This window comes from Ylistrum balloti, unplaced genomic scaffold, assembly GCF_031769215.1.
Source record: "Ylistrum balloti isolate Yb309-2 unplaced genomic scaffold, AGI_CSIRO_Ybal_v1 Utg371276, whole genome shotgun sequence".
Taxonomy (NCBI): Eukaryota; Metazoa; Mollusca; class Bivalvia; order Pectinida; family Pectinidae; genus Ylistrum; species Ylistrum balloti.
Genome location: NW_026782686.1, coordinates 374554 through 445567, shown reverse-complemented (window position 1 = coordinate 445567; position 71014 = coordinate 374554). Strand labels below are relative to the sequence as shown.

Below are 71014 nucleotides of genomic sequence, written 5' to 3'. Positions count from 1 at the left end.
TTGTCTCTGAGGAGATCATAGTTCTGTATTATTCAGTTTCAGTTGTTCACTATAGGATAGTGTAACCTTTTAACATTCCTTCAAGATATTGTTACATTTTAACATTATTGCAGGAGAGTGTAACCTTTCAACATTACTTCAGGACAGTGTAACCTTTTAACATTGCGTATTGCGACCCGCGTCGCGTGCCCTTTGTTAACGCTTTTTAAATGGACAATCTAATTGTCTACATGCTAATCATCCATCTGTAGGAAATTATACTCTATATCCTAAATACATTTCTTGCATATTGAAATATTTATATTGTGAGGCTTATCCCTCTTCATCGTACCGTTGTAGAATCCGTAACCAACGTTAATCTCTGTTTGGAGATGATGTAACATTAAGCTTAATGATAATGCAATCTCTAAAGTAAAGTTGCTTTATATGCACACTTTTATTAAGTTTTTTGTACAACTGTGCCAGTGGTTTGTTTCTATATTTGTGCCAGGAAAGTGTTCCTACATTTGTGCCTGTAAATTGTTCCTGCAATTATGTCAGTAAATTGTTTTTACATTTATGTCAGTAAAATAGTTATGCATTTAAGTCAGCAAATTGTTTCTGTATTCATGTCAGTAAATTGTTTTTATATTGATGTCAGTAAATTGTTTCTATATCTATGCCAGTTAATTGTTTCTGCAAGTATATCAGGAAATTGTTTCTATACTAATGTCAGTAAATTGTTTCTATTTTTTGTCAGTAAATTGTTTCTAACTTTACGTCAGTAAACCTTTCCTATTTTTTGTCAGTAAATTGTTTCTACATTTACAATAAATTGTTTCTGTATTCATGTCAGTAAATTGTTTCTGTATTTATGTCAGTACATTATTTCTATATTTATTTCAGTAAATTGTTTCTATTTTTTGTCAGTAAATTATTTCTATATTTATGTCAGGAAATTGTTTCTGTATTCATGTCAGTAAATTGTTTCTATATTCATGTCAAGAAATTGTTTCGGTATTTATGTCAGTAAATTGTTTCTGTATTTATGTCAGTAAATTGTTTCTTTATCTATGTCAGTAAATTGTTTCTACCTTCATGTAAGTAAATTGTTTCTATACTAATGTCAGTAAATTATTTCTACATTTATGTCAGTACATTATTTCTATATTTATGTCAGTAAATTGTTTCTACCTTTACGTCAGGAAATTGTTTCTGTATTTTGTCAATAAATTATTTCTATATTTATGTCAGTAAATTCTTTCTGTATTTATGTCAGTAAATTGTTTCTACCTTCATGTCAGGAACTTGTTTCTGTATTCATTTCAGGAAATTGTTTCTATATTCATGTCAGGAAATTGTTTCTGTATTCATGTCAGTAAATTGTTTCTACCTTTACGTCAGGAAATTGTTTCTGTATTCATGTCTGTAAATTGTTTCTGTATTCATGTCAGTAAATTGTTTCTACCTTTACGTCAGGAAATTGTTTCTGTATTCATGTCAGTAAATTGTTTCTGTATTCATGTCAGTAAATTGTTTCTATATTCATGTCAGTAAATTGTTTCTACCTTTACGTCAGGAAATTGTTTCTGTATTCATGACAGTAAATTGTTTCTGTATTCATGTCTGTAAATTGTTTCTACCTTCATGTCAGTAAATTGTTTCTGTATTCATGTCAGTAAATTGTTTCTGTATTCATGTCAGTAAATTGTTTCTGTATTCATGTCAGTAAATTGTTTCTGTATTCATGTCAGTAAATTGTTTCTACCTTTACGTCAGGAAATTGTTTCTGTATTCATGTCAGTAAATTGTTTCTGTATTCATGTCAGTAAATTGTTTCTGTATTCATGTCAGTAAATTGTTTCTGTATTCATGTCAGTAAATTGTTTCTGTATTCATGTCAGTAAATTGTTTCTGTATTCATGTCAGTAAATTGTTTCTACCTTCATGTCAGTAAATTGTTTCTGTATTCATGTCAGTAAATTGTTTCTACCTTCATGTCAGTAAATTGTTTCTGTATTCATGTCAGTAAATTGTTTCTACCTTCATGTCAGTAAATTGTTTCTGTATTCATGTCAGTAAATCGTTTCTGTATTCATGCCAGTAAATTGTTTCTGTATTCATGTCAGTAAATTGTTTCTACTTTCATGTCAGTAAATTGTTTCTGTATTCATGTCAGTAAATTGTTTCTGTATTCATGTCAGTAAATTGTTTCTGTATTCATGTCAGTAAATTGTTTCTACCTTCATGTCAGTAAATTGTTTCTGTATTCATGTCAGTAAATTGTTTCTACCTTCATGTCTGTAAATTGTTTCTGTATTCATGTCAGTAAATTGTTTCTACCTTTACGTCAGGAAATTGTTTCTGTATTCATGTCAGTAAATTGTTTCTGTATTCATGTCAGTAAATTGCTTCTGTATTCAATAAATTGTTTCTGTATTCATAAATTGTCATGTCTGTAAATTGTTTCTGTAATTAAATTGTTTCTGTATTCATGTCAGTAAATTGTTTCTGTATTCATGTCAGTAAATTGTTTCTGTATTCATGTCAGTATATTGTTTCTGTATTCATGTCAGTAAATTGTTTCTATTCATGTCAGTAAATTGTTTCTGTATTCATGTCAGTAAATTGTTTCTGTATTTATGACAGTAAATTGTTTCTGTATTCATGTCAGTAAATTGTTTCTGTATTCATGTCAGTAAATTGTTTCTGTATTCATGTCAGTAAATTGTTTCTGTATTCATGTCAGTAAATTGTTTCTGTATTCATGTCAGTAAATTGTTTCTGTATTCATGTCAGTAAATTGTTTCTGTATTCATGTCAGTAAATTGTTTCTGTATTCATGTCTGTAAATTGTTTCTGTATTCATGTCTGTAAATTGTTTCTACCTTCATGTCAGTAAATTGTTTCATGTCAGTAAATTGTTTCTGTATTCATGTCAGTAAATTGTTTCTGTATTCATGTCAGTAAATTGTTTCTGTATTCATGTCAGTAAATTGTTTCTGTATTCATGTCAGTAAATTGTTTCTGTATTCATGTCTGTAAATTGTTTCTGTATTCATGTCAGTAAATTGTTTCTGTATTCATGTCAGTAAATTGTTTCTGTATTCATGTCTGTAAATTGTTTCTACATTCATGTCTGTAAATTGTTTCTGTATTCATGTCAGTAAATTGTTTCTACCTTTACGTCAGGAAATTGTTTCTGTATTCATGTCAGTAAATTGTTTCTGTATTCATGTCTGTAAATTGTTTCTGTATTCATGTCAGTAAATTGTTTCTGTATTCATGTCAGTAAATTGTTTCTGTATTCATGTCAGTAAATTGTTTCTGTATTCATGTCTAAATTGTTTCTATTCATGTCAGTAAATTGTTTCTGTATTCATGTCAGTAAATTGTTTCTGTATTCATGTCCTTCTGTATTCATGTCAGTAAATTGTTTCTGTATTCATGTCAGTAAATTGTTTCTGTAAATTGTTTCCTTCATGTCAGTAAATTGTTTCTGTATTCATGTCAGTAAATTGTTTCTGTATTCATGTCAGTAAATTGTTTCTGTATTCATGTCAGTAAATTGTTTCTGTATTCATGTCAGTAAATTGTTTCTACTATTCATGTCAGCAAATTGTTTCTGTATTCATGTCAGTAAATTGTTTCTACTTTCATGTCAGTAAATTGTTTCTGTATTCATGTCAGTAAATTGTTTCTCTATTCATGTCAGTAAATCGTTTCTGTATTCATGTCAGTAAATTGTTTCTGTATTCATGTCAGTAAATCGTTTCTCTATTCATGTCAGTAAATTGTTTCTGTATTCATGTCAGTAAATTGCTTCTGTATACATGTCAGTAAATTGTTTCTACCTTCATGTCAGGAACTTGTTTCTACCTTCATGTCAGTAAATCGTTTCTGTATTCATGTCAGTAAATTGTTTCTGTATTCATGTCAGTAAATCGTTTCTCTATTCATGTCAGTAAATTGTTTCTGTATTCATGCCAGTAAATTGTTTCTGTATTCATGTCTGTAAATTGTTTCTGTATTCATGTCAGTAAATTGTTTCTGTATTCATGTCAGTAAATTGTTTCTGTATTCATGCCAGTAAATTGTTTCATGTTGTTTCTGTATTCATGTCAGGAAATTGTTTCTGTATTCATGTCAGTAAATTTTTTCTACCTTCATGTCAGGAACTTGTTTCTATATTCATGTCAGGGAAATTGTTTCTGTATTCATGTCAGTAAATTGTTTCTAACTTAATGTCAGGAAATTGTTTCTGTATTCATGTCAATAAATTGTTTCTTTATCTATGTCAGTAAATTGTTTCTATTTTTGTCAGTAAATTGTTTCTATATTCATGTCAGGAAATTGTTTCTGTATTTATGTCAGTAAATAGATTCTGTAATCATGTCAGTAAGTTGATTCTGTAGTCATGTCAGTAAATTGTTTCTGTATTCATGTCAGTAAATTGTTTCTGTATTCATGTCAGTAAATTGTTTCTGTATTCATGTCAAAATTGTTTCTGTATTCATGTCAGTAAATTGTTTCTGTATTCATGTCAGTAAATTGTTTCTGTATTCATGTCAGTAAATTGTTTCTGTATTCATTGTCAGTAAATTGTTTCTGTATTCATGTCAGTAAATTGTTTCTACCTTCAGTCAAATTGTTTCTGTATTCATGTCAGTAAATTGTTTCTGTATTCATGTCAGTAAATTGTTTCTGTATTCATGTCAGGAAATTGTTTCTGTATTCATGTCAGTAAATTGTTTCTGTATTCATGTCAGTAAATTGTTTCTACCTTCATGTCAGTAAATTGTTTCTGTATTCATGTCAGTAAATTGTTTCTGTATTCATGTCAGTAAATTGTTTCTGTATTCATGTCAGTAAATTGTTTCTGTATTCATGTCTGTAAATTGTTTCTGTATTCATGTCAGTAAATTGTTTCTGTATTCATGTCAGTAAATTGTTTCTGTCATGTCAGTAAATTGTTTCTGTATTCATGTCAGTAAATTGTTTCTGTATTCATGTCAATAAATTGTTTCTACCTTCATGTTTGTAAATTGTTTCTACCTTCATGTCAGTAAATTGTTTCTGTATAAATTGTTTCTATTCATGTCAGTAAATTGTTTCTGTATTCATGTCAGTAAATTGTTTCTGTATTCATGTCTGTAAATTGTTTCTGTTTCTGTATTCATGTCAGTAAATTGTTTCTACCTTCATGTCTGTAAATTGTTTCTGTATTCATGTCAGTAAATTGTTTCTGTATTCATGTCAGTAAATTGTTTCTGTATTCATGTCAGTAAATTGTTTCTGTATTCATGTCAGTAAATTGTTTCTGTATTCATGTCAGTAAATTGTTTCTGTATTCATGTCAGTAAATTGTTTCTGTATGTCAGTGTTTCTGTATTCATGTCAGTAAATTGTTTCTGTATTCATGTCAGTAAATTGTTTCTGTATTTATGACAGTAAATTGTTTCTGTATTCATGTCAGTAAATTGTTTCTGTATTTATGACAGTAAATTGTTTCTGTATTTCAGTAAATTGTTTCTATGTCAGTAAATTGTTTCTGTATTCATGTCAGTAAATTGTTTCTGTATTCATGTCAGTAAATTGTTTGTATTCATTGTTTCTACCTTCATGTCAGTAAATTGTTTCTGTATTCATATCAGTAAATTGTTTCTGTATTCATGTCAGTAAATTGTTTCTGTATTCATGTCAGTAAATTGTTTCTGTATTCATGTCAGTAAATTGTTTCTACCTTCATGTCAGTAAATTGTTTCTGTATTCATGTCAGTAAATTGTTTCTGTATTCATGTCAGTAAATTGTTTCTACCTTCATGTCAGTAAATTGTTTCTGTATTCATGTCAGTAAATTGTTTCTGTATTCATGTCAGTAAATTGTTTCTGTATTCATGTCAGTAAATTGTTTCTGTATTCATGTCAGTAAATTGTTTCTGTATTCATGTCAGTAAATTGTTTCTGTATTCATGTCAGTAAATTGTTTCTGTAGTCATGTCAGTAAATTGTTTCTGTATTCATGTCAGTAAATTGTTTCTGTATTCATGTCAGTAAATTGTTTCTGTATTCATGTCAGTAAATTGTTTCTGTAATGTCAGTAAATTGTTTCTGTATTCATGTCAGTAAATTGTTTCTGTATTCATTGTTTCTGTATTCATGTCAGTAAATTGTTTCTACTTTCATGTCAGCAAATTGTTTCTGTATTCATGTCAGTAAATTGTTTCTGTATTTATGACAGTAAATTGTTTCTGTATTCATGTCAGTAAATTGTTTCTGTATTTATGTCAGTAAATTGTTTCTGTATTGTTTTGTATTCATGTCAGTAAATTGTTTTGTATTCATGTCAGTAAATTGTTTCTGTATTCATGTCAGTAAATTGTTTCTACCTTCATGTCAGTAAATTGTTTCTGTATTCATGTCAGTAAATTGTTTCTGTATTCATGTCAGTAAATTGTTTCTGTATTCATGTCAGTAAATTGTTTCTGTATTCATGTCAGTAAATTGTTTCTACCTTCATGTCAGTAAATTGTTTCTGTATTCATGTCAGTAAATTGTTTCTGTATTCATGTCAGTAAATTGTTTCTGTATTCATGTCAGTAAATTGTTTCTGTATTCATGTCAGTAAATTGTTTCTGTATTCATGTCAGTAAATTGTTTCTGTATTCATGTCAGTAAATTGTTTCATTCATGTCAGTAAATTGTTTCTGTATTCATGTCAGTAAATTGTTTCTGTATTCATGTCATTGTCTTCTGTATTCATGTCAGTAAATTGTTTCTGTATTCATGTCAGTAAATTGTTTCTGTATTCATGTCAGTAAATTGTTTCTACCTTTATGTCAGGAAATTGTTTCTAACTTAATGTCAGGAAATTGTTTCTGTATTCATGTCAGTAAATTGTTTCTGTATTCATGTCAGTAAATTGTTTCTGTATTCATGTCTGTAAATTGTTTCTGTATTCATGTCAGTAAATTGTTTCTGTATTCATGTCAGTAAATTGTTTCTGTATTCATGTCAGTAAATTGTTTCTGTATTCATGTCAGTAAATTGTTTCTGTATTCATGTCAGTAAATTGTTTCTGTATTCATGTCAGTAAATTGTTTCTACCTTCATGTCAGTAAATTGTTTCTGTATTCATGTCAGTAAATTGTTTCTACCTTCATGTCAGTAAATTGTTTCTGTATTCATGTCTGTAAATTGTTTCTGTATTCATGTCTGTAAATTGTTTCTGTATTCATGTCAGTAAATTGTTTCTGTATTCATGTCAGTAAATTGTTTCTGTATTCATGTCAGTAAATTGTTTCTGTATTCATGTCAGTAAATTGTTTCTGTATTCATGTCAGTAAATTGTTTCTGTACTTCATGTCAGTAAATTGTTTCTGTATTCATGTCAGTAAATTGTTTCTGTATTCATGTCAGTAAATTGTTTCTGTATTCATGTCAGTAAATTGTTTCTGTATTCATGTCAGTAAATTGTTTCTGTATTCATGTCAGTAAATTGTTTCTACCTTCATGTCAGTAAATTGTTTCTGTATTCATGTCAGTAAATTGTTTCTGTATTCATGTCAGTAAATTGTTTCTGTATTCATGTCAGTAAATTGTTTCTGTATTCATGCCAGTAAATTGTTTCTGTATTCATGTCAGTAAATTGTTTCTGTATTCATGTCAGTAAATTGTTTCTGTATTCATGTCAGTAAATTGTTTCTGTTTCTGTATTTATGACAGTAAATTGTTTCTGTATTCATGTCAGTAAATTGTTTCTGTATTTATGACAGTAAATTGTTTCTGTATTCATGTCAGTAAATTGTTTCTACTTTCATGTCAGCAAATTGTTTCTGTATTCATGTCAGTAAATTGTTTCTGTATTCATGTCAGTAAATTGTTTCTGTATTTATGACAGTGTTTCTGTATTCATGTCACTAAATTGTTTCTGTATTCATGTCAGTAAATTGTTTCTAACTTAATGTCAGTAAATTGTTTCTGTATTTATGTCAGTAAATTGTTTCTGTATTCATGTCAGTAAATTGTTTCTGTATTCATGTCAGTAAATTGTTTCTAACTTCATGTCAGTAAATTGTTTCTGTATTCATGTCAGTAAATTGTTTCTGTATTCATGTCAGTAAATTGTTTCTGTATTCATGTCAGTAAATTGTTTCTGTTTCTGTATTCATGTCAGTAAATTGTTTCTGTATTCATGTCAGTAAATTGTTTCTGTATTCATGTCAGTAAATTGTTTCTGTATTCATGTCAGTAAATTGTTTCTGTATTCATGTCTGTAAATTGTTTCTGTATTCATGTCAGTAAATTGTTTCTGTATTCATGTCAGTAAATTGTTTCTGTATTCATGTCTGTAAATTGTTTCTGTATTCATGTCAGTAAATTGTTTCTGTATTCATGTCAGTAAATTGTTTCTGTATTCATGTCAGTAAATTGTTTCTGTATTCATGTCAGTAAATTGTTTCTGTATTCATGTCAGTAAATTGCTTCTGTATTCATGTCAGTAAATTGTTTCTACCTTCATGTCAGGAACTTGTTTCTATATTCATGTCAGTAAATTGTTTCTGTATTCATGTCAGTAAATTGTTTCTGTATTCATGTCAGTAAATTGTTTCTACCTTCATGTCAGTAAATTGTTTCTACCTTCATGTCTGTAAATTGTTTCTGTATTCATGTCAGTAAATTGCTTCTGTATTCATGTCAGTAAATTGTTTCTGTATTCATGTCTGTAAATTGTTTCTACCTTCATGTCAGTAAATTGTTTCTGTATTCATGTCAGTAAATTGTTTCTTCATGTAAATTGTTTCTTCATGTCAGTAAATTGTTTCTGTATTCATGTCAGTAAATTGTTTCTGTATTCATGTCAGTAAATTGTTTCTGTATTCATGTCAGTAAATTGTTTCTGTATTCATGTCAGTAAATTGCTTCTGTATTCATGTCAGTAAATTGTTTCTACCTTCATGTCTGTAAATTGTTTCTGTATTCATGTCAGTAAATTGTTTCTGTATTCATGTCAGTAAATTGTTTCTACCTTCATGTCAGTAAATTGTTTCTGTATTCATGTCAGTAAATTGTTTCTGTATTCATGTCAGTAAATTGTTTCTGTATTCATGTCAGTAAATTGTTTCTACCTTCATGTCAGTAAATTGTTTCTGTATTCATGTCAGTAAATTGTTTCTGTATTCATGTCAGTAAATTGTTTCTGTATTCATGTCAGTAAATTGTTTCTGTATTCATGTCAGTAAATTGTTTCTGTATTCATGTCAGTAAATTGTTTCTTCATGTCAGTAAATTGTTTCTATTCATGTCAGTAAATTGTTTATGTCAGTAAATTGTTTCTGTATTCATGTCAGTAAATTGTTTCTGTATTCATGTCTGTAAATTGTTTCTACCTTCATGTCTGTAAATTGTTTCTACCTTCATGTCAGTAAATTGTTTCTGTATTCATGTCAGTAAATTGTTTCTGTATTCATGTCTGTAAATTGTTTCTACCTTCATGTCAGTAAATTGTTTCTGTATTCATGACAGTAAATTGTTTCTGTATTCATGTCAGTAAATTGTTTCTGTATTCATGTCTGTAAATTGTTTCTACCTTCATGCCAGTAAATTGTTTCTGTATTCATGTCTGTAAATTGTTTCTACCTTCATGCCAGTAAATTGTTTCTGTATTCATGTCTGTAAATTGTTTCTGTATTCATGTCAGTAAATTGTTTCTGTATTCATGTCTGTAAATTGTTTCTACCTTCATGTTTGTAAATTGTTTCTACCTTCATGTCAGTAAATTGTTTCTGTATTCATGTCAGTAAATTGTAAATTGTTTTTACATTTATGTCAATAAATTATTTCTATGTTAATGTCAGTAAATTGTTTTTACATTGATGTCAGTAAATTGTTTTTACATTGATGTCAGTAAATTGTTTTTACATTGATGTCAGTAAATTGTTTATACATTGATGTCAGTAAATTGTTTTTACATTTATGTCAATAAATTATTTCTACGTTAATGTCAGTAAATTGTTTTTACATTGATGTCAGTAAATTGTTTTTACATTGATGTCAGTAAATTGTTTTTACATTGATGTCAGTAAATTGTTCCTACCTTCATGTCAGTAAATTGTTCCTACCTTCATCTTAGTAAATGATTTTTACATTTTTGTCAATAAATTGTTTCTACATTAATGTCAGTGTATTGTTTCTACATCAGTGCTGAAATCAAAGTTTATTGGAATCAGTATGTTCAATATAGATTCCATATCGAAGACTGTCGGTTCTTTAGCGCTACAATCAAAGAAAAACACCATAATGCGAAGAAACAAAATATTCTTTTATTCAGAATCATAATCTTTACATGAGATTTGGACCAGTCTGCCGGAATCACAATTAATCCTGATACCATTAAATTATGTGTATACTATCTTTATGTTTTGTTTTATCTTTATATCAAAATATAATTTGCATACATTATGCAAAACTTTGTAGATGATCTTATCAAGAAGATTATATATCCAACAAATGTACACACCATATTCTCACATGGTTCATTGATAGCATTTTTCATTTCTGTGACTTACTTCTTTATTTGATTATGTTTAGCTAAAGATTTGATAAAAAATTGCTCAGCTTTGTTTTTCCCGAAACCAGAACGTGATTAGTATCCAAATTACCACATTAAGCTTAGATTCTTTTACAATAGTATATGTATGCCATAGTATAGCCTGGGGTGACCACACTAACACTGCCCACAGGACCACCAGTAAATACTTCTCCTGATAGGACACTGGACTCAACGGACAACATTGGACTTAACAACACTATCCTTCCATTCCAGCAGTCACCAAAACTCATAATAAACAACTGACAATAACGGGTTGTTGAATTATAATTGAAATTGTTGACCATATATTTCCTAGTATTGTTTTTATTGATCAATATTCTGTTAGGCCATGTAGCTTGTTGTACCCCCACCCATCAGAGAACACTTCATAATAATTGGTAGACCATGGGTAAAAATGAGTTTTGTAATAAACACTGGCGTAATATGGGCAGCAGTACTAGTATATCCATGCTAATATCCACCCAGAACAACCTGTCAAATGCCCACCCAGCTTGATCTCTGGGGACGAGCCGTACTGTCGTTTAACCAATAAGAATAAATCTAGATAGAATAAATATATATCAATAATAAATATCTAAGTATTAACGAGTATAACACAGAGATGCCACCAGAAAGCAACCGAGGCGTTAACAACTACCATAAATGACGTCACACATCTCTCGTTCAATCAAGCTGCCGCACAAGGGAGACACGCCACCACGTGACACAGATAATAAGTCAGGCTCTAAATATTCTACGTTTGTTTTTCTGTCTTAAAGCAATATTTATGTAGATTGCTCATTATAAAAGTGAAAATAAAAGACAAGAATGTTTTAAGACATGACTACATCATTGGTGTGCCATGAAATAAAGTATTCCGATATGTTGTGAAAACAAGCGTATACCATTGATTCCGGTCTAGACAGTGTAATGTCCATTTTTGCATCAACCGATTGCTCAAAGATGATTAGACAAATAAGCGGAACTGTTCCTGTCTAAACAAAGCCGTTCCATGGTAGTCTGCTTGTGAACTCTGTGTCTAATCACTTACTACGCGTTAGCGTCTTTCCGCCAGTATTAGTTATTAGATTTACAATGTTGCCGATGGAGACGCAGTCCTATCGAGATCCTCCTAAGAATGTAATCACACTGGGGATATCTTAGACTATATCACTCAAATGTAGTGTATTCCTAGCTTTCAGAATACATTGATTTTCCGTCCAAATTTGTCAACGACATTAGCGCGATCGGTGTGGGATGATGAGCATTTTCTTGACCCTAAGGAATAGATAATGATACGGAATAGTATTTTTTCATTACGTAATGCTAACTTCAGTTGTCCAAACATTCAGCAGACCACCAATTCCCGATCCGGTACGCATTCATACCCCTCTGTAATGCATTGGGGAATTATTGTATGAATATCAATACAAATAATATTTAGTGCATGTCTACTTCGACATTGGATGGTTACCAAATGTCACCTAATATTTTCATATATTTAATTTGAAGTATTATCAGTCTTGTATGCATTTAGGAAATATTTATTAATGAAGTTTTGGCGCACTTTTGTTATTAAGAATGCTGTTCCGATACATTATCAGATTGGCTGTTTCTGCTTATCCAACTCGGCTTTGTTACAACGATACATCAAATACATTGATATACCACGTTATCTACATTTTATTTCTTTTCATTCAGACAATTCATCTGATTCTGTTCATTGGTTAGTCTGACAGCCAAATATGAGCCAATTGGCGAGAGATTAAGTACCGTGGTATACTATACGGCTTGAAAAGGATCATGGACAGGGAATGTCTCAGTGTCACTTTGTGTTATAAACACTGGGTAACACTGTCCAGACAGTTTATAGCCGGATGGCTTCCTGCCTCACATATTTACCGACTTGTCACACCACCTAATCTTTATGAAGCTCATTCGGATCCTCTCATAATTTCTATTTCTCGGATCTACTCAAGATTATCATTGGCGGAGTGAAATCCATATGGATATATCAATTGGTCTGACTTATCTCAGCGATGACATCGACATCTAAGTGGGAAAATATATTTATTTACAAAAAGGCTTTGCTGAGAGTTTATTACATATCGGATAAGGAACGAAATACGCGGATGTGACAATGCTAGGCGAATAAGTTAAAAAAACCCCAGTCTTTCCCTAGTATAAAGCGAATGCAGAAGAGCAATATGCCACAAGCATACTGACAGAGAACAAAATTAAGCATTGCGTATGAAATCATGTAAAAAGGCATATGTATATCCTATGTAATTGTAATAATCACAAGTCAACATTTAATTCAAATATACCATGCAATACATCCTATATACTTATCAGTATATACACACCTATATGTAGCAGCTAAACAAGTTATAGTGTTTCTATAGGGTAAATCTTTTGTATTTGTCAACCATATATCATGATTCCTGCATCAAAGTTAATTTTCTAATTGTTATAGGCCTATTAGATAAAGATAATGAAAAATCTTGCACTGCCAACGATTCTTATGGCCTTACCTATAGTACAAATATCATAGTTACTGTTGGGAGGATTAAATATGTTATACAAGTAATATATGTTACCTTACTCACTCATTAGTTTTTAATCGTTTATTTTCTACTGGATTTATAATTTTAATGAATCTAATTTTTTGCTAAGCAGCTTATATAAAAACTCTAGCGATGTGATGTTAAAATCGGCTGATAACAGAGGTCTATAGCGTTTCTGTATATATTGATTTTGTAATCAGTGAATCTTTCATAAATCTTGTACTTCAAAAAAGATATAAATCTTGGAATGTATCGCGTAAGTAACTGGCGTTTAAAACATTAGGATTTCGAAAAAATGGAATTTGGAAACAAAATTATCGTGTTGTGATATACTTATTAACACTGGAATGTGAGACAGTTAAGTGTTATACTAAACAATGGCTGGTGTACATGGTGTGGCCGAGGACAGACTGGGATATGTTTAGTCGACAAGATAACGGTATATATACCTCCTGCCCTCTCACACACTCTCTCAGTCCCAATCTAAAAATCATAAATGTCCATTGTCATAAGAAATGTTCGTTTCCCTATTATTACCATATCATAACTTAGTTTTATATACCAAATAAGATATCAATATCAGCATCTGATACTATAAAGAAAAACAAATTTTAAAAAAAATTAATATCCAGGTCCATTCCTTGTGTAAATTTGTAAATGAGGAACGCAGGTTGGACTACCTATACCAGACGTGCCGTAAACATTGAACATCGTCGTCCTTAACTGATCTCAGACAAAAATAAATTCTCAAAATTATGTAATTGGAAAATAACTTCTGTTTGCGTCGTCCGTAGATTTTTCTTTCTTTTTTTTTACAAAATAATTATCTATGTCATGTTTCTTTTTTTTAGTTCATTTTTTTTAATCAAAGACGGCTGGCTTCCGTATTTGGAATGGTCATTGCCAATGACGTCAGACTTTGAGTCCTCCTGTCCGGAATTTGTCAAGCATGTAGCTGACGTCATACCATTCTTCCTCTGGCATTCCTAATTTTCTCAAAGGTCGTTCGTCACCCTGCAGCACTGCTTCAAACGCCTCATGAAGATTATCTGCAGCATTCTCGCTCATCCCAACCATCAACTTCAAATCATCCAAGTCTGATGCAGCTGTTAGAAAAAAAGAACTGTTCAGTTCTACGTTTTTATATAACTCATAGCATCACAGAATAACAATCAGCGGATGTTAATGTGTACTGGAACATTGAGTATATGTATGACTGACTTGGATACAAATTATTGCACTCAGACGCAGAATGTTAGATTTCATACAGAGTATAAAGTGACTACTGTATAGCATGAAGATATTCTAGAATTACAAATTAGCATAATTGTTTTTGTTATAAGTTACCATAGATAATATAACACTATACCGAAATTGGATTTACTTTTACTTTCAGTTCATACCGTCCAGTAAACGTAAGAGGGTGGTGTAGATATCCACATAGTTCTTATAAATAGCTAATTTACAGAATCGAACAGTATAGGTATCCCCACAGCTCTAACTGACCCTGTTACCCAATAGTTTTATATTTATCCAGTGTATGTAGTTAGACAGAATAGGTATCCCCACAGCTCTAACTGAACCTGTTACCCAATAGTTTTATATATAATAAGTGTATGTATTTAGACAGAATAGGTATCCCCACAGCTCTAACTGAACCTGTTACCCAATAGTTTGACAGAATAGGTATCCCCACAGCTCTAACTGACCCTGTTACCCAATAGTTTTATATATATCCAGTGTATGTAGTTAGACAGAATAGGTATCCCCACAGCTCTAACTGACCCTGTTACCCAATAGTTTTATATATATCCAGTGTATGTAGTTAGACAGAATAGGTATCCCCACAGCTCTAACTGACCCTGTTACCCAATAGTTTTATATATATCCAGTGTATGTAGTTTGACAGAATAGGTATCCCCACAGCTCTAACTGAACCTGTTACCCAATAGTTTTATATATATCCAGTGTATGTAGTTTGACAGAATAGGTATCCCCACAGCTCTAACTGACCCTGTTACCCAATAGTTTTATATATATCCAGTGTATGTAGTTAGACAGAATAGGTATCCCCACAGCTCTAACTGACCCTGTTACCCAATAGTTTTATATATATCCAGTGTATGTAGTTAGACAGAATAGGTATCCCCACAGCTCGAACTGAACCTGTTACCCAATAGTTTTATATATATCCAGTGTATGTAGTTTGACAGAATAGGTATCCCCACAGCTCTAACTGAACCTGTTACCCAATAGTTATATATATATCCATGTTACCCAATAGTTTTATATATATCCAGTATGTAGTTAGAAAGTATATTTTTATATATATCCAGTGTATGTAGTTAGAAAGTATATTTATCCCTATTGTTCTGTCTGTTTTAATATACCAGTATACGTTTATATCTCTTTTATCTGCTGCTATTATAATGTGTATTTATTTATGTTACACTCATTTTGCAGTTTCTGAAGTCTAAAAAATGATAACCAAAATTTTGGATAAAAAAGTAACAAGTTGAAGGCCAGGGATAGTTAAAAGTAGTGTTTCTACTTACTTGCAAGACTGTGGGCTACCAGTTCTGGGTCTGCTCCGTCAAAAAATTTAGGGATTATCCAGTTTTCGTTCTTTAGCAGAAAATCCTCTATTTCCTCTACGGAGGGTCTGTTTTCTGAAAAATGTAGGCAAAACAGCACTTAAACGAAATTATACAAAATATAAATTACGGAAGACAAACTTACAATATATAATTAATACTCGCAATCGATGTACAAAATCACTAAAGAAAATGTATATGCAAAGGGATTAGATGTCAGAATATGTAGGCCGGCAGAGCAAACCTGCTGCAGATGATAACATCGTCAAGGAAACGAGGTGAAAAATTAACGAGCATAAAGAATGTCAATGTGAATATAGTGATGTTGAATATCACCTAATGAGGTTATAATGGTGACTAGGACTTGAATAAACCTAATAATGTCACTCGGCTTTCGCCACCTATCGTGGATATAATGATATTAAAAATAAAATCTTCTGTGACCTTTTAGTACCGGAGACAAGGACAGTAAGAGATTTGGGTTTTGAGAAAGAGGGAGACAATCTATCCTCTTCGGTATTATTATCGTTCAAAGTGAAATCAGGCCATCATGCGAGAACAATGGGAAACCACGTGATTTACATCATCAATCTAGTTTATCTTGGCAAAAATATATGTTTCACTAAATGTGTTTTTGTTCTTGAAAAAAAGAAATATCTAATACTAACAGATTTGTGTTTCTAGTTTCTAGGTAGATATTTTCATCTCAAAGAGGATGTAAACGCGATAAAGAATGTATTTCATCGAGCCGGAAATCAACATGCCTTATGAAACGATATGTAAAAATTATACCAAATTGTCGACATGCCAGCAAAACTCAGTCTCGATATGAATCAGATGAGAACAAAATAGGAATGAAAATTAACATGAAACTCTCAAATCAGCGCATAAGAAATAGATAAATATTTAAATAAACATATGCCCAGGAAGGTGTCTTGAGCCTTATCGGCGACATTCGCCTTATGGGTACTGGTCAATCTAGGTAAGTTATGTCACGTTCTCTTGAGAAACTTGTTTATGAATATAACGATACAAGATATTTATTCATTTTCCAAATAATTGTTATATCTTATACGCCATTACACAACCGACAGGTACTTGTTGGAATTGTTTCGCGATTTCAACTCCGTTTTTCTGTAATCAATAAAATCCTGGAATTCAGACGAGTAATAATTTCAATATATCAACCATGCTCTGTTGGCTAGTAATGAAGTAGTCAAAGTTTTATTGATTTTCTCGTGAACATACACTCAGCTTGATCGTTCGCACTTTCCTCCAAGGGCTGTTTGTGAGAGTATCACGATCCTGTTGTGGTAATTAAAATTTTATATCGTCAAACAGCAGAACATAAGAAAGTGACGCGAATTCACCTAAATGTGTCTATAAATCAGGAGTATTACTGTAAATGATAACAAAATAAATATCAACATTCTTGTATTTATCAAATAAACAGCGCAGTTTTACAATCAGATATCGAAAGAGGGTTTATCAAGGACATACCATAGATCACGGAGACTTTACTAAAAACAATCGGAATATAAAATAAAATCTTTTTGTTGGGATATTTCATGTAGATGTAATGGCCAGAGTAATCATGTATTCGAATCACCTGTCCCTACCACTTTTCATGTATTTAGGGATTTTGGTCTATAAACATCGCCTTTTCAATGGCAATGGCAATTTGATTATATAAACATTTACAAATGTATTTTTAAACGTTGATAAGTATCTTGCTTGAGAAGTGTATGCTATTCTTCCTACAATGTAGAGAGTACCTAACATACTTAAACCGATGTATTCTTTACAAACAATAACTTTTGTGTAATATATGTATAATATCGATTTCTGACATACATAGAGTTCATATACAACATATTACTAATTTCTGATAAACAATGCCTTTCGAGTTACATATTTTTAATTTCTGATGAACAATAACTTCCTTGTTACATATTTCTAATTTTTTATATACAATGACTTCCTGGTTAAATATCACTAATTTCTGATATACACTGACTTTCTCGTTACATATTACTAACATATGACATACTTTCGCGTTAAGTATCACCTCTATTTGACATACAATGTTTTCGTATTTACTTAAATGAAGTAACTTTTGTGACTTTCTTGTGACTTAAAACGTCGTCCCTTTCTTAAATTACCTATATATCTTTCCATGATTTTATTAATGTTCTTGTCTTTTATTTGAGGAATGTTTTCTGTGATGAAACACATGTCTATTTACATTGGCGTAAATGCTTTTTATCGTTAACGGATCAACTTAAATCCCTAGTTACCCCAATTTAAATACAATTCGATGCACGTACAGAAAAAAAAAAAAAACAACAAAAAAAAAAAAAAAAAAAAAAAAAAAAAACAAACAAACAAACAAAAAGAAAAACTTTTAAAAAAAATACAAATAACCCCATACACACCGTTAGAATATCTTTCAATTAAGCAACCATGTCGCAACGAAAGGAGTAGGTAGCTCCACCTGGATATAATATCGATCCTGGAGCAAACGGTATATTTGTATATAATGTTTCGTTACATTTAGATGGCTTACATGTCTCGTCACATTTAAAACACGCGTATATATGTAAGATACAGGGATGTAAGGATTTTACTTACAGCAGAAGTAATGACCACACCATATATTCTAGCGCGAGCCTAATCCCGATTCGTTGTTATCGATAAAAACAAACATCGGGGTAAGGTATTAATTGACTTATGAACATAAGATTTATCTTGTTTATTTTACGATTTTAACTACTTTTTTAATATACTACAAACACGCATTATAATGTGCTGAAACAACCATGACATCGACTAATGCACAGTACTTACTTGCGTTGCATACACGAGGGTTCTCGTCGAAGCCTTCGGGGCAGTCCCTGACATGGTTACAGATGTATTCCAATGGTATACATGCCCCGGCTGTTTTACATAAAAACGGCCTGTCAGGAGGACAACTGTTTGCTACAAAATAAAAAGGTAACTTGTATGAACATGAATAGGTTGATAATAATGAAAAAAAGCAAAACAAATGACGTATGAACAGGTTGGTAATTATAAAAAGACAACTTGTATGCACAAGGTGAGGTTGGTGGATAACTAGGCTGCAGAAAGGGGACGTGTGTATTAGATGGCTAGGCTACAGAAGGGGACGTGTACATTGGATGCCCAGGCTATAGAAGGGGACGTGTACATTGGATGGCCAGGCTATAGAAGTGGACGTGTACATTGGATGGCTAGGCTACAGAAGGGGACGTGTACATTGGATGGCTGGGCTATAGAAGGGGACGTGTACATTGGATGGCCGAGCTATAGAAGGGGACGTGTACATTGGATGGCCAGGCTACAGAAGGGGACGTGTACATTGGATGGCCGGGCTACAGAAGGGGACGTGTACATTGGATGGCCGGGCTACAGAAGTGGACGTGTACATTGGATGGCTGGGCTACAAAAGGGGACGTGTACATTGGATGGTTAGGCTACAGAAGGGGACGTGTACATTGGATGGCTGGGCAATAGAAGGGGACGTGTACATTGGATGGCTAGGCTACAGAAGTGGACGTGTACATTGAATGCCAGGCTACAGAAGGGGACGTGTACATTGGATGGCCAGACTACAGAAGTGGTCGTGTACATTGGATGGCCAGGCTACAGAAGGGGACGTGTACATTGGATGGCCAGGCTATAGAACGGGACGTGTACTTTGGATGGCCAGGCTATAGAACGGGACGTGTACATTGGATGGCTAGGCTACAGAAGTGGACGTGTACATTGAATGCCAGGCTACAGAAGGGGACGTATACATTGGATGGCCAGACCACAGAAGTGGACGTGTACATTGGATGGCTGGGCTATAGAAGGGGACGTGTACATTGGATGGCTGGGCTACAGAAGGGGACGTGTACATTGGATGGCTGGGCTATAGAAGGGGACGTGTACATTGGATGGCTAGTCTACAGAAGGGGACGTGTACATTGGATGCCCAGGCTATAGAAGGGGACGTGTACATTGGATGCCCAGGCTGTAGAAGTGGACGTGTACATTGGATGGCCAGGCTATAGAAGGGGACGTGTACATTGGATGACTGGGCTACAGAAGTGGACGTGTACATTGGATGGCCAGGCTATAGAAGGGGACATGTATATTGGATGGCTGGGCTATAGAAGTGGACGTGTACATTGGATGGCTAGTCTACAGAAGGGGACGTGTACATTGGATGACTGGGCTACAGAAGTGGACGTGTACATCGGATGGCCAGGCTATAGAAGGGGACGTGTATATTGGATGGCTGGGCTATAGAAGTGGACGTGTACATTGGATGGCTAGCCTACAGAAGGGGATTTGTGAAATAGATCTTTAGGCCCATAGCTTGGGGAGTGTATACTGGATCAATCAGCGTAAGGGGGTGATGTAAACACCGAAACGGTGGGAAATCAGACACCATCATCTACAGGTAAACTACGAATTAATCTTTTTCACGGATAAAACCCAAAACATATTTCGACTTAAGATACAACTAAAATATTTTTGAGAACATCTGAAAACGGCACAGACAATTGTATTTGTAAAATAAATGTCTATATTTTACATTAGTAAATACTAATGCAAAACATTCCAACCTGCACTAACGTTTATCGACCTCGATATCAGTCTTTACATGTAACTTAAAGCGGAAATCCTACACGCATGTTGTACAGATTACCTCAGAGACACATTGATACAAGCCAAGACAATTTGCCTCTACTAATGAACGAAGTCGCTGTGAGATAAGCCACCAGAAATTTGGCCGCTGCTACCTCTGTGTACATATTCTCTTTTTAATGAGGTGAGGAAGTACTTCTTCGTCATCTAAATTACAAATAAGGCGGAAGTAGGCGCCATTATCAGGTCTGTGTAGACTACCACATGTGTATAAACCAAGTTTAATGCTCCGCAATTTCACAAAGAGTCCAACAACAACCTTCTCATGGGACGTTTGAACTGCGAACATAGGCCGCTCAAGGTCTTTTATCTGCCTTCGCTGTGCCATACACACATTTCAGTGAGGGTAATACAGACATTAGCTACTAGATGCCCTCAGTTTTAAAACCGCTCCGATAGATATAAACAGACAAAAATATTTCAGGAAAAGTATTTCGGTTCGTCTCCATTCAATCACTTTGGATTTTCTCATCATTACCCTAAAATATCGGTTCGAACAGGAAGAAAGGTAGACACTTTCACAGCCGGATCGTTCAATGAGCTACGCTAACAATTCTATATACAAGAAATCCAGAGGAAAGGTGCTCGAAAACATAATGAGAGAAGTTTAATCAAATTGGAAGCCCGTCATTCCGAAACGGTCAACATAACTTGGTTGTCATTTCATATCTAACATGTATGTGGGTATTCATGTTTTTAATGTTTCCCATGTACCGGGTATAACTATTTTCCCTCGTCATGTTTTAAGTATATTCTGGTTGACGTGTTTGTTATATCTTTACCGTATAATACGTGTATCTGGGGAGTTTTTAATATTTTCCCATCATCGTGGACTCGTAACATTGTATCTACATATGACATGTATGCTATGTGTAACGTATTTATATCGTAAATATCGACAACATGTAATTCTATTTCTGTTGATAATTCTATAAAATTCTATTCGTGATTTTTTCTATTACCACAGATTGATATGGTCTACAAGCAGTGTTCGTTTTGGCAGTCGGTCTGTTTGCACTATGATGTGTCAGTTACCGTCACTCATACTTAATTGTTTACAGAAACATCAGCTATCAGCATAATAGCATACAGGAATACCAAGTCCATAAAAGTAAACGATTAAGGAACTAAATCTGTGAGTCCATGCAATTTTAATGGACTGCTCAAGGCCTTAAGCATAATGAATATTGTGGACCACTGTGATCTATCCAATTGATATATCTCACGCTCTGTATAGCATTAATGGCTTGATGGTTGCTTACGGTCAAATAAATTTCGATCATATGATAATAATCGTTTCAATATATTTCAATAACACTAGCTAATTAAGGCGGAGCTCAACACATTTACGTGTTTATATCCTTTATAGCAACACTGCTACAAAAAGTCCCCATAAAATGCCTATAAATGGTGATATACGAAAGACAAAGTATATTCCCCAAGTGAAGTTTGTTGCCACGGTACATGTTAGACACGCGGTATTTGGATAAAAATCTCAATATTGACAGAAAACTTTGCGTGTATGCTTATACATCTTCAATCCAAAATTTCGATTTTCCTGTTATCAACAAGAGCATGCAGTTTCCTGTTGAACCAGTGTAGTTAAACAAAGCTTTGTTTGATATAAAACATGAGCTATATTGGTCCTTATTTTGCACACACCCCTGTTGTCAGCCAGGATCGATGTCAGGGTCCATTGTTACTACTGTTATGTTTTGTTTTACCACATAAAAATATCATTTACAGGATACCATGAAGAAACCGTTGGCGATTACCCCATTTACCATCTATCTGTTCAAACATTATTGACCTAGATTCTACACCCGGGTAGAGTTTCCCTGTCCCGCACATCAAAATATAGGCTGTATTAATCATCATTACATTATGTCAAATCTTAAATACTGTACTGTCAGTTGCCAAATAATAGTTTTGATAATATTTAGAAAACGTTGGTATTCTGAATCGCTTTTCATTGATAGTTCACATAACAAGGAAATAACAAGAGGAGTTTACAAATTTAATCTACAGTGTCGTCAAAGGCGGAGAAGGAATAGGAGAGACGCCAATTGAATGAGAAAAAAAAGACCTCCACACGTTGTTACTGAGGAAATCAATCTTCAAACCTCATGTCGGATTGCTGTAGAGAAGATACAGTGAGATGAAACAAGACCTAAAGATCAGATAATCAAACAAAGTGGTGTTATAAAGGCTAGACAACATCAGTTTAAAACAAAAATCTAATTCATAGAAAAAGTAATTTTCTACGGAAAAGCAAACAATATCTCCAACAAACAAACAAAAAAGTCTTCAGGTCTGAATAAACGACACCATTGAAACATGGAAGTTTGATATTTTAAAATTAAAAACAAAAAGTAGTGCAATATATCAAAAGTCGTCATAATTAAACCTCCAGAATGTGGAAATACAGACACAACGCTCTATGTGGTGTTCTTATTTAAATGAATTAAATTTTAAGATAGGATTAGTAATTTTGTAGCCATTGTTATATTATTGCAGATGCAAGATGATAGAGTGTTCCGGGAGAAGTAGCGCCTTCTGTATCAACACCAGAATCCACCAACCAAGGCTAGGTCAAGGACATGTTATGTCACATGGTTCAAATAATCAGCGAGTTTACTGCGGAAATAGACGAAATATCTAACAAGGGACAGGATATTCACTTGAGCGTCGTTTTTAACAATCTTCTAGATTGCAGATAACTTTCATTCCCGAGGTTTGCCGTAAACTGCATAGCGTTGTTTCAGAAAATACACATCTACTTGACGTTCGTTTGGAATTATCAAATTTATGAAAATTACGTACATTATTTGGTAAAAGGCTTGTGCACCTTCCCAATCCAGATTTTGACATTTCATATATAAAACTAAATTTATGTTAAAAGGTGTCGTTTGTGTGTCTTTTGTACAATCTGCCATAAGGATCAAGGTACCTTAACTATAATCGTTTTTCTGTAAGCGTTCGACATCTATTACTAAAAGTATAGGATAGAAATATTTGAGCGTCTGATCAACTGTGTTAATAGTTTACCCCGTTATAATTGACTTTTTAAAATCATTACTGTTTGGCTGATATCTTAATTCTCTAGTTGTTGATTAACCCGAGAGCGTGACGTCATCTGAACTTAAGTTGAGAATAATGATATTTGTTGCTAATTATTGTTGTATACATGTAAGTAGACAAACTGTAGTACGCTAAATGTGTTTCAAATATAAAGAGAAATTTTTGTCATGACGGTGTAGTATAATTGTTTTGTGTCCCGAAAATTCAATCATCCTCTACACTAAGGTACATCTATCAGATATGTTACCATCGTTACTGAATTTTTCCTTATTAAGTGCAAAAGAGGAATTAGTCATGTTTCATCTTCTAATTGTAGCAGAAATTCAGTTTAATTTAAATTTCTTCGTGTTAGCTGTAGATATGAATATCAAAGTGTTGTCTCTAATGTCGCCATGGTGTTAATCAACAACTAGACCTGTTATTCAGCAATGTCAAAAAACGATCCTGTAATTATTGTAAAGGACAGGAAATACATGTATTTTGATTAAATTCAAACAAAATTTCAAACAATGCGCTTGTATGAATTTCTACAATAACATGCAAAACGATTCTTTGTTCTGCGTTCAGCGTGTCACCTCCGCGTGTTCGTTTGCTCGTAAAGATGTTTCTACAACTGTGAAAATGTTGGGCCAGCAACTGAAATCGTTTAGAGTAAAAATCGTCATAGATTCCCCCAGACGCCATTCTGCCTCTGAGAACCTCTACATCTTTATAAACAATTCAACTTAAGAACCCTCAAGGGGTTTCTGGAAGGGTCGAAATGACAAACGATCTGTGCGGCATGAAAGTCTAAGATGGTTATAACTGTATGTCGACTTTTTCATGATTAATCCTACATTTGTAGGTCGACGTCAATAAAGCGAGAATCAGCAGGCTCCCTCACGGGAATTCTATCCATTTCCACGATCAAAGTAGTCCCTTCTTACTAAACACTTTCCTAGTCACCAACAACTAAGCCTTATGATGTATACAATCTTGAAATGTGTCTGTGTGGTGTCCTTTGTCCGGACAGGTAATTAATTTTACGGAATGAGTTATTGTCAACATTTGTCTCAGATTCTAACGCACTGATTTTGTTTGCCATTTAAAATGAATAAATGTTATAAAAAAAATCGGGGAAACAAACACGGTTATTGTTTTCGAAAACGCTCATCCCATATGTTATCGTTACTACAATTGTGCTGCCATACTATAATGGCAGAAGTTCAATTTCATACGAGTTTTGATATTAAAGTTGTTGTTCATGACTTCGTTATTTCAACGTCTTTGGGACTATTGCAATCCAAAATAATGTTAGAAACTGAAAAATATTTGGATAAATTGTTAAATGTCTGGTGACTGTCACAATCTATCAAATGTATAACACAAATATTATGGCTCTTTTTAGCTGTAAATAACTCATCAACATCAATCCTGACAGTCTCTACGGTTTAAATTGGTTAACAACTTACAGGTAATAAGCCTTGACTCCATCACTCATAGCACCTACTTTATAAGAAGGTGTGGGTCGTAAGAACGTTTCTGTTTCATTTTGTAATTAGTTAGTTAAACAAGCTGAAATTTAGATTGGTATCCTTGTATTATTTTGTGATTAGACCGTTAAACAAACTGCAATTTAAAGTGGTATCCTTCTAAACCATTATATCACTGTGTGGTGCCAATTATAACGTTTAAAGATAGCTTATCGATTGCTTTACATAGTATGTAATTTTCTTATGAAAAGACGTGTTGTTTAAAGTAAATATACGCATTGTATAAAATTCCAATACAAATTGAAAATCAAGACATATAACAATTCTTTGTGCTATGTGAAGCTTGATGTGTTTTAGTATGCCTGTTGTTTACTTGTAAGCGTAGGAACTTATAGTGACCAATACTGACCAGGCGGGTATAGGCAATAAAGCAGAAGGCTTATCCTTCCGTAACACCTGGTCTTATTATTATAAATGTACTTTCCTAGGGATTCCGTTAATAGATTTCTTTTGTTAATGTTTTGTCCTAGTTTCAACGACTTTGTCTTTGAATAAAAACTCTGTTCACTTGTCAGTATTTTCTTAGTTGTATTTTAACAGTCGAAGCAAAATATGCCGCTGACAGAGGTACTACAACCTTAGACATTGTGAAGCAACAACGACAACACAACACTACATTGTATTATAATAACTAAACTTTAAGTGGAAGGAAATGTAGTCAAACGTTAAATAGATATAAAACAAAACGTTATTTACCACCACAACAAAATATTAACAGTTTAGTTGTAGGAACCATTGAAAACAAAATAAAAAAGTTTATGCTGGGTTGTAATTTATAAAGTGATCCCTAATAGCACAGGTATATAAGTTACATGTTTAATGAGGAGATGCTTCCCAGTCCGATTGTCGATCAAATCTTTTCATGAGGAGAGCTTCCCAGTCAGATTGTCGATCAAGCGTTTTAATGGGGAGAGGCTTCTAGTTGGACGGTTTATTAAGCGTTTTAATGAGGAGAGCCTCCCAGTCCGATGGTCTGTAAAGCGTTTTAATGGGGAGAGGCTTCCAGTACGACGGTCTATAAAGCGTTTTAATGAGGAGAGCATCCCAGTCCGATTATCGATCAAGTGTTTTAATGAGGAGAGCCTCCCAGTCCGATGGTCTTTAAAGCGTTTTAATGGGGAGAGGCTTCCAGTCCGACGGTCTATAAAGCGTTTTAATGAGGAGAGCATCCCAGTCCAATTATCGATCAAGCGTTTTAATGAGGAGAGCCTCCCAGTCCGATGGTCGATCAAGCGTTTTAATGAGGAGAGCCTCCCTTTCCGATGGTCGATCAAGCGTTTTATTGAATAGAACCTCCCTGTCCGATGGTCGATCAAGCCTTTTAATGAGGAGAGCCTCCTTGTCCTATGGTCGACCAAGTGTTTTAATTTGGAGAGCCTACCAGCCCGATGGTCGATCAAGCGTTTTAATGGGGAGAGGCTTCCAGTCCGACGGTCTATAAAGCGTTTTAATGAGGAGAGCATCCCAGTCCGATTATCGATCAAGTGTTTTAATGAGGAGAGCCTCCCAGTCCGATGGTCTTTAAAGCGTTTTAATGGGGAGAGGCTTCCAGTCCGACGGTCTATAAAGCGTTTTAATGAGGAGAGCATCCCAGTCCAATTATCGATCAAGCGTTTTAATGAGGAGAGCCTCCCAGTCCGATGGTCTTTAAAGCGTTTTAATGAGGAGAGCCTCCCTTTCCGATGGTCGATCAAGCGTTTTATTGAATAGAACCTCCCTGTCCGATGGTCGATCAAGCCTTTTAATGAGGAGAGCCTCCTTGTCCTATGGTCGACCAAGTGTTTTAATTTGGAGAGCCTACCAGCCCGATGGTCGATCAAGCGTTTTAATGGGGAGAGGCTTTCAGTCCGATGGTTGATCAAGATTTTCAATTAGGAAAACATCACTGTTCAAATGTCGATTTTAACCAGGAGAGCATCTTACAGTAATCGCTCAGAAAACGTTTCTGTCATTTACATGTGTTAAAGAGAGAAGATAGAAAAGAGTTTACGGATTTTCCCAACTTTAATATAAAAATCTTAACAATTAACTTGCACATCTTTTCCTTGTCATCGTAAATGGATGATTTTCTATTGATAAGGTCAGATACCTTGAAATAATAATTCGAAGCAGAAAAGGGAGGGTTACGAGTGTTTAATGATTTGGCACTGTGTAAACAACACCATGGATCTTTGATGTAGTCCTCAAGATTAACCATAAGCACAATTATCGTTGCTACATATCATGTGCTCTAGAATTGAATCCTCCGAACAAAGATAGAAATTTCACGATTACCTTAATGCTGTATACCGAATATCATTAGAATTTATCCTTGTAAAACTCCGCCACTGTATTGTGATATACATATCGAACAAAACTTATCGAATAACCAATCCAGTTCTCCTTGGAAGTGCAAACTACACTATTTAACCCTCTTAATAATCAGAATGGTAACCAGAGTGATAGTAGACCTTTTCTTTATCTACCGTACACACAGAAGTGTAACCAGGGTGTCGATCCTTTCCTTAGGAACACCATACATCCGTAGGGGTAACCAGGGCGACAGTCCCCTTTCCTAAGCTACACCATACACCCGGAGGGACACCCAGGGCAAGACTCCCTTCCCTACTGTATACCATACATCCGGTGAGGTTACCAGAGCCACAGTCACTTTCCTAAGGTACACATACAACCGGTGGGGTAACCAGAGCTACAGTCCCTTTCCTAAGTTACACCATACACCCGTACGGATAAACAAGGCAACACTCCCTTTCCTAAGGTACGCCATACACCCGGTGGGGTAACCAGGGCAACAGTCCCTTTCCTATTGTATACCATACACTCAGAAGAGTAAACACTCGAACAAAGTTTAATGTATAATAACATATAACATACGTAAATAAAATATTGAGACAAGGTATCAGTGTACCAAAGCTAAGTATAAAGTATTAAAGTTCTTTGATGACGACGATGATGATGATGATGATGATGATGATGATGATGATGATGATGATGATGATGATGATGATGATGATGATGATGATGATGATGACGACGACGATGTTGATGATGATGACTCACCTGGTGCTAAAGAAGATTTTTTCTCAAGTATGTATGGTTTCCTGAGTTGCCGTAGCCGTGAAAAGTCGATTTTCATACCATATACGCATGCGCACGATAGAACGAACAGAAGAACAGCTATATCCTGCCGTCCAACCCCTCGCATCTGCAACAACAAAACATAACACCTCGTTAAAAAGTTTGAAACACCATATTTGGCTGTCCATTGATTGAGAGAGAGAGAGAGAGAGAGAGCATTCTCGCACCCTCGCAAATAAATAGGTACCCACAAAGATTGTTTATCAAATTAAAAAAAAAATATTCAATATTCGCGAGAGATGAGGTTTGGTTGAGGAGTGATATACACTTGAAATTACTACATTTTTATACTACTTTTAGAAATGGCGGGCATGGGGGCGGGGGTGTAGGGTGGGGGATAGAGTGAAAGAGAAATATCATTTTTAGGCTAAACGTACTCAGTACGCATAGCCTATTGCGACGGCCTTTCAGACAAAATTTTCCGATCCTGGCATTCTCATTGGCTGAAATATCGAAAAGAGTTTGAGCCCTCTAACGGCAATTTTCTGCGTAAATAATGCCGCGATTTTTCAAATCGCTATTTTAAAAGCATCCAAAATTAGTTTATTTTTTTAATAACAATACGATTACTATATTTTTACTTTGTTAACACTCTATCATTGTCATAAGTTAATGAAATCCAACCTCGTTGGAGTTTTAACAAGGGTGTGCATATGACGCTTAGGTAATGCGAGTAGTGTATGTACACAGGAGAACGATTCGGCACATGTTATTATCAGAATGTGTAATTGAGATATCCTTACGACTGTGACTGCGGATTGCTTTTCTGATCATTCTGGTAACGCAAGCTAAGCATTGTAGAGTCCCTGGCGTGCTGTTACAAACGAAGTGACAATAGGTCACTCGTAATACACGTCATTGTACGCATGCGTACGGTGTCATCTCTTCACGATGGGTCATGAAGACTCGAATTTCTAATTCCGATATTGTTTTAGTAAATCTTTATTACTGTTATAAAATGTACATATCCAGAACGCACCTACCCTTGGCCTGGCGCTAACATCCTAGTCCACTGGCGCGAAGGTTGATGGCACGTGATACACCAACTTGCGGCGAAACACCAAATTGATTTTAAAGTCTAATAAACACATGTTTTGATGACGCAGTTTAGTGTTGATGGGTGTGATAGAGGGGCTTCCTTTGCTTTTATGTTATCACTATGTAGGCTAAAGTGTAAATCACACATACTTTATTAATTAAAAAACTTTGAAATAAACAAATTCAATTAAGATAAAATCCACAATTTCATTAACAATTCACGCACTTTTCCTTGCAGTCGATGGCTGATCGCCTCTCGGGTGTCGAGTGCGGCACGGACGGCTATTAAAGGGCTTGATGAAACGTTTTCGATCACCTGATTTTCCTGACAGGAAACTGATACTGTCAGAACTGTGCGTTATCTTACCGACTTCCGCTCCGTATTAAATGATATTCAATGATGGGCGTAAATACATAACTGGAGGACTCTCACGCTATTTCGTACGGAGGGGTACCATAATTAAATTATTCCATAATCTTACAATATTTTATAATTCATTCTTATTCTATATTAGAAAAATATAAAAAAAAATGTTTACAAATCATTTACATTTGTTGCCAATTTTACTTCAATGAATTGCAGAACTCTTTGAAATCCACGGATTCTGTATAATGCGTTATCCACGACTTAACACTGAATGTTATTAAGGTAACGCTACACAAATTCACTCGTCAGTCACGTGCTATGGTAGAAATGCAAAATGGTAGCATCGAATTTTAATTTTAAATTCAGACAACTCAATATTGACAAATGCTTCGGCAGAATTCCCGTCTGAACGTGATCCAGTGGTGTAATCCTCTCTAGGAATTTTATATGTGTTTGATTGTGATTTCGTAAGGAATAGCCAATTAAAACGGCCGGAAAGTCCTGATTTACCATACAACGATGTGGTTTATTCTTTATTTCATTTATTTGATTGAATCATAAAAAGGAGCCTTACAATTGTATTGTCGCCTTCTATGTATGACACTTACTAGGGTATAGTGTACTCCATGTCAGTGGCTGGAAGTTCAATGATTGCCATGTAATGGTGTGTAAATGGAATATTTAAAACAACCATATTTCCCACCTTGAAGAGAATAAATATGTGAGCTGCAAGTTTGTTACCCGTCCAAATAAATATTGTTTAAAAGAAATAAGAAGTGTTTAGGATGAATCTTTAATTAAATCCTATATCAATTTAGTATTGGTTTTAAATATAAATATATACACTTTCCTGAGTGTACCTGTACTGTTGATGTTTATTTTGGAGCCAGTTATGTTCCAAAATTATTTTTCGTGTTTTTGTGCCTGTTAATCAACAGACCTTCCAAACAATTCATAATTCCAAATTAATTTTGTGGCGCATTCATTTAAACAAAAGGTCACCACAGCACCAACTATATTCACGCATCAATATCAAACAGTAATTGAATGTTCCATTAAGTCTGTCAAAACATAAAACACTGAAAAACACATAACAATAATCATTGTGATGTCGATCAGGTTAAACAAACATTCCATATTTGGTTTCAGTGTCGGGTTGGTGCACAGGTATAGACCATGTCTAACGTTACAGATTTATAGAAATCTAACACCACAAATATCTCCTGTCATAAAACGCCATTGAACAGTTTTGATTTAAATAAACAGTTAATGATGCGTGATTGAAAATAATGTTAACCACCCGTGTCCGCAAATTCGTTCTGTCAGAAATCAATCGATACCCGTCGAAAGTTTTTATGTGAAACATTAAAACGATAACAAACTAATAATAGAAAATTTATAGCGCAATTTACGTGATCTCATGCTGCTGATAAATTATTAAACAACCCATACAGGCCATGTCACTGGAGAAGATGAACATCCAACGATCAAAGTTTATTATTGTGGCCCGCGGCTCCTGTACCGAGTACCTCAGACACATCGAAGTCGCCATAGTGCAACGTTAGATTATGGATGACTCGCTTTCCTACCTCTGTCATCAAAGTTCGTTTCTGTTCTTACAAAACCCCAATAAATGTCATCGAAGTTCGTGTCTTTATATACAAGAACCCTGCGACTGTTATCAAGTTCGTATCTTCATCCACAAGAACCGTGTCTATAACTGTCATTAAGGTTCGTGTCTATTTTCACCAAATGCACACGCTGTGGAGTTCAGGAAAAATATTTATCTTCAATGCAGTTGGAAAATAAAATTTCAAATCCGGTGTGGATTTAATATTAACCAACCAGAACGGTAAAATAAAATGCATCTTTTTTTATTGGCCAAACCAGGACGGTAACCAAATATTTTATTTCAAGATGACCAGTCAAAACGGTAACATAAAATGTATCTTTTATATTTGCCAAATCAGAATGCTAGCCTAACATCTTTTATTTCAAGTTGACCAATAAGAACGGTAACATAAAATGTATCGATTTTCTATTGGTCAAATCAGTAAGGGAATATGTCTATTCATTGGCTTAGTCGTATTTAGTTGCAAAAGTTCCCACATTTAAAATGAAATTTATGAAACAGGTCATACATGCATGAAACAGAAAAGAAAGTCGAAATCGTTTTCTCGCATAATCATACTTTCCAGCAATTATTTATATAAGCACCATTTTCCTAGCTTATGTGTAGATTAAACATGAAATACATTGTCGTGTCATTTGACTGCCATATTCAACTTTGTCATCCAATCAGAATGTGAATTAGAAACCCAATGCACTATGGTGTCAGAATTGAGGACGTACCTGTTTTCATATGTTAGATATATACCTTCCTTCAGTGTTACACTGGTAGGTTTTAAACATAAACACAAATTAGGAAATATTCAGTTATCGAAAACAGGTAAAATAGACATAGAGTACACTTAAGAGTTAATGCTAGATGCGGTACTATTTTGTCTGAAAGTTGAAAACACAAAACATGTCGCTATGTTCTTGCGAATTCTGGGTGGAGAACATTTGCTCAGTTGGTATATATATATTCAAACAATTAAAATTAGAAGATTTTTTTTAATTCTTGGCGGATATTCCTCCTGATATGAAAACAAATTAATCCTTTCTCAAAAATACCTGGTAATGGATAACGTCACTGAAACGTTTTGTTTGGAATTCGGAAATAATTAATTGATTGTGATAGAAACTAAATTAAACGTGTACACTGGAGAGCCAACTTACAAATATATTTAATAGCAGACATCATCAAAAATGGTATCGTTTCTGGTAATGATATATGAACTGTCTATATCAGAGTTCCATATAATACGACCGTTTCCGCTTTGTTGATTTCTACCCTTAGTCTCCTCCACCCCTGTCTATGAGGGGACGTGAAGACCAGATCTGATACATATTAAACGGTTTACTTAAAGCTGCCAATGTTGTTTGATCAAAGGTTCCATGGTTATACAAGAGCTTCTGACTGTCAACATGGCTGAGTGCGACAATTGTTTGTCTTCCTTTGAGCTATTTATTTAGTAATGTAACTCTATCGGCAGCTCCCCGCGATTCAAGTCGTGATGCCACAATTAATTTCTGGGATTCTAGTTGGGTTTTGGTGCCGTCCCTAAATGTCACCGATGAGAGCTGAGCAATGACCCTTGCGACATTTGATAGAGATGGGCTGTACACAAAAACAGACTATGAAAGTGTCAGTAATGATATGTTCTAATCGAGATTGATTGTTTCTTTAACTCTGAAATGTCTGTTTTAGATATCTGTTCTTTCCCGATAAATAATATCACTTCCAAACCTCTAAAAAAACCCAAAAAAACATTGGTACTCTACATGTATTTGTGAATGTTGTGAGCATTGATTGGTAATGATATTCAGCAAGTGTGAAATACGGACAGAAATTAACTGCAGGAACTATTGTTGATGAAGGTATCCAGCAAATCAAACGCTACCAAGTCATCTACACATTGTACAACACCAGTAAGGGGCGTGTCGGCCGAGGGCGTGTCGATAGGAGGTTCATGTAGTATTGATCAACCTACTGTGAGACAAGTGATTAATTGTATAACTTTCTACATGTGTCACCGGAAAAAACATCGATCCTCGTCACTGGCGTTACCAACAGTAATATATAGAGGTGCGAGACACACAGATAAATTCTAAACCTACAGCAAGGATATATTTTTGGGAGGTAAGAATCTAGAAAACTTATATACACATTAAAAAAAAACCCACACACACATTACAAAGCCAGCCCTTCTGGAGAAGAGATTCGTCAGTGTGGATGAGGAATCCTGAATCACGCCGTCCCAGGGGACACGGGTACATGTACCTGCATGGATTCACCTAGCCAATCCCGCACTCCAATTATACCCCTGTCTAGCTGCAGCCACAGCTAACAGTAGTTTCTTTGTAAATCATTTGATATAGAGGTTCGGGAAATGCAACCGAAACAAATTGTTTATTGAATGCATCCAGATTTCTATTAAAACATAACTCAAACGCGTGTCGTCGAAGAAATCACATTATGGCTCATATTTCCAGAAAACATATAAACCAATTACATGGAATTGTTATCAGCGGGTGTGGATGTCTTATAAACAACTGGTGCTACAGCACTCTCAAAGTCCCAATCATTTCCCCACCTCAGTACAACAATGGAAAACGGTTTGTGACAATTGTAACGGTTCTTGATACCTTTCGCTGGTGTTGACACTTTCTATCAACACACGCCAATACTTACCAAACAAGTTCAGCTTACAAAAGAAAAGACAAATTAGGGAATGGCATGCAGAAAGAGATAGTGCTGAAGCACGATTAGGTTACAGTCATACTTGTACATTTTCTTGTCGTTTGATCTTTTTATCACTATAAGCCGCCTCCATGAGGAATCTTTAGTTCTGATAGCTTTTATATTATATGTACAATAGTTAATCGTGCGTTAAGATGACAAACCATCAAAATACAAAGTAGATTTTTTTTAGAATGATTACAACAGAATACAGTCGTTTGTTTCGACAGAATATAGGTTTTTGGTGTCGACGGAATACAGACATATATGATACGTCATTGTCAATGATAACGTATGTATGAAAGTTGGGTAACACGTCATTGTAAATGATGACGTAGGTATGGGGGTTGAGTAATACGTCATTGATGACGTAGGTAGAAGCTGTGTAATAAGTCATTGTCAATGATAACGTAGGTATAAGGGTTTAGAGATACGTCATTGTAGATGATGGCGTAGGTATGGATGTTGTGTAAAGGGTTGAGTAATAAGTCATTGTCAATAATGATGTAAGTATGAAGATGTGTAATATGTCATTGTGAATGATGACGTAGATATGGGGAAAACGTCATTGTCAGTAATGACGTAGTTATGAAGGTTGAGTAATACGTCATTGTCAATGTGACGTAGGTATGGTGTTTGCAAAGGATCGAGTAATACGTTATTGTCAACAATGACGTAATTATGAAGCTGTGTAATATGCCATTGTCCATGATGACGTAGATATGGGGAAAATGTCATTGTCAGTAATGACGTAGGAATGGACGTTAAGTAATACGTCATTGTCAAAGATGACGTATATAAAGCAATATAAATAGTACACGTCTATATCTCAATCATACATGAGTGGAAAAATAGTTGAGTTGCAGTAGAAAAATCGATACATGTTAAATATGCTTGACATATTTCAAATACGAACCCTCCACTTTAATTATGTCATCTCGCTTTATTTTTCTTCACTTTACACGCGTTACAATACGGGACTCAAATCGTGAGCATTGATTGCATTCTGTATGCATTCTCAATTTAAATTCTAAATTAATGCCAAATTAATTCTGTCACAGTCGGTAACGTATGGTACCGTGATTCTCTCGTGCTGAGATATATCCCTAATGCATTTCTACAGAGTGATGCAAGGGGAAAGAAGTAATGTAATTAACCAAGGCTGCATATAAATTACAATGTAAAAAATAAAACACAGAATTGTCCACACTGAACTTGTTCGCCCGTTGTCCATCTTATGAAAATGGGCTTCCGGTAGTATATATTTGACTGCAAGATCATCCACCCAACTTTCCATTTTCACGTCAGGCACCAACGGTGTATGCTGTGTCTTGTTAATTGTATTCTCTCCTTCAATTATCGCTAAACGACTGTTAATTAACATTTATTTTTCTCAATCAATCGACAAGCTAAACGATTACGTTGTTGGCTAATGACAGGCATTTTGCTGCAGTACAAGAAGAGATCGTCAAGAGAGTCTCAGTATAGGAAGACAGCAGCTGGGATTGGTGCTGATGCTGAATGTCTAACGGGATCTTGTCACCGGGTGGGCGAACGGGTGACTAGAGAGGATGGAGATGGAAACAGAAGGCGGGACAAGAAGGGATTGGGTTGATACAGTTGACAGGGACGCGCTAAAGAAGAACACATAAAAACAGTGAGGGACGCGCTCGCACTTTAACAAATGCCTGCACTGTGATAGGGAACGCGGTCTAGATGGCCTCTTACTGGGACATGCTCAAAACGAGCTCGCGATCGACATGAATATTAAAAATAAAAACCTCATGGATATCCCGTGAAACACAATATGTAAACATTATGTGGTCAGGAATGGACGATCGGTACACAGAACACGTGTATATCACAAAAAAACCCCCAACATTATTATCGTTTATAACATTATCAAAATACCTTCACTAACGACAAATCGACGGAAATATGTTATGATCCTGCAATTTAAAGAAATTTTCTAGTTGGATTTACATACGTGCATTTCTATTTCAAAATTGAAAAAAGCCTAGTAACATCGTTTTTTTCAGCCGACATTTTGAACTAAATGTGACAAGCCAGGTGTACAATGGTTTTTATATGCTATATCTTGCTGTTTTACTTGTCTGGGTTGGTAAGTGAGGGTAGTACAGTATCGTGGGGACAGTGGAAGGAGAATGGCATTACAACGGGTGTTGTTAGACGATCTTTGTCTGTTACGATCGATGCTTGTTGTGGTGCTAATTTGATAATCGGGGCAGGCCGCTGCGTTTTGTCGCTGACATTATTGACTAATCGAACGTATCCAACGTCACCACGGCCATTTTGAACAGCGAACTATGAGCGAGGGTTGTCTCAGACATTCTTCACAACAGTTAGACAAAAAAATCTTTGTTTATAATTGAATTGTTAACGTCGACAGTGGAAAACAAATTGTCGATTTTAAAGCAAATTGACAGACGGGTCTCAATAAAACTCAGAACACGATACACCCCGTGTAAAGAGATAGAATTTTACAATAATTCACTGGTATGTTTACCTAATAGTTAGAGAACGTGTATTATACGTTATAACACAGTGTAGTGTAAAATATGATAATACATAATTCATAGCATTGGCGTGTATACAGTGCAAGATTAAAATCTACTTGTATTGATTCCGTGGTGTGACATATTAAGCTGGTACTGAGACAATTTTGGCAAAGGTTGTGATGAATTGGTCCCGGAACCTTCTCGAATCAACAGCTCACGACGTCGACAAATCAGGATTCAATTCTATATCACTCAAACGTAGTTCTGTAGTTCATGTTTATATTAACCAATGTGTCGTTGACAAATCCCTTTCCCGCCTTCTGTCGCTAATTAATAACCCACAATTTGGGCTAATTGGCAAAGACATCGATTCCAAGTTAATTAAAAGCTAAGCTACATAATGATATAAAATACATATTGGTCCTTTATTGTATATCACAATGCATTAACAAAAAAAAAAATCAAAAACACGGTATTGTGTATATAAAAAGAAATCACAGAAACTCCGGAAATACCAGACAGTCATTAATTTGTTTCATTACTTTACAAGAGTGAAATGGTGACTTCCAGGTGAATTGAAGGAGCTAGGAAAACACTCTCTTCTTGTTCGAGAATCTAAACAGGTTACACAAAATTTAGTAAGCAGCACGTTGTGTAATTAACGTATACCGTGAAATGAAGCCTAGCATGTGATTATCTTTTTAAAGTGCTGAAAAAGTAACTATTTCAGTTTGAAATATGATCTCTAACAAGATTTAAAAAAATGTGTCATCGCTACGATGTAGATTGTCTGGCTTAACAGTCTCGACTTAACACATGTTTGTTTTTCTGTCACCTTTTATCAAAATGTCGCTTAGATTTCATTTTTTAATTTACAAATGTTTGAGAACGCTACTAAATCATTAATTTTTGACAAAAAATTCGAGCTACACATCTACAAAAAGGTTTTCATCTTAGTGAATCATATATGATGAGCGAAAAATCTATGAACAATACATGCTTTTGTGATGACCTGATGGCATTTTTCCGCCTAGCCAATAAACAAGCATACACATCGAAACCGTATATTGTTGATATACTAAGTTAGGCTAATGTATAGCGATTTACGACTTCGCTGTGAACAGTGATAATTGATTTAGACGTGAGTGATTATTGGTATGAAAGTATGAAAATGCTGTGGTTTTCAAAAAATAATAATAATAATAAGGCTACGGTAAACCGGATTTACTAACAAAGCTAGCTGTTGCACGTTATAACTTTGTAGTTGAAAATTTACGAGACAATCATGAGCGCATGACACAACATGATGATATATTTGTGACAGAGATGTGTATCACCAAAACGTATTTATTCAATTTGAGTTCAACATGATTTTTGGCACTGTAACTGAAAATGTTCTGATGTTAAGTTATCTATATTGCATGTGCTTATTGGACAAAATTTTACCTATTAATTCAATAATACAATATGAGTACTGATAGTTGGGATTAAATGCATCACCGTATTTCAACATGTATGTTTAAATCTTTCGACAGATAAAACATCTTAATATAACGTTTATATAAACATAAATTTTACTCAAAGTTTTCATGAACATTTAAAGCATTATTGAGATTTAATGTTCTTTAAGAAAATCAGCTCAGGAACATTAGATTGTTTACATGTGGTATAGTGTTGTTGTTGTTAAATGCCTTTATTGGAACGTGATGCTAAACGTGACACAGATATACATCTTAATTATTTACAATGATCTCGTGGGTATATATTGGTATCTGATATGTGTATGCTTTGATCTTCTATTGTTTTGTATTGATATCGAGTTCCTACATGAGCTCTCCAAATGCTCAACTCAAAGCATAAAGTTAGTCTCGAGTTCCAACCAACATGTATAACACTCTGTAGTGTAACTACAGACATCTAGATCACCCACCTGTATCATTTTTTACCTCCTATATGATACTCTGTAGTGTAAGTTACCACTCCGCCCTTCTTTCACTCAATTTCCTATATATTTAGGCGTTACCGTTATAGACTGATTAAGAGACAATATCAGCAAACTTTAACCCTTTTATTTTATTATTTTCAAATTCGACTGACGTGTATTCATCTGATTAAAGTTAAATAAGATTAATTTTCAAATGCTGTCGAAAATAATTGAATTTGACATAAAATAGCGAGACGTCACTACTACAGATAAGTAATAGAAATAGAATCATACATTTCAATTAAACTGTAAGGTCCTTGTTTCCAAATGTAACCCTATCACGAGACCTCAGGCGAACTTGGACGAAACTTTTGCTTGATAACACGATTCTAATGTGCCCTTCATATGTCGTGCCGTTGTCATGACCCTGGCTGTCACGAGGACGTTGAATCCCGTAAAAATTAAGTAAACAAACCACGCGACGTTCCGTCCTCATATGACCCTGGTTGTTGAGACGATGTCTAACTTTGTAAAACCTTCAGTAAATAAGCCACGCAACATTCTGTACTCAAATAACCCGAACTGTTACGAGAACTTTGAACACCTAAAAAAGTTAGCAAAGAAGTCACATCACATGTTGTTCCATTAGAACGGCTAAAGACGACGCGGCCTATCATATCGCGCATGCGCCACGATTCGCTCTACAACCTCTCGCCGGACACCGCGGTTCGCTCAATTATATCTTGCACATGCCACGAATTGCTCCAGCGTACCTCGCATACACCATGGAACTGCCCATGGTTCGTAGTAGAGTATCTGTACCGCGCTCCAACCGCTTTTCGCTCTACCATTTTTTCGTACCTCGCACGTGGTCATTCAATTGATTCAGTCGTAAAGGCCCTCGTGTCTACCTTGGTGCATCTCAGAAAAAAAGAGCAAAAAACCCGCATGAATAATTGAAATGGACAGAATTGTAGTAGCTTACCCAATATCATTTCTATTTATCTTCCACTCAACAATTCTTCTAAATAATTCAGGCGAAAACTGCATCAGGAAAATTAGTTTTGACCCATCCTTAATTAGTCCTAATGTGCTTTGGGGTTCCACGTGATAATGTCAGCTTCAAGAACAATGGTCTAACGGACTTGTTTGCTAAACAAAGCCGGACGGGTAGATAACACTGGTCAACGTGATCGAATTACAAGTACTCTACAGTTCCACTAGGTGCCAACAAATGAGATAGGGAACTGAAGGCAGTGTAACTGAAGCTTGGTAGCTGTCCTTGTCATGGTCACGCAAATCGTTCTAAAACATCGGCGCCCATTAAAGTAACTACATGAACGATGGTGAACATAGTTTTTTTGTTTTTGTCTTTTTATTTCTTTACTAATAAACTAAAAAGAAATCAAGTTACCATTTACATCGATGTTTTTGACGTCAGCTGGCGAACATGTGTTATTTAATTATCTATGTTGTCGTGTATCTACTGTCGATTTTCCGCCGTTTTAGTCCGGTCAAAAAAACCGCTCCTGTCACTCCACTGCCAATAAGATAATGTTGTTGTAGACCATGTGACGGGTGTAAGTATGTTGATGTTTACTGTGAAAAATCATGTACCGGTAGACAGTGACAGGGTGGCAGCTGTAAGTGTGGGTACGTTTACTGTGAGAATCATGTATCGGTAAACAGTGACAGAGTATCAGCTGTAAGTATGTTGATGTTTACTGTGAGAATCATGTACCGGTAGACAGTGGCAGAGTGTCAGGTGTAAGTGTGGGGATGTTTACTGTGAGAATTATGTCCCGGTAGACAGTGACAGGGTGGCAGCTGTAAGTATGTTGATGTTTACTGTGAGAATCATGCCCCGGTAGACAGTGACAGAGTGTCAACTGTAAGTGTGGGGATGTTTACTGTGAGAATCATGCCCCGGTAGACAGTGACAAAGTATCAGCTGTAAGTGTGGGGATGTTTACTGTGAGAATCATGCCCCGGTAGACAGTGACAGAGTATCAGCTGTAAGTGTGGTGTGTTTACTGTGAGAATCATGCCCCGGTAGACAGTGACAAAGTATCAGCTGTAAGTGTGGTGTGTTTACTGTGAGAATCATGCCCCGGTATACAGTGACGGTGTCAGCTGTAAGTGTGAGGATGTTTACTGTGAGAATCATGCCCCGGTAGACAGTGACAGAGTATCAGCTGTAAGTGTGGTGTGTTTTACTGTGAGAATCATGACAGAGTATCAGCTGTAAGTGTGGTGTGTTTACTGTAGACAGTGACAAAGTATCAGCTGTAAGTGTGGTGTGTTTATGTTTACTGTGGGAATCATGCCCCGGTATACAGTGACGGTGTCAGCTGTAAGTGTGAGGATGTTTACTGTGAGAATCATGCCCCGGTAGACAGTGACAGAGTATCAGCTGTAAGTGTGGTGTGTTTACTGTGAGAATCATGCCCCGGTAGACAGTGACAGAGTGTCAGCTGTAAGTGTGGGGATGTTTACTGTGAGAATCATGCCCCGGTATACAGTGACGGTGTCAGCTGTAAGTGTGAGGATGTTTACTGTGAGAATCATGCCCCGGTAGACAGTGACAAAGTATCAGCTGTAAGTGTGGTGTGTTTACTGTGAGAATCATGCCCCGGTATACAGTGACGGTGTCAGCTGTAAGTGTGGGGATGTTTACTGTGAGAATTATGTACCGGTAGACAGTGACAGAATGTCAGCTGTAAGTGTGGGGACGTTTACTGTGAGAATCATTCCTCGGTAGACAGTGACGGTGTCAGCTGTAAGTGTGGGGATGTTTACTGTGAGAATTATGTACCGGTAGACAGTGACAGAATGTCAGCTGTAAGTGTGGGGATGCTTACTGTGAGAATTATGTCCCGGTAGACACTGACAGAGTGTCAGCTGTCTTTCCTTAGATACGATAACTAGGAGATAGTGTCGCTCAAAAACACATCTAAGAAACATTCCGAATGTTGTAACCTTGTTCATTATTTGTTTTCAATCCCATTTCGACTGCTTTATAACATTGTCAGCTGTCAGTTTTTGATCAGATCTAGATATTGTATCGACATCATGCTCTGAATCACATCTGCAAAAAGACGGAATCATCTCCACGTTAATGTTTGGTAAACATCACACTGTTACACGTTTATCAATAGCTCGTGATCGACACATTGTGTGACATATTAGGTCCATAATATTGAGGGATGTGAGATTGATGGACTTTCTTCTCAGTAAATTGATGAACTGTCATAATGTGACAGAAAAGGAATATCTAGCAGTTTGAAGGCAATCTTATTTTTAGCTGACCATCATCAGATGGACCATTGAAATCGTTCTACACCAGTGGTCCATCTGTTATCCGTCCTTAAACAACTCTTTGTTTTCGCTATTTCTTTCGACTTTTCCATGGATATTTCTCTAATTACATATCAATGCCCCCCTTCACCCGCCCCTTGTTCCTAACCGTGTCCTCTCGTATCAGGGACTATTCAGAAAAATGAAATGACTGACACATAGCGATCTTGGATTTTGGACATTGTTTCGCAATTTTGACCTTTATCGTTATTCCTTGGTGAATCTTTCTCTATTTTATGTGTAGGTCCCCCTTCTTCAGAGTCGAGTCTCTTTAACAATGAGGATGATCATGAAAGTAAAACGGTTGACCCGTGGCCATCTAGATTTTAAAAAGTGAAATCTGTTCATCACCATTTTTCTCAGGAAGTATTTGTTGGATTTTCCTTTGAATTAATCTGTAGGTTCTGCTTGGTTCTTTCAGTTGTAGTTTTCATGGATATTTTTATTACTATTTTATCTGTAAGTACATTCAGGATTCCATTGATTATCGATATAATCACTAGTCAATGCAAGATGAAATGGAGACAAAATAAGAGGAAGAGAAAAGATAAGTTCTAATGAACACATTAACCTTATACAATGGTGGACGTAAGCATTCATTTAGGATCGCTGGTTATTACTGAACATTCAGTACGGAAGATAAAAAATGTTGCGGACAAAAAAGAATCTGTCAAGAGTCAGGGACTAATTTTTCATACTTTTGAAATATAAGGAAATAATGATGATTTTTTTTTTGTAGAGAAATCGTACTATCGAGAATCAAAATGGCGCAGCGCCTTTTAATTCATTATCACGGCTTCAGAATATGGTGTCAAAATATCTGTTGTTTCCCGGACTATTTTGTGGATGAAATAATATTTTCGGCTTTGTACTTCTTTGAAGTCACAATACATGTAATTAAGAGATTGATTAGCTCATTAGTTAAACATATATCACATTTCTCATACATGATGAATTTCTGCCTTACCTGTACTCTCGATATCGTGTGCAGAGCACGGATTTCAATCTGGTCAGACTTGCTTGTCTAGATATTTCAATTCCGAATTTTGAATTTTTACTTATTGTCGAAATTGATTAATTAAAATTCGTTTTTATATTACATGTAAGAAATTTGATTACATTCTGCCTCAGGTTTATTCGGTTTAAACCCCCCGGGTTCTACAAAATCAATTATACTTTAGTTTTGATCGAATACTTGTAACACGAGACACAGTTTTCAATTTAACATACAGCATAAAGCGATTTCATAATAATAAATTTGGTTCAAATTTCGCGCAAGGACACAGATTCATGTGATACGAGTACTGATGAAATAACTGATGTCACTCCAGAAAGAAAAGCAAAATTGAATTTGTTTAAGCAACATATTTATTGAACAATAAAAGAGTTGAGGCTGTAATTTTCACTTTCAAATCTACATGCAATATGTCTTTGAAACAAGTGATATTTTAATGACACTTTAGAGGCCTGAATTATGAAACAGGGCCCTCTTGGTGTCATCGCCAAAGTTATCTTTAGTTCTTTTACAGTGGTGTTCCCGAAATGAAATTACATGTTTGAACACTTCGTTAAATACCGTGATTCCTGAACATGCCAGATCTCTTTGACTGCAGTTTATAAATGGCAGTGATGGAGCATCCCCTTGTAAAACATGGCGCTTCCAGGCGCTGTCGACAGTCGATCACGCGGGGACCCTCTGATCGCTGCCGATTCGGACAACCCAGATTTTGCTAGGAAAACGGAGATCATTTGGTTTCCTTTATACGTAAAGGTCCTAATAAGACAATGCTCATTTTAGCTTCATTTTCAGATGTCTAAAACAATATTCAAACATAACATAGCATAAACGATACAGCAAATTTGATTATCTGTGCAAATTGTCTTACGGTCAAATTTCATGCTGTTATTTCGTATGACGTCACAATAGAATTAAAACTCAAGAATGTGGTTAATTTCTTCCATGTTTATAGATCAGCCTTTGATACTAGCCTTTTTATCATTTGTTGTACAATAAAACAGAAAGTCATGACCGCATGTATTTCTGCCCGCTTTGAGTATCTGCATATCAAACTTGTATTGTGATGTGACGAAGTACACCAAGTCTCTATAAATATAAATGAGTATCTAAGAAGGTGAAAGCGTTGAATTGTCGTTGTTATTCCATTGTATTTCCCCGGCTCACAACAATTAACATAGCTGGTATACGGATTTCGGTAAAGTTTACGTGTCTATAAAAAGGTACCAATGAAACATGGGAAGGACAGGGAATTAAAAATTACAATTCTGATATTAAAAGGCAAACCGTTTGTAATAGTTTATACTAGGTGAAATACAGAACCGGAACATCCATCTGTTACCAAATCAGGGACATTTTGAAATCTGTTCAAAATATTAGACATTTATTGTAGTCAGCAGTCTGCCTTCGACGCCTCTGCCACTGGACGGACGTGCTTAGAGAGCCAAATACAGGACATGTAGCACAGACAGTTCATGTACGCGAAAACTTCGATTCAAGGACTGCCGAATGATGAGATTAAGTTTTACATAACAATGATGGAAATGCATCTAGTTCATGACAAAACTACGAAGATGTGAAAATGGTGATAGATGACTGTTGATCTGTGTCGGGTACACGTTTGTTGTCAGAGATGCTTGGTCTGTCACAATTCCTGTGAATCTTTCAAACAATGCGCACTCGTCGGTAAATGACGGACGATGTCGACGTTTAACTTACTGTATTGATTTTTTCAGTTCTTGTATTCCCTTCACGTTCCTCAGCAGTCTAACATCGCAAGATTCGATTCCCTCGATACACAAAAACTTAACCCCAAAGCAAAGATCAGACTGTCAAGCGTCCTCGTGACGGAGATTGAGATGTCACCAACTGAAACGTGAATAGAATAGCAGAGTTTCGCGCTCTATGTCCAACGAGTTGAATTGTCCATAAGGTGTTCAGAGATCAACACTGCAATTTATATAAACGTCGAGAGTTTCCAAAATCCGAATATGTAATAAGAAAGAGCGAGACTAGTATCAAAATGACTTTAAAAGACGGCGGGAAAATGGCCTGAACATGCCGTGATATGGCTAGATCGCCTCGTTCGCTGATGTTTAACAATCCGGGATATAGAACGAGTACTGTTTGCAGGTCTCTGATCTTTAATAAGCGGGTAGATCACATCAGTACAGTTTGCTGTACTCTGATGTTTAACAAGCGGGTAGATCACATCAGTACAGTTTGCTGTACTCTGATGTTTAACAAGCGGGTAGATCACATTTCAACAAGCGGGTAGATCACATCAGTACTGTTTGCAGGTCTCTGATGTTTAACAAGCGGGTAGATCACATTTTAACAAGCGGGTAGATCACATTTTAACAAGCGGGTAGATCATACCAGTACAGTTTGCTGTACTCTGATGTTTAACAAGCGGGTAGATCACATTTCAACAAGCGGGTAGATCACATCAGTACTGTTTGCAGGTCTCTGATGTTTAACAAGCGGGTAGATCACATTTTAACAAGCGGGTAGATCACATTTTAACAAGCGGGTAGATCACATTTTAACAAGCGGGTAGATCATACCAGTACAGTTTGCTGTATACAGACATATGTAATCGGTTTACTGTGTAATACTGATCTATATTGAAATTTTTTATTGGTTTTAAGAAGTACTAAATAAAAGCAGAATTCCTGGGTTCTCATTACTGCATACAGAATACTATAACATGGTATGTTTGTGAACTGTTATTCCAAAGCAAAGGAGACATCACGCTGTACTGTATACAGGCAGTGTACCCAAATAGAATTTCATGGTTTTCTTTGTGGTATCTTATTATTACGAGGCTACGTATAGAGAATAGAGGGAGATTATGTAAATTGCTTAATATTGAACCAAATGTTATGCTTAACAATAGGATAGAAGTAATGAAGGCACGGTGTTCTAACATGTATCGACATATATCTCTGAGGTCATATGTAGACAGGATAAATATTTGATAATGTTTTCACTGCCCATAAGTCTGGAAGGTTTTAAGTTATGTCTGACTTTAGAATCCGACACTGCCTCACACCTTGGGCTATATAAACGTGTCTCATAGCAACAGTATACTGTCAACAGAAAACGTAACATGTCCTCAGTTGAGTCTTTATATCAAGTGGTAAAACAGAATGGGATATCGTCCCGATGGACTTTCCGAATGATTGGTATGGTCGGTGGCGAGAAAGTATTTGTCGTTCTGGTGAAGGCAACTTAGTTCCTTTTCTACCAAACTATTGACCACTCCTATTATCACAATGAACGTTTTAGGTCAAGAATAAGGTGACATTTATAACTGGAATAGATTTTGTCTCGGACAATGTTTGTGTTGGAGGCTCTGATGGAATCCCCAAGAGAAATGAAGATGATATCATTTCACGTCAATACCCGATAATTTCCCCAGACAATAAGTGATGAGAGGATTTTACAGGAGATATTTTCATAAGTAGGTATCACTGAGGTGCGTCTAATAGATTCATTCGCTACACTGAGCCAATGGCTAGTCACGATAGTGTTGGTGTCTTGCCGCCGTATTGATCACAATTAATTACAACCATAACCGGTAACATCAGGAGGTGGACAGATCACCGCTGATCAATTAATTAATAGCCACTGGTCAGATATAAAAGATGGCGGTCAGATATCACAATACGTAAGATGAACAGCTTTTTATCCACCATACCAAATGTGATTTTAAGTACGTGGTACTACAGTATAGTTCAGGATTGATAGAGCATGTTTACGGTCGATAATCACTTGATGACAGTACAGGAAAAATGTATTCATTTAGGATGTACTTAAAGCAAAATAATGTGAAGAAAGAAGTAATGACAGTTTCCATCAATGTATGTGAAATAACACCAGAATTATCACTATGAAGAAAAAGAGCCATTTTTCAGTAAGTGACATAATCGATAGAGAAGCTGACGAGGTATATATTATTGTCGCACTTTAAACAGTGACTGGTGATTGCCGTAATATACAGGGAATTACGAAAACGAATGATATAACTTGTGTCATAAATCATTAATAATCTGTTAGTTACTTAGCCTATATTTTATTGACATCCACATTATTACACTGCACTGCAGTAGTTGACACGTGCTCCCCTCGAGGCAGTCCGGACACCCGGTGGGAGTAGATGCTGTGCTGTCTTGGCGATACAAGAGTGAGGAATCCGTACCTAGCCATATCTCCCCGAGGACAAGGGTTAGCGCTAACATCTACAGGCCAACTCCCAAAGCAATCTCGTTAAAAGTCGACTTATTACAGCGATAAACACAACACGCGTAATGCAAAGACCCCATTTAGCTGTGCTCTTATTGACAGACACAGAACGAAAAGTATTTATGTCTCGCTATAGCAGAATAGTATAACGCCGGGATGGCTTTTGTATTTTTTAGGCCAATTATTACTTATCTGTCAGTTCATTACTACTTTAGATATTTGATTCGCTGGGATTTGCACACAATGAATGATGATCACCCACATCACCTGATCGCTAACACGATCCTACCGCTACGTTAGCTATCGTGAATCGTTAAACACCAGCTTACATTGCTGAGACGAAACTGCATGGGAAGGCATTAAAACTGTGCTGTTACCTAATCATGAAAATATAACACCAACTGTAAGTGCCAAAACAGCGAAAAAAATATAACCTACATGCTGTTTGCAGTCTTCATTAAAACCTATCCTGTGTGTTTTATTATGATATTCTGTTTAAACAATATCACAGAACAGTTTCCTTGTCAATCTCACAGTCGGCCACTGAACCGAGAATGAGAGTGAAATTACTTTTTGATAATTTTGCACTCGGCGTCCTTGATGACGTCACTTTTACAGATATATTTCCTTGCAAATGAAATATTTCTTAATTTTCGTTGTAACTTCTGATGTCATATGAAAACCACAGCTTGTAAACTGTAATTAGAATGTATTTTAAATATTACCGACAATTTACTTTGTTTGTCTCGGTTTATTCCAAAAAATTACAAATATTGTTTATGGAAGTGTTTTGTCAGTAGCGGTATTCAACTGGAAAGTATGCTGCTAGCTTTCTGTCGAACGTAAATCTCCATTCCCTACAAGCCAATTAGAACCCATTGACATGTAACCAGACTACAAATTTAATCGATTTACCTAAATCAAATTTGCAGTAAAAATGAATACCAACTTTTGAAGAAGTGTCAAAATAAATTCGGAAACGACAGCCTTCGGACAGATTGACTGAGGGTTGTGAAATCCATGGTGACGTATGTCGATTTCACTGACGATGGTCGGTAACGACTGGATGTATCACGTGATTCCTGTTACCGGAAGTGACAGCTAAACCATTGTAGCGACAACTCATGAGCGACACGCCGGATCGTCGTCTCCATTGCTTGTCAAATTCTTTACAAAGAAGCCATGAGGTTTAAAACTGAGTTGTACAAAATGAAAGTATTTCAAAGCAGTATACTAAAGACTAAAGGGTATTGTAATCCTGTGCTACTTGTGAGACACCATGAAACGTTAGGTTGCTGTAGAGATATGCTGTAGACCTGTGTTGCTATAGAGACATGCTGTTACCCAGTGTTACTTGTGAGACAAAATGAAACGTTAGGTTGATGTAGAGATATGCTGTAGACCTGTGTTGCTATAGAGACATGTGGTAGATATATGTTGCTATAGAGACATGTGGTAGACATATGTTGCTATAGAGACATGTGGTAGACTTATGTTGCTATAGAGACATATGGTAGACATATGTTGCTATAGAGACATGTGGTAGACATATGTTGCTATGCTGAAATTGTGTCGGTCATAAGAGAAACAGCGACATTTTGTAGGATACCCTTCTCCAAATTTCGTTATTCATGATTGATAGTTGACACCGTTGTTTTATTCTTCCATTGTGCACGGGTACATTCCGTGTCATGCATATGCGACCAGGAGTGTTGTTTATCATCATGATGACTAACATAAGATTCATGTCCAGACCATCATAGAGACAGATTCTCCTTTCCCTTAACATCAGTCATTATTAGATATGATCACCTACACAATCACAGCGTGAATAGTTGTTAAACCAGGTAGAATACAAGCTTCCGCTATGTAAGGTAGCAGTTGGACCGTGTTCTGGTTCTACGTGTATTTTACACGTCATACATCAATACGTGTTGGTCTAAGTAGCTCGGTCCGGCGTTTTCAGGCACATGATCAGGACACGGTCAATCAAAGGTCCTGATAATCAGGACACGGTCAATTAACCCCGGCGACTAATCAGGCTAGATACACCGTGTTTACACAACGCTACAGCGATCGACCTTGACAGGAATTATCTATTGTTTTCGTCTATTAAATCCGAAGCGACAGTGTCCAAATCAATTATGTGTCTCCACTCAATGGTCTAGTAAGTTTGACAATACATTGCATCGACGTCATAGTATTCGGATAGTGGTGCATGCTGCATCTGATGATGGAAAACACAGGATTTACAGATAATCTCGACAAAATAATTTAATTAATTGAAAGGATTCACTCTCCTCCCTTAGCCGTTACTACATGAATCTAAGCAATTAATATCTGCGCTTCAAGTGGGGATATTTAGATTATAGTGCATTTCCTAACATGATATACTGTGTAGGCGTCAACAGGTAATACCAATGTGTATCAACAGCGTTGTTACAGGCAGGGCCAATGTGTATCACAAGCGTTTTTACAGGCAGGGCCAATGGGTATCAACAGCGTTGTTACAGGCAGAGCCAATGTGTATCAACAGCGTTGTTACAGGCAGGGCCAATGTGTATCAACAGCGTTGTTACAGGCAGGGCCAATGTGTATCAACAGCGTTGTTACAGGCAGGGCCAATGTGTAACAACAACGTTGTTTCAGGCAGAGCCAATGTGTTTTAACAGTTTAGTTACAGACAGGGCCAATGTGTATCAACAGCGTAGCTACAGACAGGTCAAAGTGTATTTGTTTACTTATCAATCAACCGACAAATGTGTACACAGTACATTTGTATCTGGTACCATACAAAGCCACATTCATCATCCTCATTAACTTTATTTTGTAAGGACATAAACGATTCACATCGTCTGCAATCTGACTTGATTAAAATCAGTAGTGTAAGGTCAAACCCTCCGACCTTGGCCTCATTCAGTAGTGTTATGTCATCGAACTTCTCATTGTTGTCTCCGTTTTCCATTCTCCTACTTCTTCGGTTTCCATTATTAGAGTTTTATGATGTCAAACATTTCTATTTCGATGTCCTTCATGAGATTTGTGTCGTTAACTACTTCCTCTTCCGTTTCCCTCACTTCCGGTATTGCTGAGTTGTCGACATCGTCTTTGATTTCCTGCAGTAGTGCTGTATCTGCTGTTTTTTTTTTTTTTTTGTTTGTTTTCTACGGTACTGATATTTTACTGACTTATTCCCCTTTCGTTTCCTTCATTTTCTTCATTTTTGAAAGGAAGGTTGAACGCGACAAATAGTAAAATGTGATCGAATGGTAGATCGAACGTAATGTAATGTTTTCCTTCTCAGAATGATAGAATTGTTCTGCTCCCTATAATAACCCATTATATATGTTGGTTCGTGTTGCACTCTGATAAAACATCCGGTAAAGGTAATACATTATTAGTGCTGTATCTGCTGCTTACGGTACTGGTATTTCACCGTCTTCTTCCCCTTGTTTCCTTCATTATCACTATTGCTGAGTTGTCGACATCTTCTTTGGTTTCCTGCAGTGGTGTTTTATCTGCTGCTTTGTGTGTGTGTGTGTGTGTGTGTGTGAGGGTGGGTTGGTGTGTGTGTGTGTTCTACGGTACTGCTATTTCACCGCTTATCCCCCTTGTTTCCTTCATTTTCAGTAGTGCTGAGTCGTTGACTTTGCTTTCCTTCAGTAGTGCTGTGTCCACCCTGGCTTTGGTAGTATTATACGTGCTGAAGCTCTCTATTCATCGGTTGGCTGTGGTACAGCTATATCGGATAAACACTACATAAAGATAGTGTCCCGTGTGTATGTAAAATAGATTTAGAGTTAGTTGACATAGCGGGACACAATATCGTCTCGGGTATCATTTAACAATGGGTTCGGGATCCAGGATATCAGCATAACTACGGGTGTTGTATCCCTGGTGTTTACAGCACGCAGACGTGTCGACGACTCTGCCATTTTGTTAAAGAGTCATACGCACGAACCAATATGATTGCTGCCAGTGTTGAGTTATGACCTGTAAGTAGAATGAAATGCCTGGCAAGTATCAGGGGAGCGACTTTACGACTGACGCAAGTCACATGTACGTACTTAATTGCAGAATCTCGTTCAGTGCCATAGGAAGGCAAGTGTTCACAATATTAAATCAAATGAAACCCCGAATCTCTCCGACATCAAAGTTCCTGAAAATACTCCCATGTGACCGCTGTCAGTAACTATCTGCCAAATGTGAATATACACATTCTGGCATTTGTCAGCTTTTGTGCGTTGAACCTTTGGCTATGCGAACAGCGACTAACAATACAAAACATCAAAACAGTGAAAACGTTGTCATCATCATCATCATCACCAAGATAAAAGATGGATGACGATAAAGCCGGAAGCGGCTGTGTATGTATCTAACATGCGTGATGAATGACAAGATTCGATTAGACAATGTAGTAGAGTGTATGCTTAAGCTGCATATTGACTGCAATCTAACTATGGGATCGATATTAAATACATTATACACTCTTTGATGACGTTCTCTATGCAGTTTGTACGTCGTAAAGTGGTTCCAGGTTTGCGTCAGGTTAATATCAGAGAGCATCGAAAACAGGGCCGTTGTCATGTTGAACTTAGCCTTGCGTAAAATGCTGTTTGCGATAGACACGTGCCCTTGTTACATCAGTTGATGATAGAAGTGATGAATAAAAGGGTAGGAAATCAATCAGAATACCTGTGTGAAACACACAGAAGCTTTGTACCCTTAACTTTGGTCTGACACTTGAGAAACGTTTTGTTTCGATCTTCAAGTGTTCCACGTGTTCAAACAAGTAAACACAATGTCGCTCCAAATGATAGTGCAATCCACTAGCTTATGACCATAGCAACGCCATTTTAAAAACTATGCTCTGTTTTGTTACATTGCTGATTTTTTACGTGCCAGTGCACAGGTAAAAATAGGTATAATACGGTGGATATATTTCATAACGATTCCATTGGAATAGAGACATAATTTGTGCAGGAATGCAGAAGTAAACGACAGAAAATCCGGAACTTAACACACTGTTGTAATATAAATCCAGCATAGTAAACAAGGAAAACAATGTTTTTAAATGATAGGCCGACAAATCAGGGACTGAAATACGCTTCAATGACATTGAGCGCGCGTAGACCGAATAAATAGTAAAAAGCGCTTGGAAGGAAGGTTGAACGCGACAAATAGGAAAATGTGATCGAATGGTAGATCGAACGAATGAGATAGATACGGGAGTAAGAAAATAAGAAACAAGTGTGATAATTTGATGGAATTACAAACCAAGCCGTTGTATAGTTTGTGTTCAGGGAAGCCACTATTTTAAATTGTAATGCTTTCCTTCTCAGAATGATAGAGTTGTTCTGCTCCCTATAATAACCCATTATATATGTTGGTTCGTGTTGCGACGCAGATCACTCTGATAAAACATCCGGTAAAGGTAATACATTATTAGCGTACAACCTGTTCATTGACATGTAAACTATCAAGTATCGGCCTCCCTAGGCACGTACACTTTCAATAATTTACAATTGCAATTAGCTTTTTCCTTTGATTGATAGACTAAAACATCGCAGCCATTATTTTATGGAGACCAATTCCTAGAAATACTAGTCAATAAAGGACTCGTTTGCTGCTGTAGAAATGCCAGTTTGCATTCTTAATTTCTTCTGTGTTTAGAACCAAAGCGCATGTAACCACCTGCGTTCATAATGAAATCAATAAAACGCACTGGCTCATTATGTGGTCACCTTAATGTAACGTAATACAGAATTAAAATGTTATAGTATTTAAAACGTACATTGTTTGATATAAATGTGTATTTTTGTTTTGTTGGGTGACAGATATTCATATAGCAAGTATATACACGTTAATTCTGTGAAATGAGAAACTTCACACAATATGGTGAAGAATCCATTTCCGTCATTATGGCATCAGTTACATTATAGATGTGAATCACGAATAAATTATAGCTCGGAAGCAACTCGTGAGTAAGTAATTCATGTACACATGTAAGATAAACATGCACCCACGGGGTAACTCACTCGTGAGTAAGTTATAGCATACGGGTAACTCACTCGTGAGTAAGTTATAGCCTAAGTGTAACTCACTCGTGAGTAAGTTATAGCCTAAGGTAACTCACTCGTGAGTAAGTTATAGCCTAAGGTAACTCATTCGTGAGTAAGTTATAGCCTAAGGGTAACTCACTCGTGAGTAAGTTATAGCCTAAGGGTAACTCACTCGTGAGTAAGTTATAGCCTAAGGTAACTCACTCGTAATTCATTTGAGACAGAACAACACAAATCGGGATCCTTCGGTTCCCTACGTATACGAGACGATACATCACTCGATTACGGAAGTGACGAAGGTTCTAGAGCTTTAAACCGGAAATCAGGCGAAATGTAAATCAGTTGTTCTCTTAACGTCATTGGTTAAATTGTTTTTTTTTCCCGATAAGTTTCACACTATTAATATATATATGTTTGTTTGATATGCTGAATTATTTTAGATATTTAGAATACACGTATTTCCACGTTAAAGCTTAAGAAGATGTTTATGGTCAAGATATTTTTATCCAAGCAGCTGCAATGAAAGTTCCAGCAAATAGCTGTTCAAGGAGGCCTAACCGTATCTCCTCTGAGTATATCAACACACAATACTATGAGGTACTCGCTGCGCTCTCCATAAAATAGTTTACTTTACAATTAACTTTAAATATTCGATGCGTAGTTCAAGAAGAGAATACTATTTAAAAGTAACTTATGAGTACATGTAGATGATGAGTAAGTCGTGAGTAATTTAAGGATGATAATGTACAGTGTTACTGACGAGAAGATGATGGGTAAGTCGTGAGTAATTTAAGGATGATAATGTACAGTGTTACTGACGAGAAGATGATGGGTAAGTCGTGAGTAATTTAAGGATGATTATGTACAGTGTTACTGACGAGAAGATGATGGGTAAGTCGTGAGTAATTTAAGGATGATAATGTACAGTGTTACTGACGAGTAGATGATGGGTAAGTCGTGAGTAATTTAAGGATGATAATGTACAGTGTTACTGACGAGTAGATGATGGGTAAGTCGTGAGTAATTTAAGGATGATAATGTACAGTGTTACTGACGAGTAGATGATGGGTAAGTCGTGAGTAATTTAAGGATGATAATGTACAGTGTTACTGACGAGAAGATGACGAGTAAGTCGTGAGTAATTTAAGGATGATTATGTACAGTGTTTCTGACGAGAAGATGATAGTAAGTCGTGAGTAATTTAAGGATGATAATGTACAGTGTTACTGACGAGTAGATGATGGGTAAGTCGTGAGTAATTTAAGGATGATTATGTACAGTGTTTCTGACGAGAAGATGATAGTAAGTCGTGAGTAATTTAAGGATGATAATGTACAGTGTTTCTGACGAGTAGATGATGAGTAAGTCGTGGGTAATTTAAGGATGATTATGTAGTGTTTCTGACGAGTAGATGATAGTAAGTCGTGAGTAATTTAAGGATGATAATGTACAGTGTTACTGACGAGAAGATGATGAGTAAGTCGTGAGTAATTTAAGGATGATAATGTACAGTGTTACTGACGAGTAGATGATGGGTAAGTCGTGAGTAATTTAAGGATGATTATGTAGTGTTACTGACGAGAAGATGATGAGTAAGTCGTGAGTAATTTAAGGATGATAATGTACAGTGTTACTGACGACTAGATGATGAGTAAGTCGTGAGTAATTTAAGGATGATAATGTACAGTGTTACTGACGAGTAGATGATGAGTAAGTCGTGAGTAATTTAAGGATGATTATGTAGTGTTACTGACGAGAAGATGATGGGTAAGTCGTGAGTAATTTAAGGATGATAATGTACAGTGTTACTGACGAGAAGATGATGAGTAAGTCGTGAGTAATTTAAGGATGATTATGTAGTGTTACTGACGAGAAGATGATGAGTAAGTCGTGAGTAATTTAAGGATGATTATGTAGTGTTACTGACGAGAAGATGACGAGTAAGTCGTGAGTAATTTAAGGATGATAATGTACAGTGTTTCTGACGACTAGATGATGAGTAAGTCGTGAGTAATTTAAGGATGATAATGTACAGTGTTACTGACGAGAAGATGATGAGTAAGTCGTGAGTAATTTAAGGATGATTATGTAGTGTTACTGACGAGAAGATGATGAGTAAGTCGTGAGTAATTTAAGGATGATAATGTACAGTGTTACTGACGAGAAGATGACGAGTAAGTCGTGAGTAATTTAAGGATGATAATGTACAGTGTTTCTGACGACTAGATGATGAGTAAGTCGTGAGTAATTTAAGGATGATAATGTACAGTGTTACTGACGAGAAGATGATGAGTAAGTCGTGAGTAATTTAAGGATGATTATGTACAGTGTTACTGACGAGAAGATGATGAGTTAGTCGTGAGTAATTTAAGAATGATTATGTACAGTGTTACTGACGAGTAGATGATGTGAAAGTCATGAGGCGATTGTTAGCATTCGTTCAGTTAAAATGAATACCATGGATTGCTTCATATATCCCATTGCAGAAATGGACACATTCAACAGAGACAAACATAATGCAGTTGTCGGACAGGAGTGAAAAACACGTGAATAGAGACAATAGAGACATTTATCAAACAGAAATATAGGCATTTGTATTTAAATGGTCTCAGTATATATATCTTAACACAAAGGATAATACTACTTCTGTGTGTCGGCCAGCTTGCATGGTGAACACCATGGTCATGATGGTTTGCTTTCATATTTAGGATGTCATTAAATCTGTGTTTAGTATGCTACATTTCACACAAAGTATGCTGTTACCGGACGTCATTCGGCAGTATAACACGACTGAACGCTTTAACACATTAATTTGTTTCCAATGTGTTACATTTCAAAACTATATGTTCTGTTTTAAGCAAGACTTCAATTATCATACCATTCTTGTCGCGCTTCTACAGCAAAGGGAACATATACCAAACCAAACGATGGGTATATCATATTTATGATAAATATATACAAATTTTATCCGAATGCGATGGTATTTCTTTGGTCTTTAACGAGTTTATAATTCCAGTCGAGCCAAGTGTTGAAGTGTAGCAAAAGCTACGACTATCTTATGCACTAGTATTCATAACCTTTCTATATGATGTAGTTGAGTTGAGTTTTCTTAACGTGATGGTGATCTCCTGTCAGACATGAGATTTCAACCTGTAACACAATTTGGTGTGCCCATGTAAGAACTAGGAGGTTAAAGACAAATTTATTGGCGGACCGATTATCAGTGTTTCCGGAACTCGACTTACGATACCGTCTACAAGGAAGGCACCAGACAAAATTCAGCTTCCGAAGCTTTGTTACCATCGAGGTTTGATATGGGTTTTATGGCGAGACAACAGGTCATGCATATTCGTTTAGACGATAGCAATTCAATAATATATCAACTATTCTAACATGAAATGTCATATAAGTAACCGACCTGGAGTTCAATGTCTCTGCGGTTATGAAACACATTTGACATTTTTCCTGGCGATTTTGGTGCAACCGAGCTTATTTCTAGCTACCATTTAACTGGTCTTGGTTGAATGACTATGACAGTCCTCATGAAAAAAAAAATGTAAAATAAGACTGTGTCAATCCGGGTTATATTAGCAAGGCATACAAAGGCTGTTACTGGTGGATCGATAACAGATCGCTCAGATGTGAGGGTATGATGCGTATGAACGCGATAACGGCAACGCATGATTGCATAATATATCCATAAACGATTCAATTCAATATACATCTTTAATGATATCCCTTCTACCCCTGTTCTTGAGTTTAGTATTAGGAGAACCTATGTTTAGGTTTTTTGTAATTGTAATAATGCTTAATGCCGGAAATCAGGTTTTTGTCAACAGTAATCCAATCTGCTGGTTTCGTTGATTGTTACTATAAATGCAGTGTTGAGAACATTGGAGAATTGATATCCGAGTTCGGTCAGGACTACCACATAATGTCTCAGACTTTCGCGACGAATTCCCTCCTGACTCAATTTTGGCAATTTCATACTTAATCAGGGTCTGCATTTAGACTTTTCCACTTAATCAAAATCGAAATGAAAAGATATGGGTAGTTTGTGCTGGAATACGGAAATAAAAAAAGTATCAAGGGCAATGCGCGCCGCCCGCTGCCACCATAAGTCCCAAGCCTGGCCCGTATCTTACACAGATGTACGTGTGAGTTGATCTTGTTTCTTAGTTTAATTTACTCCGCCGTCGCAACAAAACTACATATAGCAAGATCGTACAACAGCTATGTTACACAAACAACATCAGCAACAAGTACACAATAAATTGAATCAGTTTTTGAGAGCTTTCTGCTCGTTTCCATGTGAATAATTGCTGCGAGACAAATTACTTCCGGTCGTGTTGACAAACTGAGAAATATTTGCAATTGAAAGTCGTCCGAGGTGTTACTATTGATACAATATACAGGGTTTTGGCTTCTGCCTTTCTGAGCGACTGATGGAATTGGATGAAATGTAAATAGCTGAGAAGCACATGAAATAACCGTTGAGAAAATCCAACAGCGTCTTGCCTTCCGTGTCTATGACTAGCGCGTGCTGGCTGGTGACGCAGGAGCCGACGAGGCGGTGATTCCGTCTATTGTAACCTGTCATGTAATCCCGATGTAATACACATGTTTCGTTAGGGCAACAATCGTAGCGTCAATTACGACATCATGTCCAGACAATTTCATAAACTGATAAATCACTGGTGCTGACGAGATGATCAATGATCTTGGCCATAATGGATGGCCAGCATAATGCGTAAGGCTCCGAAAGACCGGGTATTATTGCATTTCCCTTGAATTATTCAGTCAAGAATGCAAATATACCAAGAATTTGCACAAATGACATCTAATAATGTGTTTTCTAACATAAAAGCCGACATCTTGTATCGCGTGGTCCCTGGATAGATGGTTGAGATGAAGTGTTTAGGTGAAGTCGTAAGTGTGCGCTCAAAACATCCGGTAGTTTCATGGCAACTATAAGCCTAACATGCCTTTTCTGTGCTTTTAAGTGGTTGGTATTAACACTAGAGATGATTGCTAGCTATTAAAGATACGCACAGCAAATTTATGGAAAGGTCTTATAATCGTGTTCAAAATATTTGCCTTCAAAAATAAGAAGGAAAATGAAAAAAAAAATGGTAAACGATGAACTCAAAGAAAGACAAAATCGCACACCACGAACAGTGACTAAACACTAGGTCAAAAGTCGATAATGCAATTACACCTGGCGTATATCCGTAAGGTATTGTAGATGCTAAATTGTTGTCTTCTTACTTATCAAATATGCAGCACGTACTATAACTCATAGAAACAGGACCGATTATAGACTGTTCATGAATAATAAGACGAGGAAGTCTGTTGATACTGGGCCTTCTGATGACCAGGGTAAAGGTGTATCCGTCTGGAGCAATCGTAGGTTACCTCGCCCGGTCCAGCATTGTAATACAGGTGACATACTGCCCTACATTTCCCGCGTTTTTATGACAACCGTCTCAATGTCACGTGATGTTGTTTTATCCGAGAGCTGTTTTGCCAGATGAACATACTCAGGGCCGCGTCATGAACGACCATTACAGTGTACACAGACCGGGCCTAACCAAAGACAATTCAGCATTAAGTAACTGCAATACCGAATCTATTTTGGTATCCAAGCCGTGAGCAATGGGCTATAATTCTGCTCTCGTTGACGTCCACCTTCCATTACAGCTATTGCTTTTCCGTGTTTACATGATTAGTCTAAAATGCCCATTGTCATACAGGAAATAAAACAGAAACCAGCAATACTTGACAGAGCTGTATTATTACATCAGTGTAAAAGGTAGTAAGTAATCTGCAGTACCACGCCTAAAGCTCGATAGATCACTCTCGATACTAGTAATTCATCCACGGGCAGAACCATAGTTCTGGGAAGTTTGTCGGTCATGTTGACATTATACATGAGCTATTGTGGGCAAGCAGGTTCCAAAAACGCAACCGATATGGATCTTTGTGGTCGCTGTGGGCACGCTAAGGTCTATCAAGGGACCGTGCATGGAAAAAAATGATTGATAGTAAAGGCATGATGAGTAAGCAGGAACTGTCCAGCTACCATGTGTTACCCGGACTGTCCAGTCAGTATGCCTGGACAAGGGGTTATGGAGATATCCTAACCATTTTCAGTGCCATTCTTGTTTTACTCGTGCTTTAATCAGCAAATAAGCCATGAGATACAGTAGGATAAATTTGCGGCCGATAAATCGAGGTGATACTGTTACAAATTACTTCCATTGACCAATCAAATGTCGAGTTACATCTCGTATGGATTCGAATATTCAATGTTCGCTCGTCCTAGGGCATGGGTTGTAAGAATGTAGGTAAAAGCTGGTGATGTGCATCTTGTTGATTAATCCCATCAACCTAATTCTGTGCTGTGTCAATAACCTGTCCGATGACGGGATCACTTTACTGGTACGTTGTGTTACACCTGCTCCACTTTACAATATAGCTTAAGGCATGACAGGAGATGCCAATTATGTCATGGTGTACTCAAAGACCTCTGAAGTTTTACGTAACTCTCACATGCGATGCGCACGCGCAATTGATATCACGTGGAGGGTTCTTAAACTTTGCACGTTTATCGTGTTCTGAGAACTGACCAGCAGATAGGCGTCAGTGTCACAACAAACGTACATATACATAGGTACTTTCTATGGTAAATAGTGACGACTTTGTATCCTAATTAGTGTGTCAACATTTGCATTACAATGAAATTATACAGACTATCATAATGGTAAATTGTTGTCACAATAAATTTAAAAATTCGATAAAAATCGAAAATGAAACGTAAGTTTTTCGCATATTTTAGATGTTACACGGCATTTACATAACCAGATTTGCTTCCTTAAAACAATTTAGCCAGATACATTACAACAGCCTCGATAACTCATCTACAACTTACCACTGCTTTGATTGTACTCGTCTTTTATAACAACACAATGCCCTACCATGGTGAACCTATACAACAAGTATGACGTTCCCATGATTAGTAGCGTAGGAGATAGGGCCCGTTTTCTTTGAAGTAGGTCAAATGTCAAATTGTAGGGCAGAGTGACCTACTTTTTATAGATGACACAATGTGAACTCATATTCCACGTATTAAGATTTTCCAGATATTCCACGTATTAAGATTTTGGAAAGTCAGAAGGACAGGAGGGCGAACGGACACAACGCAAAACTATGGTCTCCTCCAACTTCCGGTTTGGACTGATGAATAAAACACAATGCACAGCATGAATGTAGACAAATAAAGAAAAAAAGAAATGGATGCTAGACACCAGATAAAATAACAATAAGAAATTGATGTTTGAGGAAATGTGCAGCGCCTTTACAAATAACATTGGACTTAGAACTAAGGAAGGGTTTGAAGAGAGAAAGCAGAAATTAGAAATAGGGGGTAGAGAATGGATGGTAAAAGATATCTATTTAGTTAGAAAACCTGGTTACATTCAAAATAAATGATCAATAATTTCAGTTCCAGAGTTGTAGAGGACTATCTAATAGCTTTGATGATGATGACATTTATTGATTATGTAACGATGTTATGATGATAAGGATGATGAAATAGTATCATGAAGATTTAGGAACATCAATGATAATCATTTCTAATGTATAATGATGATGGTGGTGGTGGTGTTGATGATGATGACTGAAGTATGATGATGTTGAATTGATGCTCTCATAATGATGATCTTAATGAATATGTTATTATGATGCACTAATGTACCTGTAGCCATGTTAAATTAAATCAAAGTAAATAAGTAAATAAATAAATGAAAAAAGAATTAATGATTAAGATATCAAAACTAAAGACATCACTAAGGCAATGTAAATCCTATGCGCATGCTCTCTAAAGGGACGTTCCAAAAATTTGTTTTAGAGTTAACTTCCTTATCTGAAGAAGAAATTACCCCTACAAGAGATTAAATCTAAGAAAAGAGTATGTGCTGCTTGGCAAACCAATATTATGTTACCTATTGTAACTATGAGTTTTTTTCTGTGTTTACCTATCGGCTATAGACTACCTTATCCACTGAAAAGTTATCACCGAACCTAAACATAGAAATAACAAGATGGAGCCACGAGTCGTGACTAATCATAACTGATCAAGGTAATGGTGTGTGACATGGTTATGGATAACATTGAACCCTCGACTTTCTGTAACACCCTTAACGGTAAGCGAACCGATGTTTGCCCTTCCAGTTTACACTATCATATTGGCAAATGCTGAAAAATTGTCTAGAAATGTCACTAATCCTGCCCATTTTTGATGTGTTGCTTTCTACAGGAATCGCTACGAACTTGTTTACTGAGCAGAAAGCGTTGCATCTCTGCGACTCGGATCACACGATAGGATTAATAAAGCGCCCATGAGAATCGGAATACCATAAAACCGGGTCAGACAGCTGAACCTCCTCAAAATCGTTATCGAAGCGCCTTTGGGATCACTATTGCTGTTCATAGTTTTAAGGGCCAATAAACCTGAGGGTAACAAGCGCTCTTGGGATTCAAAGAGTTGTGTTCTTGTATAAAAGCCAATATGATGACTTGGCTGGCAGCTCCTGGGATTTTCCTATTCCCAAATCGAGGCAGACACATCTACATTTATAAACACTAATTTCATTCTTCCCTACTTTGGCAAAACTTTAAGATTGCTAACACTGGTATAGAGTGTCACGTGCAAGGAACACATATGGTGTTCAGACGGGCATCGTACTAAACTTGGAAGTCCCTTCCGCTCTGAGCAGCGATTTAGCCCAAACTGATGAGTGACGGTATAACCTGATTGAGGCCGGCTCTAGGGAGAAACCGCTGATGATTCCTCCACTAATATTTATCTCAATCTAATTCCAGACCCGTCGCATCCTGGCTCTAGGATCTTTATTGAATTCATATTCCATATTATCCATAAAAGGAACCACAGGAATCCATGACATTTACTTAGCAGAGGCATTTATATATGAACAACAGTTTGATAAACTACAACGTAAATGTTGACATATTTCAAAGTTCATAGAAAATAACTTAAATATCAGCGGTATCAAGTTTAATGCCATCTCACAAACATCTCCTTTACACCCCACTCTTCCTGTTTATTCCTGTCCTCTGCTCACTTCACTTCACATTGACTCCGATCTATCCCCTTGATGATTCCCCAACCCCTCCCATTAATCCCTCTCTCAACCCTCAGGGCCCCGATCCCTCCATCATTTCTCACGTGATCCCCCTCTCACACATGATCCATTTGCAACGACAAAATCTTTTACGTGTTCTCCATTCTAGGACAAAATATAGAACAGATCCCTTATAAAATATAAACAGCTTCAACACACGGAACTTTCATGGATCTGTTCCGTGAACAAGGATATCTCAACCCCATTTTTAAGAGTGTTTCAGGTCTACACGAGTCAACCATCGTGTTATCCATTTGAAGAATCTTTCCCCTTTGGTTGAGAACACCATATCTCACCCGCATGTTGGTTGTAGATTCAATCAATCTCTTCTTCAGTAAAACGTATGTGAGAAAAATATACAACAGCATCATCGTTGGAGGACAAAGTACCATTATGGTAGTCCACAGAAGCTGATAAAATACAGCAACAGCATATTTGTATACGCGTCTTTATGTTGTCACATATACAGAAGCACCATCATGCAATTAAAAATAATGGTATCAACGTGCATGAACAAAATGATGGAGCCGGTCTACTTCAAGGCTTGTCAAGAACACACGCAGTGAAAAGTTAACCCAACGAGAAGTTGTTTTGGAGTTATGTTTGATGTTACAACTTGTTATCCCTTTCATGCAATTATCTTTAGAAAGTAGGAAAACAAATATTGTCGATTTCCCGCCACATTGATTGGAATTAAGCCAGAATCCTTAATTTAACGATAGAGCGCCGGTATGATGAAGAATTAATACCGATTTGATTGATCTTCAGACTAAATGACTTCGAAAATACAAGTAAAACGAATAACTGGGATATAAATGGGGTTAGATTAAAAACATTACGTAATTAGATCACCATCAATCTTTGCTTCCGATGTTAGAATTCCCACACAATAGTCCCGTTGCCCACGGCGTGTTAAGTATGTGAGCCGGAACCTTGATAAAACGTCCGATTTAAATTAAATTACAAAATATTAATGTAGAAGACCCAGTTCCACCCAGGATCTCTCGTTTGTAGAGTAGTATTGGTTCGGAAGAATATTGAAGTAATGGAATCGCTATAAATTGTGTATGATGGTGTAATGTGTCATATTGTCCTCCTACCGTAGTACACCTTGACAAGTAAACGATCATGTATCTAGTCTTGGTAACTACGTGCACATATGTAAGAATGAGTAAATTTGTACAAAGCTTTCACCAAGTCTCTTTTTTTCATCTAAGAATAGTGTCGTTTTATACCACATTGTTTTATCAAAGACAAAACATCTACTTCACACGCTAACAAACATCTCAATATCGCTACATTTGGAGCAATTTCACGTGGTACCGACGGTATTACTATGGACGAGCGTCACGAAACACATCGTACTTAAATATCATTAAAAACTGGAGAGCGAATTCATCGGAAGCCGTAAAGACCCAACTGCGATTTGATTTCAAATCGTTACTTCACATTAATGAGTCAGCGGGGTAGCATATCGCCCCGAGGCCGGCAGTCTTAGAACTGACATTTAACAAATCCTCAATACACCTCTCGTAGCAGAGACATGATTTGTTGCTTTACTTCCGGTTTCAAACTGTCAAACATGTTAAAGCTTTCAAAGCTACGACACAGAAACGTTTGTTGTCAATACAGAATTCAGCACATAATTCAGACACGGGTAATCGACATTATAACTATGTGGAAATGATGTAATATATACCATCGCGTCAATTTACAACTAATTACACGCAATGCACATTCAATTGAACGCTGTCAAGACGCCATATACTAGATTAAGTAGTTTTGCCGTGCCTACTAGGTTGCGCTAACAACTACACGGTATGGGATAAGACGTCACATTCCGTTTGGGGAGAAGAAATATCTACTGAACAATCCATAGCCTATGGACCTTGGTTGTGTTTTAAAGTAGGAAATAAAACACCCAATCCTTTACAGCCATCTACATTATTTATGATCTAGACGCCATAACACCTGTAATCTCAATTATCTGGATATGACGTTATTAGTCGAGCTTTGAAAACAATCATTTGACAGAACAGAAGAATTCAATAAAATGGTATGGTCCCAGGAGAAATCAGATGCATACACTTGACTGGATTCAGAAAACGATTTGTTCATTTGACTGTGAAATACACGTGCATGTGACGGTTGTACACGTGATTGTAAGCACGGTCTTTTGTACTTTAAGGTTCATTTTAATTTATTAGATAAATGTAAAAAAAAGTATGAAAATTTCGGCCCTTGGCATCACTGCCGAGTCATAGAAGAGCGAAACAGCAGTTGTGTTATCTGGTTCTATTGTAGTAACTATAAATTTGTATTTAAAGGTGTGTATCTTTTGTACAATCTCTCACAGAAACTTGTGCACATGCCTGTTGTCAAATCGCACTGACTCATTTGTGAACATAATATTTCTTACATGGATTGACCAATGACCAACAAAGCATAAGACGCTTACTCTTTCAGAGCATGTGGTCGAATTTCTCTCTTTTGTTCATGTTTTGCCCTCGTTATATCAATTTTGAGCATTGATGACTATTTCGTTAATTTATCGGTTGCGTTGGTAAAAGAGATGAACAAGTGAGAACATTTCATGGTCACTGCTAAGTTTTTGGATGCCATGTTTGTATCGCTGCGATAGGGCGAATCCCCGATACACTTAATCCTGGTATCATCTCATGTTTGTTGGTATTCGCAATGAATAAAATCTGAGACTTTTTCTTGGAACTGTTAACAATCATTAATTTGAAAATCGGGCGGGCTAAATGTTTATTTCGGTAGGTTAAGATATCATTTACTATTTACGATGAAAAGTTGTTTAAATAAGGAATCGTTAAATGGTAGTGATGCACTATGTGTTTTCTCATTGACATAACTATTAGGGAATTGTTGAAGATGTGGTGCCAATTTTCCACTGAAACATCCGTCCAAAGTGATGACCTTGTTATCGTCTACCCACTGGGCATTGGCATGATTCAACAGTTATTACGCGAATACATTGACTTACAAGTAAAGCATAGATGGCGTTAACATAAACATTCCTAACATCAGAACATAGAATAAATGAAGTTTATATAAATATTCCTAGCATCAGAACATAGCATAGAAAACATCAGCATAAGCATTTCCAGCATCAGAATATAAAATAAATGACTTTAACATAAATATTTATTACATTAAAACATAAGATAAATGACTTTTACATAAACATTTCTTACACCAGAACGTAAAATAGATGACGTTAACATAAATATTCTTAGCATCAGAACATAGCATAGAGGACATAAGCATAAACATTTCAAACATCAGAGCATAAAATAAATGACTTTAACATAAAATTAATAATTATAATACAAAATAAATGTTAATGTAAAAATTTATTACATAAAATAGATGACTTTAACATAAACATTTGTGACATCAGAAAATTGAATAATAGAAAATTTATAGTGTCCTGCAATTTCCCAACTGTAGTGATTGGATAACTGAAAATATCCTAGATGTAGTAATTCAAAAGTGGGGATGTTCATTCTAAATAAATAAAATGTTATAAAATACTGTTTGTTTACCGATGTTTAAGGGCGATACTCGGACGATATACTCCCAGTATTGTCTATCATTTATTGTACCACGGACAGAAAATGAGGACAATGCCATTTTGTGTTAAAATACTAAATTTCAGCTGTCATCTTAGTCAACAGAAACATTTTTCTGTTTTGTTTAATGATATCACGAGCATTTAAATTAAACATCTCCTACATAATAAGCTATATTGGTCTATAAATATCTACAAAAAAAATCGACATAGATTATATCCGGTATGTCGAAATTTCATTGTTATGCATGCTTAAGTTTAGGTAAACTCAAGAGGTTGCCATGGATAAAAGATTGATAAAAACAAAGCTAAATGGAGGAAATTATATGCTCTCTAGTGGTTTGGTTCTGGCTGATCAGTTCCTTGCAGGGAGATTTACTGTTAAATTTAATGATTTATGGTAGATTCACACTGGCATTGTTACACCATATTTTTGGTGGTCTGTGAATGATCTAGATTTCTTGCTTAATAAAGGCATGCTGATAACGTCACATGATTTCTGTCATCTTGACTTGGCGAACGTATTATACACCAAGGATTCGGGTATAATTACTTCCAGCCGAGTGTTTGTGAGACATTTCATATTTTGATCTTTCACTGCGTAAGCTGATTTGGGGATCAAATTAGGAATATATCCTTGTATAAATCAGCATTTTTCGGGAATGATGATTAATAATAAAGTCACGACCGAACAGTCATACTGAACTGGACATATTGTATAGACCATACATATAGCCCACTAAAGACCATCACGCTACTCTATTACTGTCCTTATTTCTGCTATAAATATTTCAATTTTTTTTTAGCTTTTCTATTTTCCATTAACTGTAAACTAAATCAGTATACTATTGTTTATGTGTTTATAAAATAAAACACAACTGTATATTTATTTTATTATAAGACCCGAAATAACATACAGGTATTTTTTACTCTGTATTGTGAGTACCTAAATAAAACACAACTGTATATTTATTTTATTGTAAGACCCGAAATGACATACAGGTATTTTTTACTCTGTATTGTGAGTACCTAAATAAAACACAATTGTATATTTATTTTATTGCAAGACCCGAAATGACATACAGGTATTTTTTACTCTGTATTGTGAGTACCTAAATAAAACACAACTGTATATTTATTTTATTGTAAGACCCGAAATGACATACAGGTATTTTTTACTCTGTATTGTGAGTACCTAAATAAAACACAACTGTATATTTATTTTATTGTAAGACCCGAAATGACATACAGGTATTTTTTACTCTGTATTGTGAGTACCTAAATAAAACACAATTGTATATTTATTTTATTGCAAGACCCGAAATGACATACAGGTATTTTTTTTACTCTGTATTGTGAGTACCTAAATAAAACACAACTGTATATTTATTTCTACTGGAATACCAAATAAATATACAGCAGTTTTTTATCTTTATTGCAAGAACAAAATAGCATACAACAGTTTTTAAAGTCTTTATTGTAAGTACCAAAATAACATTCAGTAGTTTTTAAATCTTTATTGTAAGTACCAAAATTATATACAGCAGTTTATTGATCTTTATTGGAAATAACAAATGACTATACAGCTGTTTAAATATATTTATTGTAAGAACCAATTAAATAAACAGTTGTTTAAATATCTTTATTGTAAGAATCAAATAAATAAACAGTTGTTCAAATATCTTTATTGTAAGTACCAAAATGATATACCATTGTTTATTTATCATTGTTGTAAATACGATTGTGTTATACCTATACTGATCTTTTACGTCCATAGTAGTAATGTATTGTACATTCAATAGTAAATAGTCGTTAATGTATCGTTACGTTTGTTATATAACGATAAGTTATTCCTTTATCTCTCTGACAATAATCATCATAGGTCTATTATACAGATCGAACATAAACAGATTGTTAAAAAAAATCCATCGAATTTCTTTGTTATCTAATGTACAATAACTGTTTCCGACTTAAACACATTTCACTTGAGGGCATCCGACTTATATCATTTGAATACAACTCGTCAATACCATACATGATTGGTCCATTGTGTTTGTTACACTGACATTTCCAACTTATACGCTTATCTTTTAGCTTCTTTCTCTATTCAATATGTACCGAAATACGCGATTATAACTTAATTAATGTTTTTCTTCCGTTGAAATGATGTTCCTTCCGTCTCATTTATTTTGCATGCTTGTATCTATCGACTCGCCATTTTTTGTGTTAGAGCCGTGCCATCCTGAGGCCGTTCCATATTAGCCGCTATTACCCAAGTAAAGATATATTTTCAACATCGCAAGTGAGTGTATTAGGATACAAATTACGTCAGTAAAAAACCTGTTCTTTATCACCAACAGCCCATCTATTGTCTTTATGATTTAGAATCCCTCTTTGAAGTGAACTCAAACACGATGTAAACATGTACAAACATATTGTTGTGAATATTGACTAGAGTATGACAATGATAGTAGTGATTTAGACTTAGGCATTAACGTCTGAACGACAGGGATTAGACATCTGTAAGTAATGAACTGTTCGGCTTCTTATCCTGAAATCTAAATGTTGACACCCAACTGGGGTTACAGAATGAGGCGCGGGGTTGAAGGAATATTCTGGAAATATCAAAATAACCAACAAAGTAACAACATGATTTTGTGAGGATTTAAATGTAAGAACAGTAAACAACAAAACAACACAGAACACTGCTTTGTGAAACACAACTGTGACTTGTTATCATTTAAGAATCTGCTGACATCCCATAAAGTGTGTCATTATTACCTTTAGGAATATTTCTTCCTTTAATAATTCAGAGCCGAAGTCAAGGAATGGCATGTGTCGCCATAAAACAACCATATTCATGCCATTCTTGTGACGGTTAAGGTCATACGGTGGCATTTGGGAATATTATTGGGAAAATACGAGAATAATTCCGACAGTGATACTCAACAATTTGTTGTACCTAATCAAACAACATGAAGGTTAACACAACAGGAGAAGGAGTCGAGCTGAGCGTGGAAGTCTGAACCGCGAAGGTTAACACAACAGAAAAATTTGAACTGAGTGTGGGAGTCTGGACCATGAAAGGTAACACAAGAACACAAAGATTCGAGCTGAGCGTGAGAGTCTGGACCGTGAAAGGTAAAAAACAATAGGAAGATTCGAGCTAAGCGTGGAAGTCTGGACAGTGAAAGTTGAGACATCAACAGAAAGATTCGAGCTGAGCGTGAGAGTCTGGACCGTGAAAGGTTAAAAACAATAGGAAGATTCAAGCTAAGCATGGAAGTCTGGACAGTGAAAGTTGAGACATCAACAGAAAGATTCGAGCTGAGCGTGAGAGTCTGGACCGTGAAGGGTAAGACATCAACAGAAAGTTTCGAGCTAAGCGTGAGAGTATGGGACGTGAAAGGTAAAAAACAACAAGAAGATTCGAGCAAAGCGTGGAAGTCTGGACCGTGAATGGTCACAGTACAACAGAACGATTCGAGTTGAGCGTGGGAGTCTGGACCGTGAAGGGTCACAGTAAAACAGAAAGATTCGAGTTGAGCGTGGGAGTCTGGACCGTGAAGGGTTACAATACAACAGAACGATTCGAGTTGAGCGTGGGAGACTGGACCGTGAAGGGTTACAATACAACAGAACGATTCGAGTTGAGCGTGGGAGTCTGGACCGTGAAGGGTCACAGTACAACAAAAAGATTCGAGCTAAGCGTGGGAGTCTGGACCGTGAAGGGTTACAATACAACAGAACGATTCGAGCTAAGCGTGGGAGTCTGGACCGTGAAGGGTCACAGTACAACAGAAAGATTCGAGCTAAGCGTGGGAGTCTGGAAAGGGTTACAATACAACAGAACGATTCGAGTTGAGCGTGGGAGTCTGGACCGTGAAAGGTAAAAAACAACAGGAAGATTCGAAGGGTTACAAGGGTACAACAACAACGATTCGAGTTGAGCGTGGGAGTCTGGACCGTGAAGGGTCACAGTACAACAGAAAGTTTCGAGCTAAGCGTGGGAGTCTGGACCGTGAAGGGTCACAGTACAACAGAAACATTCGAGCTAAGCGTGGGAGTCTGGACCGTGAAGGGTTACAATACAACAGAACGATTCGAGTTGAGCGTGGGAGTCTGGACCGTGAAAGGTAAAAAACAACAGGAAGATTCGAGCTGAGCGTGGGAGTCTGGACCGTGAGGGGTTACAATACAACAAAACGATTCGAGTTGAGCGTGGGAGTCTGGACCGTGAAGGGTCACAGTACAACAGAAAGTTTCGAGCTGAGCGTGGGAGTCTGGACCGTGAAGGGTCACAGTACAACAGAAACATTCGAGCTAAGCGTGGGAGTCTGGACCGTGAAAGGTAAAAAACAACAGGAAGATTCGAGCTTAGTGAAGGGCAACACAACTGCAGAAAAAATTTAACTGATCGCTGGAATACAGTCCCTTAAGGTTTACTTTACAGTAGGAGGGATTCGAACTAAGCGTGGAAGTGTTGGCCGTGAATGGTATTAAAAGTGATTAGAGACCCGTGACCAGATGCCACCAATAGCTATTGAATGAAGTATTTCGGTATATGTCTTCGAAAAGCAATTTTTCTCATAAAGGCGACTAAATATGCCTTTTGTAGCGTGTCCCTGTTCCCTAGATACTTTGTAAAATTAGATACCGTCGTGAAACGGACGTGTCGTACGAACACGCCTAATAAAATATTGGCATTTAAGGGAACTTGAACTGGAGATATAAGTATAAGAGGTAGGAAACATTTAGGACAGACAGAGAGTACTTCAGTGAAATAATCATTTTGTCACTGACGATTTTTTTTCTATTTGGTTTAAAAGCAGCTCTAAATCTGAGAGACAGAGACTAGAGAGAGACAGCGACAAAGACAGAAACAGAGAGAAAGGCAGAGAAAAAAGAAGACAGAGAGAGAAACAAAGAGAAAGAGATAATAATGGCACATCCTGGAATCGTTTTAATTCCACCTATTCATGTGGCAGAAAACAGCAACAATTGTTCTGGTATTAGTTCCTAATTCAAAAGAATACGGACAGGATTGTAAATGAAAGCGTTTCAAAAGCCAATTGAATACAGTACTAGCACATCGATTGGCGAGTTGGTACTGTTCAAACATAGATATGTTTTACTCCTCGCC

The 71014-nt window shown here is 36.1% G+C and overlaps 1 protein-coding gene across 1 annotated transcript; it reads right to left on the bottom strand.

Annotated features, from left to right (window-relative positions):
• Positions 1–14049: 14049 nt before the first annotated feature.
• LOC132561766 (neuropeptide prohormone-4-like) lies at positions 14050–68769 on the bottom strand. Its single transcript, XM_060226466.1, has 6 exons — positions 68653–68769; positions 28942–29012; positions 28121–28287; positions 18579–18710; positions 15693–15806; positions 14050–14243 (listed from the first exon to the last, which is right to left on the bottom strand). Exons 1-6 carry the CDS (start codon positions 68767–68769, stop codon positions 14050–14052), a joined length of 795 nt encoding a protein of 264 aa, XP_060082449.1.
• Between the last annotated feature and the right edge of the window lie 2245 nt (positions 68770–71014).

What these genes read in the sequence shown, in the direction of transcription:
- LOC132561766 (XM_060226466.1), bottom strand. Translation starts at nt 68,769, where the DNA reads ATGCCACCGTATGACCTTAACCGTCACAAGAATGGCATGAATATGGTT. An exon ending in AGGAAGAAATATTCCTAAAG is followed by an intron (nt 29,013 to 68,652) that starts GTAATAATGACA and finishes CGTTTGTAACAG; the next exon opens with CACGCCAGGGACTCTACAAT. An exon ending in AGCAATCCGCAGTCACAGTC is followed by an intron (nt 28,288 to 28,941) that starts GTAAGGATATCT and finishes CTTTTTAACGAG; the next exon opens with GTGTTATGTTTTGTTGTTGC.